Consider the following 72,089-nt stretch of genomic DNA (forward strand, 5'->3'; position numbering starts at 1 on the left):
CCTTGGTAGGTGACAGTTAACATCTGCTTCCCACAAGTCTGATTTGAAACTCTATCTCCCAGGATCATTCTTATCTGTGTGGCAAAGCTGGTGCTGCATGCTTAAGAAGGTGAATTTGACAATGTGTTACCCGACTGCAATAAATGAGGACAATAAGATATGCTTTGAGAAGGAGGTTCTCAACACTGAGTGTGCAAGAAAAAGTCCCAGTTACACAAATTTTACCAGACATCAGAGAATCTCTGTGGTTTTTGTTACTTTGAAAATGCCCCATAGGAAATCCTTCACACATCCTGACTTCCAAATACTGCAGAGAACTACGAGAAGAGGGCCATTTAATTGCATTGCAATCTTGAATCTCACAGAAACCACTCCTATGGCTTTAGATAGATCTTTGCTTGCCTCTACTCCTCAGTTTATCTGTAGGGAAACATCACCAATGCTACCTACCTCATAGAAAAGGGAAAACAAATTGTATACAATTTTATTTTTTATAAAACAGAAAAAAAATGAAAAGAAAGACATCACTGTTTTGGATACAAGAATCCTGTGATGCAGAAATGCCAAATGGCTTAAATAAAACATTGTCAGAGGCCCTTTCCAGAAGAATCAATATTTAAGGGGGAAAAAAATGATAAGAAAGGAATAAAGGGAGGGAGGGAGGGAGGGGAAAATGCAAAGTAGAATAAGAATGAACATGTGAGTGCATTTTGTTTATGAGAAAGAGAAAAAAGATTGAGGAAAAAATTTTTTAATTTTTTTGGAATTAGGAAATAATTGAAATTTTGAAAAACTCAATGAAATAGAACTGGGATAATGGACATAATGTTGTAGTATATTTAGAAACATGACAAATAGTGTGAACAGTATCACATCACACTGTGAAGCTGATACTGTTTGATATTTGCTCATGCTTGTTTAATTTTTCTTGGGAGCCCTGGAATATTTTTTAAATTATGTTATCAGTCGAATCAAGAATATTCATAGATGATATCTTCAAACACTCGTTTAATTCTAATTGTGTCGTTATATCGATTACTAACGCTAAACAACTGCAAAGGTAACCACTGAGCACTTAGCTTAGTATAAACTGATGACATCATCCCTCTTCTACCACAAGTTTCTCAGCTGTAGCCATAGAATCTGTCTCAAAGTTGAGCTTTCACCAGGATTGCCCAGGCCCAATTCTGGCCATTGGCTTTTTGAGTACAAGAGGCTCTAGTTCTGGCCAGGCACGGTGGCTCACGCCTGTAATCCCAGCACTTTGGGAGGCCGAGGCGGAGGGAGGTCAGGAGTTCGAGACCAGCCTGGCCTACATGGTGAAACCCCATCTCTACTAAAAATACAAAAATTAGCCAGGCGTGGTGGCAGATGTCTGTAATTCCAGCTGTAATTCCAGCTACTCAGGAGGCTGAGGCAGGAGAATCGCTTGAACCCCAGAGGCGAAGGTTGCGGTGAGCCGAGATAGTGCCATTGCAGGCCAGCTTGGGGGAAAAGGGTAAGACTTTGTCTCAAAAAAAAAAAAAAAAAAGGCTCTAGTTCTGCAGTAAGTATCACCAGCCTACTGCATGCCTGTTCCTTTTCTCCAAGTACCGGCCACTGTTTCAATTCCAGTGGTGCTATGGTCAGGATCTCAGCTTCAGCTCTCTTTCAGAAAACTTGAAACCAGCTTAAAACTCAGTCCTCACAGCTGGTTCTTCATGACCTGACACCAGGTCCTTTGGTTGTGGACAGGATTTCTTCTAGACCCTACTTCTGGCTGAAAAAAATGGGCTTCATGCTCTGTTCTCATTTCTGTTTCATGCCTCCCTCTACCATTGGCTTAACTGCTGCCCTTTTATCAAGACAATTGCGTGTCCATTGCTGCCTCAATTTCCCCATCACATTCCTCATTGCTGCACATTTATCTAGAATATTAGACCCAGTCATATTGTTTTACAAATAGGAAAAAAAATGAAAAAGAAAGAAATCACTGTTTGGGGCGCAAGGAGCCTGTGATGCAGAAAAGGCCTCTCAGTGCTGAACTCGACAATATACTAGGCACCAAAATAGCCAAATTCCTATAAGGAACTTTAGCAATGCTTTGTAGAGCTAATGGACTTCATGTTCCCAGTCTAGGCACAGCAAGATTAAGGCCAGATCTGTGCTCCGGTGTCTTCAAACATTCAGTGACTAAAGATGCAGCCCAGAGTATAGGAGCCAGCATCCTGAGTGGGATTAGCATAAGCCTTTGGGTACAGTCATAGACATGAGTTCTCATGTCAGTGTCTTTTAACATATGTTCTGTGATGTTAAAAAAAAAAAAAAAAAAAAAAAAAACCTGAGAACACTTCCACTACCCAATTGGCAAACCTTAAAATTTAAAGTCAAGCAACAGGGAAAATAAAGCATCTGCTCCCTCCTGTGCTTTCCCACCTAGACATTAATGACATTTCTTGAGCTAGGCCTGGAACCAAAGCCTGTTTACATGATCAAGCCCCACCCCAGCACTTCAATATCCATAAAACTCCAGTGGCATCGAGCTTGTACTAAAAGCATTTCCCCTTTTCTGTCTGTCTGGACAGAATTTAAATTTGAGGGCCAGCCTTCAAATACCCAACCAGCCACCACATGTGACAACCTGACTGGATCCCCTAAAATAATCTGACAGGCTATCAATAAGTATATTTAAAAAACAAAACAAAACCTTGACTTCAGCCAAATATCTTAGGGTAATTCAAGTTAAAAAAATAAACTAATGTATTTATTACAAAGTTTGCATACATTTTTAAATAATGATGTGATTCTCCATAAAGAATAAGATGGAGCTCTCTTCCTTGAAGAGCATTTCACAAGATTATTCCCTCATGAAGCATACTTTATGGAACTCCTTGTGAGCCAATAGCATGTCTTTTGTCATTGAACTATTCCATTTGCACAGTTCTAGCCATGAATAAAAACTACATTAGAATGGAATCACATGGAATAAGATGGAGTGAAGTGGGGTGGAGGGGAGTGGAATGGTATGGAATCAAATCAAATTGAATGAAATGGAGTAGAATGCCTAAGAATACTGGTAGCTTGCCAGAAGAATACAATAAAACCCCAATTGTACTCTAGTTTTAACTTCCAAACTGAATAGTACACATAATTATACCTGTCACCCATCCTCACTATCCAACCATGGACTCTTAGAGAATAGCCTTGATTCTTGGATTCTGGCAAGTGGATCTATTTCCAGGGCACTAGAAATAGATTGGCTCAGACCTACTGTCCTGAGATGTGGCAGGGTCATGGATAAGAGCTTAGGCCATAGCCTCGCTGACTGAGTGGATCCATGACTGGTAAACTGATGCACTAATGTGACAAGATACCCAACATCTGCACTAATGTGTGCTAGACACTCCATAGGTGGATATTGCTAGAAGCAGGGAAATCTTCAGAGATCTGCTTCCATAGAAACATGGACATCTAGACCTGCTTTGTCCCCATCTCTCCAGATTTGTCTCAGTCTCCTCTGAGTATTGAAATACTGTGCCATTCTTCTCTGAACCACTAAAGCCTGACCATAGATTCAGCAAACACTCTTTCTTTGGAGCCATTGCTGATCCTCTAGTCTACTTCATCTTTGGATTCCTACTATTTTGTTTTCACAGAGGCTGCACCGGCAGGCCCTGATTAAGCCCAAGTTCCAGAAACCTTTTATTTAACACCCATATCTAGTTTCAGCTAGTCCCCTAACTTGTCCAGGGCTAAATCCACCTGTTCCTTCCAAACCATTTCTACCTTATCAAAGGAGCTTGTGCCTGCTTATTTTGGAAGGCAGAAAGGGAGGAAAAGAGGCAAATATTCCTCATCCAATAAAGCTCTTCACTAAAGTGAAGTCTCCCTAAGCTTTTACCCATGACCCTGCCACATCTCAGGACAGTAGATCTGAGCCAATCTATTTCCAGTGCCCTGGAAATTGACCCACTTGCCAGAATCCAAGAATCAAGACTGTTCTGTAAGAGTCCATGGTTGGATCTAGCTGCATATTCTAAGTTTAAGATGTCTTTTTTTTAGCAGTTCTTTCTTACTTGTTAAAATAATAACAACAACAAAAACAGTACCTGACATACACCTGGTTACCCTCATTCCACAATTTTAGTAAATGAAACTTTCTCTAGCCCCCATTTCTGAGTCCTAGGGTTGGTTGGTGCCTCCAACACCATCCCCTAGTGTTTCTAGGAATTACAGTTCTACAACAAACTCCAGCCTTTGTGGATAGTAGACCTATCACCTTTCCATTTTCCGGTTTCTGTCCACCTTCTGAGGCCCCGGCCTTTGCCTACTGCCAGTTGCCCCCGACTCTCACTGACTTTCTTCCTCATCTTATAGAACGTCCCCAGACAGCCTCCCATGGTGGCTGCTCAGACTGAATCCAAGCCTTGGCCTATTCCACTTTTGATTGAGCCCTGCTTTTCCCACATCTGACTCCAATGTGTGCATGTGTGCAGCAAAGCAGGTCAGTTTTGAAAGGGAAGACAGTTAAGGCCAGATTCTAGATAATCTAGCTTTTATTTGATATTTGCATGATTTCTAAAGTGGTCAGTTCTTCAAAGTCAGAGACACACCTACCAACCATCCAACAGATTCCAGCTCTGGGGAATTTTGCTTCATAAGAAGAAAGACTTTTCAGGGGAATGATTTATGTTCACACGGCCTGAGTACTCTCTGTTGAGGTCTGAATTTCCAGGGTGAAATGTATCTCTTGGCTGCTTAGAAGTCTCCATGTCTCTAATTGTGCTCCTAGCTTGGAAGCTGTTGGGGTGCTTGGACCCGCAGAGAATTCCTAATGTGTGATGCTTCCATGGGAAGTACTATTTCAATAGCAGAAGGCCAACACATCTGATGGGCAGACTGCCCACTGGGCCATCTTGTCTGCCAACACTCCCACATTTATTAAGGTTCTTTTGTGAGATAAAGAGGTTGGACACCTGGATCCTTCCAAAAACAAAACAAAATTAAAGCTGCAATTACCTGTCTGCCCTGCGCAAGGCAATCTACCCTGCTGTCCTTTTGGTTTTACTGGTGACAAGCAGATGTCACCCAGAGCAATTTGGAAACCTGAGCAAACAGAATTCAGATAAGGTTCAAAAGAAGAACTTAATCCAAAAGTACAACCTACCTGCCAGACAGTGAATATACGAGCTAATAGGCAGGGAACTGGAAACAAGCAAAGAGATTCATTATACTGACTCTCCTGGGCCCCAACCCTCCAACACTCTTTCTTCTGCTAGCTGAGGCTACCTCCTCCTGAGCTGCCAGCTAGTCTTGCTCCAGATTCTGGAGGCTTCATGGGAATATAAAGTACTCTATAAAACTCTTGAAATTAAATTTTAGGTAAAATTTGTTGTTTCAGGTTTAACAATTGATCTTCCACTTAGACCCCACAATCGAGACATCATCTTGGGTCCCTGTTGGGGCCCATGCTAAATTTCCAGGACATAGAGATCTGAAGGCAACCCCCATTCTGTGGAGAACTCTCTTAAAGAAGTATTGCTGCATTCATTGATGTGAGAAGATACTTTGCATGCATGAAGTACCATATAATGACCTTCCTTCATGTATATTTTGAGTCTTCACTGAGTATAGTCATAGAACATCTTACAATATGCCTGGGTGATGATCCCCGTTACTGAATTTGGGTCTGTTCCCAAATGTCTCTCTAATTCCTGGTTCTATCTTCTCCCAGATTGCTCCTTTTAGTTCCAACAACACTTGGAGTTTCTATCTTCCCAAGAAAGCTACAATATTTCATTCTGCCTTGCATTCCAGTGAGTTGTTTACAAAGCTACCTTGTCCACCCTTTTCATAAGATCCTTGAAGAACAAGACAAAATTGTATTCTTCATTATAATTCCTAACAGTGTTTTAAAAGTGATTTTTTTGTACATAGTAGATGCCTAATAAGAGATTGTTGAATAAATAAATTAATGAAAATGTAAATCAGAAACACTTATCTCAATCAAAAAGAGGTGGCTGTGGCTTTTGATATAATAAAGAAAATTACAAAACATAGAGCAGATAGCATATATGTTCAATAGCGTATGAGTCCATCAATATCTGCTCAATTAAACAAAGGAATGCAGGTCATCCACAATGGCCTGGAACCATAGCTGGTTTTCTAAAGGATCATAGTGAGTTCGAACAGGCTTTATAAAGAAAGAGAAAGATAAGGGTTAACTTGAAAAGAAATAGATTTCAGTTCAAAAAATATAAAATTTGAGAATGAGGTGGCTCTGATAATGATTTCACTGTAGCACTTGGCCACACCTTCCATGTGAGACTGATAATCTATACCAGAAAAAGTAAAAATGACTAACAGTGCCAGGTACTGTTGTGAGTGATTTACACAGAATAATTGATTTTACCCTTACAAACTTCCATATGAGATTTGTACCATTCCAAACCAAATTTACAGCCTAGGAAGTTAATGCATAGGAACAAAAACCAAACAAACAAAAAAAGTAGAATGAGAATTTATAAAGAGGAGAATATTAATGTTCAAAACCTTGACCCTAAAATTAATATAATTCACAAGAATCTAGATGATGAAGGGAAATGAAAGTAGAGGAAGTATCAGTAGAATATTCTTTTAATATTTTGTGGTAGGTAGCCAATGGATTCTCAAATTAAAATTAGTTTAAAATTCATGAAAACTCTAAAACTCCAAACACTTCACATTTTTCACATCTGTTTTTTTTTTTTCTGACAGGATAATTTTAGGAACTAATACCTGTAATTAAAAATTTTTTTTTGAAGTTTAATAACTTTGTTCCATTTTACCTTAATTACTATTTCTTATGATAAATTCAAGTAGTTTGTTCAAATAACATGTATTATATTAACTCCTGTCTCTCTTTCTCTTTCACTTTTTCTCTCATGCCAGCCCCCTCTGAAAAGTCAAGTACAATTAGCATTTACTTATTTCTCCTGGAATGCAGACGGTCCCCACTTACGATGATTTGACTTATGATTTTTCAACTTCACAATCATGCCCACACAACCAATCTGTCTTTCATTTTCAGCAGAGTACTCAATAAATTACATAAAACAGCAGGCCCCAACCTTTCTGGCACCAGGGACAGGTTTTGTAGAAGACAATTTTTCCACAAAGCAGGGGGCATGGTGGGGTGGGGGTAGTTTGGGGGATGATTCAAGCACATTACATTTATTGTGTACTTTATTTCTATTATTGTTTTGTAATAGAACATGTAAAATGTTCTATTTTGTTGTAAAATAACATGTAATGATGTAATTATGTAATTCACCATAATGTAGAATCAGTGGGAGCCCTGACCTTGCTTTCCTGCAACCAGATGGTCCCACCATTTTAAATCTGTGGTTTACTTTAGGGGAGACAGTGACAGATCATCAGGCATTAGATTCTCCTAAGGATCGCACAACCTAGATCCCTCCCATAAGCAGTTCACAATAGGGTTTGTGCTTCTGTGAGAATCTAATAGAGTTCCCTGGCATGAGCAGTTCACAATAGGGTATGTGCTGCTATGAGAATCAGTCCTGTCAGCCACTGATCTGACAGGAGGCTGACTCAAACAGTAATGTGAGTGATGGGAAGCCTCTGTAAATACAGATGAAACTTCACTCTCTCGCCTGCCACTCACCTCCTGTTTTGTGGCCCGTTCCTAAAAGACCATGGATCAGTATCTCTGTGACCTGAGGAGCTGGGGACGCCTGACATAAGATGTCCAACACTTTATTATACAATAGGCTTTGTGCTAGATTATTTTGCCCAGCTATAGGCTAATGTAAGTCTTCTGAGCATGTTTAAGGTAGGTTAGGCTATGATACAATAAATACATTTTTTTTTTCATTTTTATTTTTTAAGAGACAACCTTTCTCTGTTGCCCAGGCTGGAGTGCAGTGGCACAAGGTTAGCTCACTGCAGTCTCAAATTCCTGGGCTCAAGCAACCCTCCAGCCTCAGTCTCCAAAATCTCTGAGATTACAGGTGTGAGCCACTGAACCCAGCATGCATTTTTTACTTACCACATTTTCAATGTATGATGAGTTTATCAGAATGTAACCCCATTTTAAGTTGAGGAGAATATGTATACACTGCATGCTAACGTGGAGTGGGAAATTAAAAATAAATATAAGATAAATGAACTCTATAGCTAAGGCCTATATTGGGAGAAAGAAATGATGTCTCACATATTATCGTTTATAGAAGTCAGCTGGAGGCTAGAAACAGAAACTTCCAGAGTTTCACTTGGACTTAGCTTCTTCCCCGCTTTGTCTGTGGATTCTTTGTATATGTTGAAGTTCTCATAGTTTTCACAGAAAAGTTCAGGCTAAGCATTAAACATTTGATTTGTAATACTCATATTTCACATCTCTTTTGCTGGTCTAAGCTGAAGATTTCTTCAAGTTAATAATCACCATGTTTTCACATCAACCATACTCCAAGAAGTAAATGACTCTCAGTGTGGTTCGGAGAAACTACACAGAAAAGAGAACAGATGACTGCTGTGTGTGCCTGGGGTGCAGGCCCTTGCTCTCAGAGTTGAAGCTAAACCCAGACTCAGGTTACTCCCTTTCCCACCATCTCACACCAGGGTAGAGTCACTTTGCTGCAGCATCTGCTCACCTGTTCCCTTCTTGCCTAGTTCACAAAGAAGTGTGTGAGGTTTTCTTGTCTTGGACACACAGGTTTCCTTGGAGAAGAAAGGGTTTAGCAGGTACCCCCTTTGTTCCTGAGAAAGCTCATCATCAAGAACAGTAGAATGTGACCATTTCTGAGACTGAGGTGAGGGGAACAAAGGGCCTGGGACTAGAGGTGAAGACTGAGGTCTAGGACTTGATGAGAAATGAATCACTGAGAACCACCCATCCCCCATCACAAACAGAGCAGCCTCATTTGTAAATCCAAGGCTCACATCTTTCATTGCTGCATGACAGAGAAATAAAAGAAGGCTTTTCCCCAATGGTATGAGAGGTTCTCACCCAGTCCACAGGCTCTTTTGGGAAAAGAATGGAGTCCATGGGGCATACATTTACTTACTTGCAAACATGGCTTTAAAACGGTCACAAACTGTTGAGAATGTTTAAAAATAATAATAATAACAAATCATTATTGGGTCCTTCCTTCACCATCATCTGTTCTTCATAGGAATTTGGGTTATTATTTTCAATAAAAATTTTTATTACATTTACACATAACAAAATAGAGAAAACATAAACTATAAAAATCATTTTAAATCTATGGTTTACTTTAGGGGCTTAGATTATAATAATTCAGAATCTCTAATTAGAGATCATTCTTTATTATATTCTCTATTTATTCATACTTGGAATTCAATTTGTATTTATAACAATATTCAAATAATAAATTGAAAAATAGATTAGATTCAAAATATTAAACATGGGAAGACCAGTTATGAGACTTGCTGCATTGAGTCAGAATCAGGAATTTGGCAATGGGTATGAAAAAGACTATAAGAAGATAAAGGCTAAAATAATAGGAAATTATGCCTGTTTGGATAGAGGAATTGATTTAAGAGGGTGGCAGAGGGCTAAATGAAACTTTAGGATTTACTGCCCAGATATACTCACCTTGTTTTTATGTCTCCTATAAAACGAATTGTCCAAATCCATTAGGTTCTTTGTATATTTCATTTCCCAGCTAAACGCCAGTGGGCCTTAGCAAAAAACTTCCAGTGCAAGGGTGAAGCTCAAAATTTTTTTTATCAATACACACATGAAAGGCATACAAATTATATGTTCAAAAATAATGCAAGGCACAGCATTTTCCAGGCTGTGACATCAACAGGATGAGGTAGGAGAGGAGTAAAAGTTGCATTCCAGTAGCCGTCCTCCCATCCCTTCTTTCCTTTACCCAACATCACAAAACCTGGTGAAATGTTACAGCCCAGCACCTGTGTCTTCAAGAGTCAGACCCAGTGGATGGCATGTCAGGTTAGAATCGTTATCATCATGCTCAAAAAGCACCCTGACTCCAAAATGTAAATGAGACAAAGAGAAACTGCTAGACTGCTAGACACTCTGCCAACCATCCAAGAGTTACAATCTAAAATGGAGACTTTGGACAGTCAGATGACAGAGGAAGAAAATGTTACATCACAACATCAAAGAACAAGCATATACTCTATCAATTCAGAGTGAGGAGAACTATTGGGTATATCATCAAAAGCAGTCATTGAATCAAATAGACATCTAACAAGGCGAAATCAATGTGGATCCATACACAAAGTAAACTTAAGGATTTGGTGAGTCTTTAAGAGTTATTTCTTTTCTTTTCCTTTTATTTATTTTTATTTATTTATTTATTTTGAGACAGAGCTTTGCTCTTTTTGCTCAGGTTGGAGTGCAGTGGCACGACCTTGGGTCACTGCCAAGGACCTCCGTCTCCTGGGTTCAGGTGATTCTCCTGCCTCAGCTGCCCAAGTAACTGGGATTACAGGCCACTAAGCCTGGCTAATTTTTGTATTTTTAGTAGAGACGGGATTTCACCACGTTGGCCAGGACAGTCTTGAACTCCTGACCTCAGGTGATCCACCCACCTTGGCCTCCCAAAGTGCTGGGATTACAGGCGTGAGCCACCACGTCCAGCCAGGAATATAGCTTCTTATTCCTTGGTCTATTTTTTCAGGGGAAGTCATCTGGCATGGGGCATGGACTCTCAGGGCTGAGAGTTAAAGACCTGAGTTCTGTTCTTGGTTCTATTGTTAACTTGTCCTGTCATTTTAAACAAAGTCTGTGTTTCAATTTACCAATTTGTTAAATGGAAGAACTGAGCCAAAATAGACATTCCCAAACTGCTTTGCAAGTCATATGTAGAATCAAGAGGTCCATATGGTGCTGAACTATATGCGCAAAAGGAAACAGAGTACGTAGGAGAAGAAGGTGAAGATGAAGGGGAGAAGATGCTAGGATATAGTCCCATCCCTGCCTCTGCCAGGGCTACTTCAATCATCTCACTTTTCAAATATTAGCCTTTCTTCTAACATTTCTTTTGAAAACCATGTTCTGATTCTAAAGATGCCTAAAACTCACTAGGATTAATGATTATTGAATTAGGCCTTGCAATTCCATTTTAACTCCTTAGAGCATTTTATTTTCTTTGGTTTTTATTTATTTTATTTTGGGTCCTGAAAAAAGCACTTTGTATCATTTTTAAAGGGCTGAAGTTTTAATTTTCATTTTCATAGCAATTTCATTATGTGTCCATATAGTCTGTCTGACTGAACCATTGAGTGTATATTAGGAACTGAGCTGATAATGACTGATTAAATGTTATGGTATACATGAAAGCTTTTGGTAGAGTGATTCTGCTCTGTGAAATCTTGGGAAATGCCAAACATGAAATTTCAATTACCCTGACTGTAAGTAAGTAGGGTGATACTCCCTCTTAAGCACAGTAATTACTTTTTTGTATCACAAGCCTTCGGGTGTTTCCTTCTTTGCGTGGATCTAGCCCTTTCCTAGACCCTGCAGTCTTGCACTACTGCTTAGAGAAGACTAGTAGCACTCTTCAGCAGAATCGCTTATCCATCTAAATTACACTTCAGTCAATGGCTAAGATCTGCTAAGCCTTGTCAATAAAAAATATTTGTTTCTGATGACCATGCAGGGAATGTGCATTTGGGTATCTTTACTGATTTGCAGAGCCTCAGCAGAGGAGTAAACAATGTTTGACTTCAGCTTTGCTACTGACACTTACTACGGAGTTGCGTGGCAGCCAGAATTAACTCTGCCAGTGGTGCTCACTCACCTGCCCCAGTCTTCTGTGTCACTTCCTGATGAGACCTCCATCATCATTTCTTCTCTACAAGCAAAAAAAGTCATTTCACCCAGCTTGAAATCCATATGAAAGCTAGCATTTGTGATTCTAGGGAGCAGATATACAAAGAAAGCAACTGATGGTTGACTCAGATTAGAGGGCTGATTCAACTATTACAAATTGCAGTGCTTTTAGCTAGGGGAAATTAGCAGGCCATAAAGCCATGCCCAGCTGGAACCTAAGCTTCTCAAATGTTACTCCTTGCACAACATAAGTCTGCCATGTTCATTGCCCATTACTCACACTGTCTTGAAATACTACATCATAGTCTAGTGAGAAAAGCCCTGGGACCAAACAGCCAAGTTCTAATCTCCACTTATGTCTTAGTTTCCACCTTCTCTGTAGCACAGTTTCTTCAATATCTCTGTTGCACCTATTTCTTTCTGGAGAAGAATTAAGATGAGGAGATAGTAAAAAAGACCAAGTCACATAATTTTATTTCCAGAATCTATTATGCAAACCAAACACAATCCCCTTCACCATATCAAGTCTGAATTTACCTGGTCCTCCTAGAACTCTCAGTCATAAGAGACAGATAGTCTTATAGTTAGTAGTCTCTATTTATCATCGTTTTATCAACAACTAAGCTTCTTTTCCTTAAAGCTCCTTCCATAATTATCTGTCATGCTTAGGCCCCTCCATTTCACCTGGTCAGTCAAGGCCTGTGCTTTTCCTAGGCATGCCCAAAGAAGCATCTTATAAATTCTTTAAGCTGGGGGAAGGTACAGTCGGCCTTAAGATGACCTGGGCACAATTAGTATCATCATGTGCATCTCCAAGTAAGCGCCTTAAGGCTCTTCATCACCTGTCAGTGCTTTTTTGTAAGAATGGGGCCTGGCAAAGCCTAGAATGGATCCAGCCACCTACAACTCTATATTTCCCTCCAAGTTCCATCAAAAAGTAAAACAAGTCCTTTCTTACAGATAGCACCTAAACATTACAAAGCTCTTACCCCACACTGCTTTTACAAAGACTCTGCAAAGGGAGTAGGAGACACCTCCTTTGCATCTCTATCCAGGTAGTGAGGGCATCCTTTTGCTGGTAAAAACCTGTTAGGTGAGCTCAGTGGGGAATAGGAAGTCAAGCTCTGGATTTTTACAGCATAGTTAGGTTGAAGTGTAGAAATGTGAAACATAAGATGTAACATAAAAGCTTATCTTGTCCATCTCCCTCCCCACTATATTTTCTGCTTTTGAAACTGAAGTTGTTTTAGGAGGCTTATTACAACCAGGAATGTAAGAATTTGATCTTCATAGGTACAGACACACAGTCTTATCACCTATAGTAACAAATCCTCAACGTACATATAGCAAATTCCAACTGTTGAATGTGTTCTTTTGACAGTGGAAGTGCAGGTCTATACGACTCTATTCTTCCCTCCTTCCCTCTAGCTTATTCCATTAAAAGATCCCACCTGACACACCATTACAAATTTTATAGACTGTTCTATAAGGCTAAGAGAGAACAGATGTATCTAGCCTTATTACTCAAAGTGTGGTCCTTGAACCAGCAGCATTGACATCATCTGGGAGTTGGACAGAAATACAGACTCCCAGTCCTGAATTTTAACTTTTAAATGTAATAAGAACCTGAATTTTTATTTTGCATTTTAAATTTAATCAAAAATCTGCATTTTAACAAGATTCCCTAAATGACTCATAAGTACATTAAAGTTTGAGAAACACTGTTTATAGCAATGGTTCTCAAACTCTGCTGCCTGTTAGATTTGAAAAACTCTTTAAAAATCTTGATGACTAAACACCCTCAGCCAAAATCATTGAGTTACAGTCCCTGGGGGTGGTATCTAGACATCAGTGGTTCTTAAAACCCTCCAGGTGATTCTAATATGCATCCAAATTTGAGAACCGACATGAAAGGTACAAAGATGACAACCCATAGATTTATACCTTTAGGTAGTGGGGATGGGCACAACAGAACTGAAGGGAAACATTTGAGAAATGAGACTTTTGAGGCACACTTCCTATAAAGTAGGTAGGCCCCAGACTCCCATGTGAGAAGAATGTACAGTATGAACCCATGATACCCTCTCATGACTAAGGCCACCTTGGGGACTGTAACTGTCACACAGCTACATGACACCCAGATTGCTATGTCAGAAGTCCTCAATACGCAATTTCATTGAATGACATTTTAATGGTATAAAAATGGAGACGATCTTCTCTCAATCATTTATCAAATTGGAATGATTTTCTGAAAGGTGAAGAGCTGGGAGATTTACCTACATTTTCTTTTATCCTTTCAATAAACCATCAAGGTGGTTTTTATTATTCCCATTTAAGGAAACGTATTATCAGGAAACTAAAGCTTATGGGTATAAGGAAACTAAAGCTCTGATACTGTGTGTGTTTTCTCAAGTTAAACAGCTAATAGTAAATAAATTAAAGAACTAAAATAAAACTCAGTTCTCCGCAACTCTTGACATTGCAAAATTGAATGCATGATGAGAAAGAGAAAAAACAGCTCCTGACAGTCAGCCTTGGTGTTGAGGAACTGGCCTTGTGTTCCCAGCTGTGTCATTATTCTGTCCTGTCACACATACAAAATTTCCCAGAACACCAAGATCAGATAAATCCACTCTGTGACCATGATGGATCAAGACAAAAAACAAGACCACTCCACAAACACATGTGAGCACAGATAAGAGCATAAATACTGTCCAAGTCAGCATAATGACTAAATACTACATATCCTGGCTAATACGAATGTCTGCTGATTCTTCACCAATTAACGGTGTTAGCCTCATTTAATTTCTTCTGCTTTCTAAATAGGATCATTAAGATATCCAATCATAGAATTATCTCTCTACCCAATCATAAAACTGCTTCCCGACAGCCTTTACTTAAAAGCAAAGTTCTCCTTCCTTAAACCCTTCCTAAGATCACCCAGCACAAGCTAAAATCCCTTAAGTCCTTTCTAGCAGCCACTTAGCGAGACATTGAAAGGTTTCCCATGCCATTGTCTTCCTTGTTGAGTTTCTTTTAAGCTGATAACAACTTAAGTTCAATCACATCCAACTCTACACTTTTTATTATGCCCTCTTTATACTTCATTATTGATGTCACAATTTACATCTACTTGTATTGTATCTCTGTATCTCTTAACAGTACTATATTTATTTCAATTTACATCTACTTGTATTGTATCTCTGTATCTCTTAACAGTAGTATATTTATTTTTAATACTTTTATCTTTTAATTAGTATACTAGAATTAAAAGTGATTTGCCCACCACTGTTACACTAATAGAATATTCTACATTTGTCTATATATTTATCATTAGCAATGAGTTTTATACTTTCTCATGCTTCATGTTCCTGTTTACATTTCAAGTTGAAGAACTCCCTTTAGCATTTCTTGATTAGAAAGTCAATGGATGCTTGTTGAGTTGAGTAAGTTCTCATTCCACTTTAGCCTGACGTTTTTGTCAAATAAAAGAACTGAACCCTCTCTAGTGATAGTAACTATGTTCTCCATGCTATATAATACAGATACAAGTTACTAAAACTTGAAAACTCAGATCTAGAGTTTTCTAGTAACTAGAAAAGGGAATTTACAAACAAAATGTTGACTTTCATATTTTTAAATGACCAACAGAAACTACAACTTACAGAATTGATAACATTCTCTCTAGAAATAGTGCCAAAAGACAGAATAAATATCAAATGATACATTCTGTGTTTCCTTTAGGAAGGGCAAGATAGAATGGTTGTTGGCTGAGGAATTTATAGGGTGACTAACAAGCATTGAGGAGGCTGTATATCACAATAATTAAGCACTGAGGTTCCGTAATCAGGAAGAACTGTTCAAATTCCACTTTCACCACTTAATAGCTGTGTGTCTTGGGCGTTACTTAACCTCTTTGATATGGCACTTGCCTAACACCTGACAAGCTCTCAACAAACGTCTAGAAAATTGTTCTTAACCAAAAAGAGTTGCCCATTTCCCTGTCTTCATGAAATGTTCACCATCAGTCTCTCCTTTAGATGGGAAAATAGAAGCCCGCTATGAGAATTAAAACATTATTTAATAAGTTTAACAAATTTTGCCATTCATTTTCAGAATGTAATACTGTAGGGTAAAGATGTACCATTAGAATACTGGATATCTAAGGAGAAGAAGAGGATGTAAAAATTGGAAAGAAGAGGCATGGAAAATAAACATTCATTTCTCAGTTTTTCCTAGGGCCATCCAGTTCTCACATAAGCCCCAACAAACACCTAATAAAAACTTGGTTCAAGACAGCTGAAAGAGAAACAGAAGGAACACATGTGTTTCTACATTCATAAACAAAAGCACGATACAGCTCAAGTTTTGGGAGTCACTTGTACTTCTATAACATTTTAATATCTTTCTTAGCCCAAGTTTCTTTTTTTCTATTTCAAAGAAATGTAGAATGAAAACAAAATTTAGTGAGCTTCCAAAATATTGTGCTAAATGAAAAGAGCCAGTCTCAAGGAACCACATATTTTATCATTCCATTTATTTTAAATGTTTAGAATCGGCACATCCCTAGGGTCAGGAAATAGATTCGAAGTTGCCTAGGGCTGGGGTTAAGGGACAGAGGAATTGGAGGAAGTGAGGAGTGGTGTGTAAAACCTCAGATGTGCAGGGGTTCTGTAAAATAATTCAGTTAGTTTTATTTGCATAAATGATATATAGAGAAAGAAAACATTAACAGGATATGACTCAACCATGTCATGCAAAGTTGCCTATAGTTTTTCTTTTACATTCCCCTTCCCTGTGTAGAGAGCTATATGTAAATATGGAAGTAAGCAATGGGCAAATCGTTCAATTAATATTGATCCCTGCAGGCATAATGCTTTCAGTGGGGGATTGTAGACAGATGTTAAGCAAATAAATATTCAAATTTTAAAAAATAAGTACAATATTGTGTTGAATAATCATTACAAAGATCAATTATTGGGCACTTGGCCAACTTAGGCTCCTAGTACTGCATTCCTCCACTATTGATGCCTCTGTGACTGCTCTGGGCATGTCTTGTCATCAAGATACTAAGTGCTTTGAGATAGAAGTTGTGCCTTATTCATCCCTGGGCCAAGAGCTCAGAACAGTAGCATGCACAAAATAGATTCTTAATACACGTAATTGACTGCATAACCCAAATACAAAAATCCTGTTATTACTGGAAATACATACTTTGGCTGAAAATATTGAGAGAGGCTGCCCTAATCAATTGCATGCCTCAACAAATTGACTATAGTCATTCCTCACTACCTGTAAAGGCATTGATTCTAGACCCACTAGATCCATTAAAATCTGCATATGCTCAAATCCCTTATATAAAATGCAACAGTATTTGCATATAACCTACACACACCCTCCCTACTTTAAATAATTTCTAGATACTTATAATACAATGCAAATGCTATATAAATAATTGTCATACTATATTGTTTAGGGAATAATGACCCAAAAAAGTCTGTACATGTTCAGTACAAATGCTTATTTTCCAAATATTTTCAGTCAGCTGTTCGTTGAATCCATGGATGCCAGAAGCCATGAATATAGAGAGCCAACTGTATATCTAAACAGAGAATATGCGCCTCATTAATAGGCCACTTTTTAAATCTTTGGCTAGCTATTACTATTACAAGTGTCTATGACTTCCATAGTATCCTTTTTCCTCTCCATGTGAGACATAAATTGTAGCTTCTGCATTTAGAGTCTGATTTTTTTTTCTTTTTTCCTGAAGAGGCAAACTCAATCAATGTTTCTCAAATTTTAATGTGCACATGAATCCTCTGGGGAGCTTGTTAGACAGCAGGGTCTATTCAGTGGATCTGCATAGGCTTGAGACTCTGTGTCACTGAATGAGTTCCTAGCTGATACTGATACAGCTGGCCAGAGACCACTCTTTAAAATAGCAAGGCACTAAATCTCAGCACAGGACCTCTGGTGGTGCTTCCATTACAGGGGAACCCTTTCATGTATTATAATGCCAAAGTAGCCTCAAGTCCTTCAAATGGAAGTGTAAAATTGAGCTTTAAAGTGGAGACTTTTTTTTACACAGTGATTTTATTATTTTTATTTTATTATTTCGAGATCGAGTCTTACTCTGTTGCACAGGCTGGAACACAGTGGCATGATATTGGCTTACTGCAGCCTCAACCTCCTGTGCTCAAGGCGATCCTCCCACCTCAACTCCCTGAGTAGCTGGGACTACAGGTGCATGCCACCATGCCCAGCTAAATTGTTCATTTTTTGTAGAGATGAGATCTCACTATGTTGCCCACGCTGGTCTTGAACTCTTGGGCTCAAGGTACCCTTCTTCCTTGGCCTCTCAAAGTACTGGGACTATAGGTGTGAACCACCACGCCCAGCCTACACAATAATTTTAAAACATTCAAAGTGGGGAAATTTTATAGGAAAATTCAGGTTTTAGGTTCTCCTAAAAAGTCAGCAACTCTGCTTCACTCTCCCTCCTTCCCACAAGATACCAAGACACAATGTCTTGTTGTCCATGGTCTCCACAGACCACTGGCCTCTGTAGATACTGAGGGCTTTGTCCCCTGTCTAAACTTTAAGGAAATGAGAGACTAGTTCAGAACTCCGCTGCCTTCTCTAACAAGGTTAACAAAAGGAGGCATAATGATGGGGACCATTTATACTCCAGGTGTTGGTCATTGTCAGATAAAATTTTGGGTGACCTTACAGAAACTTGGCTTTAAAGTTTAAATCTGAGTTCTTGAAAACTCTCTTTGATATGTTATGTTTCAAAAAGAAAATATTTTGAAATTCAAAAAGGAAAGTAAAAGAAACTGAGACTCATCTGAGAAACATTGAGCAATTTCTAGAAAAATCAAAATGTATTTGAATTCCTTGAGTTCATAGTGTCCTGGTTGGGAATCCAGGACCTCACAGTCTCTGGGCTTTGCCCAGCCTTGTTGACTTACCCATGGTTTCATTTTGATAAAAATAAATTCCAGTGTGGTTGAATTCATGGTAAACAAATTCCTCCTCATATCGCTTCCTGTTTTCCCTTCACTTAGGACCTTGTGCTTTGTTTATGGAAGGTTATAAAATTTTCTGACTCGATGCATTCTATTGGTGGAGCTTCATAGAGAGACATTCTTATCACTTCTGCTCAGCAGAACTTGGGATGACATCAAAAATGTCTTCCACCACTTACTCAAAAATCTTCAAACCAAAAAGCACATAGCAAGTCTTTCCTGTGAATGTTATTTAAACAACATACCCAGCATATGTTATTGTATGCTTGCCCTGTGAAAGCCAGAATGAAAAAGCATACTGATTGAATGTGTAATGTGGGGGAGAAAACTATGACCCAATGAATCAAACTCCTGGTGACTTCCAGGCAGTAAGTACTATTTGAGTATAAATACTTGGACATTATTCATTTATGGAGGATTTTCTGAGGCTAGATTTCCCAGAAGCAAAGGGATGTGAGCAAAGGGTCCAAGTGCAAGTTGATTCACTGGGAGGCAATCCCAAGAAGCACTGGGCAGAATGGGGAATTGAGGTAGCAAAAAAAAAAAAACAAAAACAAAAAGGCAGTGAATAAATATTATGTTCTTAGGCAAATTACCTCTGTGAGCACCTGGAGCTTAATCTAACTGGAAAACTCCTGGAGACAGTGCAGAATACATTCCTTAGAGTTACTCTGCCCAAGGGGCAAGGAAACCAGGGTATTTATGCACAACCCCCCATGCTTGAGAGTTGCTTCTCCAGCATTAACTCTTTGGCATTTCTGGTTTGCTCTGTTCTTGATCCTAATGGATACCTTCAGTTAAAAAAGCCCCAAGGAGAGTCACAGGTGTCAGCAAAGTAATCTCCAGCAGGTAGAGGTGAGTGCTGAGGGGATGTGAGCAGAGCACTAAATGCACCTGCTACAAGGGCCATCCGGTGACATACACTTACCTAGGCACTGGGATGAGGATGAACACAGCAGCAGGCAAGAAAAACAAGGCCACAGCCTTCAGTAAAGGACATCAGAGAAGATTTCTCTAAAATGCTGACATTTTAGCTGGCTTTGATAAACGTGAGTCAGCTATGCAAAGACGTAGGGGAAGAACATTCCAGGCAGAGGGAACAGCAAGTCTAGAGGCCCTGAGATGGGAGTGAGGGGCATATTAAAGGAGCAGAAAGCAAAGGCAGGTCCATGTTGCTAGAGTGTAGTGGATGAGAGAGAGGCAGTTGTTGGGAGGGAGGTCATGGATCTAACCCTGGGTACAATGTGAAGCCAGTGGAGGCTCTACGCAAAGCAAGCAATAATCTGATTGACAAGGACACACACTATGTGGCTGCCGTTAATACCATCCCCACATGTCCAGGTGAAGAGGACTGTCCATTATGGCTTTGACAGTTCATTCTAGTTCATTGTTGACTGTTGCTTGAATGGCACAGATTATCTGTTTACAAAAGTAGACCCTGAGACCTACGTCCCCAAAAGGGAGTGAGGAGTTTGGGAGACCGAGAAAGAGAAGGAGGATGTGCCAATATAAGGGGTATTATTGAGGTCACCCATATGTGCAATTGACACCTGTTTTTTACAATTATAATAAGTGTTTAGTAAACATGTTTAATAACTGAATAGGCCAATAGAATTACCAGTGGAGATAGAGGGTCTTTGAGCTTCCTGGTTAGTCACTTGTTTGAGTTCAGGATGATAAGCAAAGCCCAAAAAATGAACCAAATAGGATGAATATTAGAGTTTATATGGAAAGGGAAACCTGAATGTGAGCAGCTTTTGGTGGGTAAGGATTCTGTCTTCTGAGACATGTTACCAGGTTCCAACTTTCAGGGATTTATGTCACTGAATGTCAAGGTGATGAAAAGTAACAGCTACCACAGCTGTTGTTTGTTAAGCCTCCTGCTGAAAGAAACATCTACACATAGATGTTTTTCAGACATGCTAAACTTAACGTATTCAAAATCAAACCCGTAATTTCCACCAGACACTTCAAATATTCTTCCCTCAATCTTTCCTGTCTCAGCTAATGGAATTCTCCTGGACTTTCCTTTCTCATACCCATCAGTAAATCCTGTCATCGCCTGCTTCAAACTATAGCTGAAGTCAAACCACTTCTCCCCATCGAGGCTCTCAGCTCTCCATTCCAAGACACCATCATTGAGAGGCTCAGTTTTTGCAACAGCTTTCTCCTATTCCCATCAGGATAATTACATCCCACCAATATCAATTTCCTGGAAGTCTTCTCTGGCCTTTACCTTTATGACAAGCTCAAAAGTCATGGTTCTGCATAGCTGTTCTTCAATAGAGGCACAAACTGTATTTGCAGCATCACTTAGGACCTTTTTCAATTTATTCTCAACTTTGTTCCTGGCCTCTTGGTTTCCACTCAGCTCTGAATTTCACTTCCTAATTCTAGATTTGCTCATGTCCCCTGGATATGTTGAGTAAACCTGGTTTCCCTGGATAGATCTTTGCTATTTTGGAGTATAAAATTTATTCCACACTAATCTTCCTGGGCCATTATTCCTTAAGTCCTCTAAGTTAGGCTAGCATCTTTGCTCCTGTTCCATGCATACAAATCAGATACCACCCCAAAAAACAAACATCCAAGCACAGTATAATTTCCAAGGGAAAAACCACATGCACAGGAATGAGGACCAAGTTAAGGGTTTTCTCGAGACAAACAAGGACTAAAGGACTTGGTGGCTCTGCCCTTCTTCACTTTAAATAGGCATCCTTTTATGTCAGCTCCTGAATGCTTGGGCATTTAATTTCCTAGAAGATTCTCTAGCTGTCAGGAATTACCAGAATTACCAGTCTTTTTGCAGGAGGTCTGTAAAAAAGACTGTCACCACCAAAACTGAGAAATTAAACATCAACAATCAGACAATCTTAAACCTGTTAAATATGTATCATTCATATTCTAAGGAACCTACCATTATAACATTGCATCATTCTCAGCTGGAAGCACCAATTTAAGTAATGTATCCTGAGATGAGACATGGTACTCTAAAAACTAGCAATATGGTATGCATTCCTACTTTTTAATGTTTACATACAAGTAACCCAAAATTAAGAGAAAGAGAACTAGGTGTTTTGTTTGCATAACTAAGAGTACCCCTAGTCCAGTACATCATGGAGAGTTGTATTCCAAATTCTTTGGATGGCCAGGGTTCTTTATAATAATAAAGGAAATTATAAGTATTTCCATGTTCAAAGTTTTGTTTCCAATTTTTTATACTCAAAATGGATATAAATAAGCATAAAATTCCTGAGTTAGGCCAGGCACAGTGGCTCACGCCTATAATCCTAGCACTTTGGGAGGCCAAGGTGGGTGGATCACAAGGTCAGGAGTTTGAGATCAGCATGGCCAATATGGTAAAACCCTGCCCCCACTAAAAATACAAAAATTAGCTGAGCATAGTGGTGCGAACCTGCAGTCCCAGCTACTCTGGAGGCTGAGGCAGGAGAATGGCATTAACCCAGGAGGTGGAGTTTGCAATGAGCCAAGATCGTGCCACTGCACACCAGCCTGGGCGACAGAGCAAGACTCCATCTCAAAAAAAAAAAAAAAAAAAAAAAAAATCCTGAGTTAAACTTATTTTCTTTGAAAACTTTGTAGGCTTTATTCTCCTGAATTATATTGTATTTCTTGTGATTTACTTATTTTATTCATTAGTTTGAAAGGTTTATTTATATTGCTCTAAGTAGCTAGAATTTATTCATTTTTATGTTCTATAGTATTCCAATGTGTTAATAGTCAAAGTTGATTTATCCATTCTACTATTAATAGACGAGTGGGATGTTTTTCTTTGGTAGCCAAAGCAATACAAACAATGTTACTGTGAACATTCATATTATCTCCTGCAGTAAATGTGCAAAAGTTTCCCTAGCATCCAGACCTAGCCAGGGAATGGCTAGGTCATAATGTGTGCCTACTTTGGACTACATTAGATGATGTCAAACTGTTTTTCAAAGTGGGTAGAACAAATTCCCACTCCCACTAGCAGGGTAAGAGTTATCATTGCCCCACTCTTCACAGTCCTTCATATTATCTGAGAGTATATATAACTGTTTTATATATATCAGCTTGAGTATATATACATTCATTCTAATTGATAGAGTGATAGAAAGACAGAGGGAGAGAAAGAAAAAATAGGTAACTCATTGTGATAGTCAATAGTATTTCTTGGCGGACTTTTTTCTTTTGTGAAGTGCTTGTTCAAGTCTTATGCCCACGTTTCCATTTGTTTTTCTGGTTTTTAAATTGATTTCTCAGTTTTTCATATATTCTAGAGATATTCTTGATATTATGTATTTAACTTGTCTCACATGCTGGCTAGTCTTTTGCTCTGTTTACTTTCTGGTTACTTTAATATAGCCATATGTATTCTTTTTTATGATTAATGCGGAGTAGGTCACCGACCACCAAAATCTCTGTTATTCATGGGAGCAGAGCTACACTACAATTTCCCAGACGACCTTGCTATTAGGCAAGACCGTGTGCCTAAGTTCTCTCCAGTGGGATGTGAACAGAAGTCATATGAGCCTTTCTTAAGCCTGGCCCTTAGAAAACTTCTATTATATTTGAACTCTGCGATGCTCCTTTTTGTCTGGTGGCCTGAAACAGCCACACCCAGGCTATCTTTGGAAAGCTACCTGATAAAGAAAGAAGCATGGCCTTCAGCTTATACCCATTAAAAATTGACCCAAACACCATTCTTTCATTGTTACAAAATGAAATGAACTTTTTTATCTGTAAGCCACCAAAATGTGGCTATTTGTAATATACAATCTTACCCTAATTCATATAATTAGTGTCATTTTATCTTGTTTTTAAAACTCTTCCTAAGCCACTAGCAATAAAGATATTTTCCATGTTATCATCTAAAAACATTACTGCATGTCTTTCATATTGCGTATTTAATCCACACCCCCGGAGTTTATTTTTTGTGGATGGTACAAATTGGAAGAAAATATTTCCAATAATTGGAAAATTTTTATTTTTCCCCATATGAATATCCAGTTTCCCTAGCACAATTTATTGAAAAGTTTGTTGATTCACCACTGATCCATAATCCACCTCTGCCACATTTTAAATATCCATACAAGTATGGGTCTGTTGGAGTGTTTTCTATCCATGATATATTTACTGTATCAGATATATTTGTTTATCTCTAAACCAAACCACACTTCCTGAATTTCTGTATCTTTATGAGCCTTTATACTTTGCTGTTTTCCTGAAGAGTACATCATATATTTCTACTTTAAAAAAAAAAGTATTTAATTTTTAATCAATACATTTTAATTGCACAGTAAGTCTTCATTTAACATCATTGATAGGTTCTTGGAAAATGTGACTTTAAACGAAACAACTTACGATATGCTGTGGGGACTTAATTCTTGTTTATATCAGTCTAGGGTAAAATGAGTTTTGTTTTCCCATGCTTTGTTTTGCTTAAAGTCTCAATTTTCAAAACCTTATTGACAATGTTAAATGAGGACTCACTATACATATTTATGGGTTATGATTTGATGTTTTGATACACATCTGTGTTGTTTAATGTTCCAATCAGAGTGGTTAGTATATCCATCACCTCATCCATTTATCATTTCTTTGTGGCAAGAATACACAAAAGTCTCTCTTGTAGCCATTTTGTAATATACAACATTTTACTGTTAACCATAGACACCCTGCTGTGCGATATAGAACCTAAGGTAGGAGGAATCAATTCAGGTGTTCTATATTGCACAGCAGAATTATTAACCAACTTTTTCCTCTTCTCCCCCCTCTCCCAGTGTCTGGTAACCACTATTCTACTTTCTGCTCCTGTGATATCTTTATATTTTTAGATTCCACATATGAGTGAGATTATGCAGCATTTGTCTTTTGTGTCTGGCTTATTTTACTTAGCATAATGTCTTCCAGGTTTATCCCACATTTTTGCAAATGACAATGTTTTCTTCTTTTTATAAGGTTGAATAGTATTCTATTGTATATATACCACATTTTCTTTAACCTTTCATCTGTTGTTGGATACTGAGGCTGATTCTTTATCTTGGCTATGGTAAATAGTACTACAATAAACATGGGAATGAGGATATCTCTTTGACATACTGATTTTATTTCCTTTTCATATATATACCCACTCATGGGGTTGCTGGTTTATATGGTAGTTCTATTTTGTTTTATTTCAATAGGTTTTGGGGGAACAGGTGGTGTTTGGTTACGAATAAGTTCTTTAGTGGTGTGCACCCATGACCTGAGCAGTGCACGCTGTGCCCAATGTGTAGTCTTGCATGCCCCACACTCCTCCCAACCTGTCCTCTCAGTCCCCAAAGACTACTGTAACATTCTTGTGTCTCTGCATCCTTATAGGCTAGCTCCCACTTACAAGTGAGAACATATGATGTTTGGTTTTTCCATTCCTGAGTTACTTCTCTTAGAATAGTGGTTTCCAATTCCATCCAGGTTATTGCAAATGACTTTATTTCATTCCTTTTTATGGCTGAGTAGTATTCCATGGTGTATATATACCACATTTTCTTTATCCACTCATTGATTGATGGGCACTTTGGCTGGCTCCATATTTTTGCAATTGCAAATTCTGCTGCTATAAACATGTGTGTGCAAGTATCATTTTCGTATAATGACTTCTTTTCCTCTGGGTAGATACCCAGTAGTGGGATTGCTGGATCAAACAGTAGATCTACTTTTAGTTCTTTAAGGAATTTCTGCACTGTTTTCCATAGTGGCTGTACTAGGTACATTCCCACCTGCAGTGTAAAAGTGTTTCATTTTCACCAAATCCACACCAATACCCATATTTTTTTTTTTATTTTTTGATTATGGTCATTCTTGCAGGAGTGAGGTGGTATCACATTGTGGTTTTGATTTGCATTTCCCTGATCATTAGTGATTTGAGCATTTGTTCATGTTTGTTGGACATTTGTGTATCTTCTTTTGATAATTTTCTGTTCATGTCCTTAGCCCACTTTTTGAAGGGATTGTTTGTTTTTTTTCTTGCTGATTTGAGTTCATTGTCAATTCTGGATATTAGCCCTTTATCAGATGTATAGATTGCAAAAATTTTCTCCCACTCTGTGGGTTGTCTGTTAACTCTGCTGATTGTTTCTTTTGCTGTGCAGAAGCCTTTTAGTTTAATTAAGTCCCATCTATTTATCTTTGTTTTTGTTGCATTTGCTTTTGGGTTCTTGGTCATGAAGTCTTTGCCTAAGCCAATGTCTAAAAGGGTTTTTCTGATGTTATCTTCTAGAAATGTTATGATTTCAGGTATTAGATTTAAGTCTTTGATCCATCCTGAGCTGATTTTTGTATAAGGTGAGAGATGAAGATCCAGTTTCATTCTTCTGCATGTGGCTTGCCAGTTATCACATTTGTTGAATAGGGTGTCCTTTCCCCACTTTATGTTTTAGTTTGCTCTGTCGAAGATCGATTGGCTGTTAAGTATTTGGCTTTATTTATGGGTTGTCTATTCTGTGTCATTGGTCTATGTGACATTTTTATACCAGTATCATGTTGTTTTGGTGACTATGGCCTTATAGTATAGTTTGAAGTCAGGTAACGTGATACCTCCAGATTTGTTTTTTTTACTTAGTCTTGCTTTGGCTATGCAGGCGCTTTTGGATTCCATATGAATTTTGTTGAGGATTTTTGCGTCTGTGTTCATCAGGGATACTGGTCTGTAGTTTTCTCTTTGGGTAATGTCCTTTCCTGACTTTGGTATAAGGGTGATACTGGCTTCATAGAATGATTAGGGAAGATGCTCTCTTTCTCTATCTTTTGGAATAGTGTCAACAGGATTGGTACCAACTCTTCTTTCAATGTTTTGTGAAATTCAGCTGTGAATCCATCTGGTCCTGGACTTTTCTTTGTTGGCAATATTTTTTAATACCATTTCAATCTCGCTGTTTGTTATTGGTCGGTTCAGAGTTTCTATTTCTCCCTGGTTTAATTTAGGAGGGTTGTGTATTTCTAGGATTTTGCCCATCTCCTCTAAGTTTTCTAGTTTATGTGCATAAAAGTGTTAATAGTAGCCTTGAAGGATCTTCCGTATTTCTGTGGTACCTGTTGTAATACTGCCTGTTTCGTTTCTAATTTAGCTTATTCGGTTCTTTTCTTGGTTAATCTTGCTAATGGTCTATCAGTTTTATTTATCGTTTCAAAGAACCAGCTTTTTGTTTCGTTTATCTTTTGTATATTTTATTCTAATTTCATTTAGTTCTGCTCTGATCTTTATTTCTTTTCTTCTGCTGGGTTTGGGTTTCGATTGTTCTTGTTTCTCTAGTTCCTTGAGGTGTGACCATATATTGTCTATTTATACCCTTTCAGCTTTTTGATGTAGGCATTTAATGCTATGAACTTTCCTCTTAGCACCTCCTTTGCTGTATCCCAGAGGTTTTGATAGGTTATGTCAATAACCTATGTCAATAGGTTATTATTGATAGGTTTTGATAGGTTATGTCAATATGTTCAATTCAAAGATTTTTTAAATTTCCTACTTGATTTCATTGCTGACCCAACAATCATTCAGGAGCAGGTTATTTAACTTCCACGTATTTGCATGGTTTTGAGGGTTCCTTTTGGAGTTGATTTCCAGTTTTCTTCCACTGTGATCTGAGAAAGTACTCGATATAATTTCAGTTTTCTAAATTTATTGAGGCCTGTTTTGTGGCCTATCATATGGATATCTTGAAGAATGTTCTGTGTGCTTATGAATAGAATGTATATTCTGCAGTTGTTGAGTAGAGTGTTCTGTAAATGTCTGTTAAATCCATTTGTTCTGGGCTATAGTTTAAGTCCATTGTCTCTTTGTTAACTTTCTGTCTAGATGGACTGTCTAGTGCTGTCAGTGGAGTATTAAAGTAGGTGGATCTATTTCTAATTTTTTGAGGAATCTCCACACTGTTTTCCACAGTGGCTGTATTAGTTCACAATCCCACCAGCAGTGTGTGTTTTCTTTTCTTCACATCCTGGGCAACACTTGGGTTTTTTGTTCATTTGTTTGTTTTGGTCTTGTTGATAATATCCATTCTAGCTGGAGTGAGGCTTATCCATTCTAACTCACTGTGGTTTTCATTTGCACTTCTCTGATAAATAATTTTGAGCATTTTTTTTATATATCTATTGGTCATTTATATGTCTTCTTTTGAAAAATATCTATTAAAGTTTTTTGCCCATTTTTAATCTGGTTATTTGGTTTCTGCTTGTTTTTTGTTTTGTTTGTGTTTGTTTTTCAGTATTTTTTGTGGGGCTTTTGTTGTTGTTTTGCTTTTAACTTAAGTTCATTATATATCTTGGATATTAACCACTTTTCAGATGTATAATTTATAATTTGCACATTTTTCTCCCATTCCATAGATGGTCTTTTCATTCTGTTAATAGTTTTCTTTGCTGTGCAAAAACGTTTTAGTTTAATGTAATCTCATTTGTCTATTTTTGCCTTGTCAACTGTACTTTTAAGGTCTTACTTTAAAAATAATTGCCCAGTTAAACATTATAAAGTGTTTTCTTGATTTCTTCTAGTAGTATTCTAGTTTTTAGTTTTACATTTAAGTCTTTAATCCATTTTGAGTTCATTTTTTAATATGGTGAGAGGTAAGGATTTAGTCTCACTCTTCTGTGTATGGATATCCAATTATCCCAGCACCATTGATTGAAGAGATCATCTTTTCTCCAATGTGCATACTTGATGCTTTTGTCATATGTCAACTTATTGTAGATGCATGAATTTATTTCTGGTCTTTCTATTCTGTTCCATTGGAATATGTTTCTGCTGTTATACCAATACCAGACTGTTCAGATTATTGTCGCTTTGTAGTAGATTTTGAAGTCAGGTAGTGTGATGCCTCCAGCTTTATTCTTTCTGTTTGGGATTTCTTTAGCTATCAGGGGTCTTTTGTGGTTCCATATGAATTTTAGGATTGTGTATTCTATTTCTGTGAAGAATGTCATTTTTATTTTGATAGGGATTACATTGAATCTGTAGATCACTTTGGGTAATGTGGGAATTTTGACAATACTAATTCTTTCAATCCATGAAAATTGGATGTCTTTCCATTTATTTTTATTCTCTTCAGTTTCTTTCATCAATATTTTACAGTTCTCAGTATAGAGATCTTTCACCTCCTTAGTTCAATTTATTCCTAGGTATCTTAATTTTTCTAGCTAACGTAAGTGGAATTATTTTCTTGATTTATCCTTCAGATAGCTCACTATTAGCATATATAAATGATACTGATTTTTGTACATTGATTTTGCAGTGTGCACTCTACTGAATTTGTTTATTAGTCCTGACAGGTTTTTTTTTTTTTTTTTTTTTTTTTTTTTGGTGGGATCTTTAGGGCTTTCTATATTGAACTGCAATTAATTTTTAGATTAATTTGGAAGAATTTATGCATTTACCTATTCTGTCATCCAATTTGTGAATGTAATATATCCCTTTATTTAGTCTTTAATGTCTGTGAATTAATTTTTATAACTTTATTCACCCAGATCTTTCACATCTTTTGTTAAATCTTGCCCTAGTTACTTCAGATTTTAAAGGTATTGTCTAATTTCTTTTTTATTTTAATTGATTTTTATTTTATATCTAGCAATCTTGCTACACTCTTACTAGAATATGGTGATTTATTGGAAACAAGGCTCTTTCTCATTGCTGATTTTAAACATTTAGATTGTTGCCTTCATTGTGAGGTTGCCAAATGTCCATGGAATATTATACAAAATGTTCTCCCATTGCTCAGGTAGGAAGCTCTGTTCAGGTATATAAAGTGCTGCCTACTCTACTTAACAGTAAGTTAATTAGGAATTAATATGGAGACTGCTGGCCTTCATGTAATCCATTATTTTCCAAATTTAGTTGACATCAGAATCACCTGTGGGGCTTACTAAAGGATGATTGCTGTGCCCCACCTTCAGAATTTCTGATTCTGTAAATCTGCAGTGGGAATTTGCATTAGTAACAAGTCCCAGGTGAAATCAATGCTCCTCCTCTGGGGACCACTCTTTGAGAAGCACTGGTGTAGTCAACGGAACAAGGATCCCCAGCAAAGTTTAATCGATGGGAGCATTCATAGCCAGAGTAGGTTGGAGTGGTGTGTATTACCTACTACTCAGGGCTTGGTTTTAATCCTGACATCTTAGAGCTAGTTTCTGCCACAGGTATGAGTGTTCAGTAAGCAGTGAAGGAAAATACACTCTTCTACTGTGTTTCCTGAAAGTGGGGAAGGTTTGGCTGAATCATGTCATGATTGGCTTGACCAAAGGATGTGCAAAGAGGAAAACATCCAGGGCACACAGGTGAGCAGGAAACGAATCACAGAGCAGGCTCAGCTAATAATCTTAGGACATTCAAGTGGATCCAGAGAAACATCAGAGGTGACAAATGGTGACTCTCCAACCCAACAATTTGAGTCCAGCAAGGTACTAAAAGGTAAGAAAATAGGATTGGTTTGACACTGGAGTTTTCTCACCTGGGGCTACTGCTAGCAGGCTGTCCCCACACCTGCCCCCCTTGCCCCCCCAAAAAAAGTTCTACATCGGTTCTAACTGGACATGCCAGAAAAGGCCTCATGAAGAATGCCAAGCTCCAGATAGCTTCTAAAGGGTCAGGAGGAGGCCAGGCATTGTGGCACGCACCTGTAGTCCCAGATACTTGGGAGGCTGAGGCAGGAGGACCACTTGAGCTCAGGAGATGGAGGCTGCAGTGAGCCAAGACTGCATCACTGCACTCCAGCCTAGGTGACAGAGTGAGACCCTGTATCCAAAAAAAAAAAAAAAAAAAAAAAAGTAGGGGGAGATCCTTGGGCAGAGAATGCTGGCAGAAGTAGGACAGAACAGGTAGTGGGATGACACTCGTCAATATACTGCTTTTGGCTAATTCACGTTCAGAAAGACCAAGAGTAACTTTGGCCAGAAATGACTATTTGATTGGGGAACTTTGTAGGAGATAAGGTGAGAGGATTGGCTGGACTGGTATTTGGATGGTCTTAAATGTAAGACTAAGGAGTTTTGAAATTATCCTGTGGGCAATTAGGCAATGCCAACAGTTTGAGAATGTGTGAAACAAAAGGGAAACATTTGAAGACTATTCTGACAGACTCCTATATGCTATTGAAAGGAAAATTCTGTTAGGACGCTATTGAAATAACCTGAGGATCACAGATAATAAAGACCTGAACTCAATTACATTTACTTCATTGATGAAACAGATATTGGCAATAGACTAGGTACTTGCTGAGAAGTATTACAAGTGGATAGAACTATAGGAAGAAAAACAAGACGCTATGTCCTGGACACTGGGCAACATGCAAAAGAAATGCAAATAAGAATTTTTGTTCTCAGGAGTAATAGTTTTGTGGATACTACATCTTTTTCTGGCAGGATTGACATTGACCAAGGCATTTTCATTGTTCTCCTCTTAAGAGCCCTTTAGTAGACTTTCGCTTCTTTCATATCTATCTTCCCCTAACAGCTCCCTGGAATTTCTGATGGTGGTAATGCTGAATGGATTCTTCCTATAAGTACTCAAGTCTTACTTGCTGGAAGTTTCCTAGGATTTTTTTCTTTTTTTTGCTGAGTTGACTAACAAAATCATATATGAAACGGAGACTAGAAGAGCTGTAAGTCAATGAATAGAAGAACTGTAAGTCAATGAACAGAAGAGCTGTAAGTCAAAGCTCCCTTAAAATGATGCACAGGATGTCTATTTGTAAGTGGCATTGAGGCTCTCGGGTACATTAGGAGAATTAGATCCAGCAACTTTGTTTCAGTGGGTAAGTTACAGCTGTGTGGATACAAGAAACACCAACTGCCAGATGGGAGCAAGCATCTGAGCTTCAGCTAACAATCTGTGGGCCAAACAATGAACTGATACCCACCATTCTGGGTTCTTAGCAAGGTCTCCCATTGCATACTGACTCTTACTGCTGGACTTGAGCAAATCAGATGTTAGACCGCAGCACAGACCAAAAGGCAGGCATATGGGTGGCATAGCACTGAGTTAACAGACATGAACTCCAGAACATTTTAATAAACTGAGTTACCCAAAGGCTTGGGCAGGGGGAATAAGACATTTAACAGGAGATTAAATAGATTCTTCTTACCTCTTGGTTTCCTGGAAAAGCCAAACCCAATCAAATTCCAGTGGCAAGAACAGGGCCACATGGATAATTTGGGGAGCATGGGAGGGGGAGGAATGCTTTTATAGTAAAGGCAGTGTTTGTCTCTAGCATTCTATTACCTACAAACCAACGTGGTTTCAATTTAAGCTGCTGTTAATCTTGACTATTTCTTTCAAGTGTTTCTTATTTAAAATAGACATTCCACCCTGAACATTTTAATAACATTAACTGTCAAAGCCAGCTGTGATCTGTTTTCCTTTCAGTCCTCTACCAGATGTATATATTTGTGATTATTGATGCCCTATGTTTTTCTCCCTTTCCCTTATTAAATATATCATTAGTAAAATATAAGTCCAAAAGAAATTGCTTTTGGCTGATAATCTACTATGAAGGAGCAAGGAAACAATAGCCAGAGAAACTCACAGATCATGGCAAGTCAGCCATTCTCCCAAGAGGATTACATTGTTGCACTGGTACTTTAATGAGGAGTTACTACTTTATGATTTCTTCCATTGTCAGAGCAGATGTTTTTGCTACACAGGCCACAAAAGACAGGACAAGAAAGTGAATGTCAAGTTCATGTCTCAAAATAAACCATATGTTTAAATATAGGTTTAAAGGGTATTAAAGCATACGAACTTCAAAGTATTCCCAGAGAATGGCCAATAACTAGGTGGGTCGTGTTGGAATGAACCCAGAATAAACCATATTCAATGAGATGAGCATGCCTCCCTAAAGAAATCCTAAGAGCATCTTAATATAAGAGAAAATCAGATATTTTCCTTTCAGTATCCTAGCAGTCATGACTGCTTGCAAAATTCATCTTTGTGATGGATACTTAGTGTCATTGAAACCAATGAAGGCAAGTCTGAAAACAGCTAGTAGTCGGGAGACTTCAGCCTCTTCAATTATAAGCACTAGAGAACTGCTTGACCAAAGAAGAACTGTTCCTTTTAAGAACTCTGACTCTACTATTAGCATCCTACAGGCACACTGATCCACCTTTCTGAACTCACCATCCACACACTCCTCTACACAAGCTTTGTCCCTGGAGGGTCATTTACATACCATCATCTGATGTTACCCTGCTATTTCTGCCTCATCAACCTGAACTTTTTAACTCTCAGACGCATGCACCTCTTCCCTCTAATCCAACTCTAGTTAACCTTCGAGACCTATCTGGCTCACATTCCACCACTTCTGTGATGAGTTAAAAGACCACCCATTTCTAGGCTTGCAGGTCACATGTTGTCTGAACTCTCCATACAACATATCAAGCATATATTTGGAATATTGTCTAATTTTTTTCTTACACTTATTTTGAAAAATTGTGACTTCCATATTAGTTTCAAATGGAAATACTGCAGTGAAATATATCACAAAGACACTATGTATAATGCTTATAAAGCAGCATGGTTTCCAAATTAGTAGATGACATACCAAGTGATTGGCAATGTAATGTTAGTCTTGGCTCTTCTGTAGCCAAGACTAGAGATAACTAGTCTGATCCATGTACTAGCTTATGATAACGAGTACTGATAACTCATACTGATCCATAACACAATTATTACTGTCCAATTAATATTAGTATAAAATAGATTGGTTAGAAGGAAAAAAGTCATCAATAAGGTAGAATATTGGGTCAAATCTAAGAAGATAAAATTTCGTATTAACAATGTTAGTCCTGAAACTGGTCCCAAAAAACAAGTTTATGACACACATGATAACAGTAGCATAGGTGACAAAGACTGAAAGATCATAGACTTCTATAAACTCATAATGAGTCAGTCAATTTTGTGGCTGCCAAAGTCTTTGAATCTTGGACTGCACTGAAAGTAATATGTCTAAAACAGAGATGGTTGTCACATCCACTTGAGCCCTGTCCCATTCCGTGTTGCTCATACATGGAGTATAAAGTTTAGTTCTTTTAAAAGAAACATTCCAGGCACTGTGACTCATGCCTGTAATCCCAGTACTTTGGGAGGCCAAAGCAGGAAGATCACTTGAGCTCAGGAGTTCAAGATCAGCCTGGTCAACATAGGGATTCCCCAAGCTCTGCAAAAAATAAAACAATTAGCTAGGCATGGTGGTATGTGCCTGTAGTCCCAGCTATTCAGGAGTCTGAGGTGAGAGGATCACTTGAGCCTGGGAGATACAGGCAGCAGTGAGCCATGATTGCACCCCTGTACTCCTCCAGCCTGGGCAACGGAGTAAGACCCTGTCTCAAGATTTAAAGAAACAGAAGCATATCCATCATACAGTCACCATAAGAGTAATGAAGAACATGAGGAACCTCGTGATTTCAGTCAAATGCAAAGAGGTCTTGGAACAAAGCTATCTTCAAATACTTACAGGGTTGTCATAGGAGTGAGAGAGATTAGACTTGTTTCAACTGGCTACAAAGGAAATAACTATAATAATTATGGAAGACATGACAAGACAGATCGAGGTTCAAAATAAAAACTTCTTTAGCTATTAAATCATCCCCAGACTGTCTAAACTATTTGAAGTTCCTTATTGCTGCAGGTAGTCAAGACACAGGCATCTAACCACCTGATGGGAATATTATAGATAGGAGGTGAACAGATAGAAGAAATCATCCAACCTTGAAATTCTCTTTTACGAGTAATGGTGGAAGAAAACCGTGTATGAAATGAAGTTCATTTCTTCTGATTTAAGTTTTCATGGAAGCCAAGTTTTTGGGTTTCCACATCCATAAAATCATACACATTACACCTAGAATGAGCCTTATTTCAGAATTGAGTAGATTTTTAATAACTCCTCCTTTTACCCTGAGAATGATAAGCATGAAAACATTGTTACCACTAACTTTCAACAATTTTCTCCCAAACAACTTAGGATATTCCATGTGTCTTAATGAGACAGACTCATGTCTTTCAGAAGTTTCTTCACAATTCCTGATAAGAAAATTATACCTAGTCCCAGGAAACAACAGATACTGGTGAGAATGTGGAGAAATAGGAATACTTTTACACTCTTGGCGGGAGTGTAAATTAGTTCAACCATTGTGGAAGACAGTGTGGCAATTACTCAAGGATCTAGAACCAGAAATACCATTTGACCCAGCAAACCCACTACTGGGGGATATACCCAAAGGATTATAAATGATTCTACTATAAAGACACATGTACACATATGTTTATTGCAGCACTATTCACAATAGCCAAGGCTTGGAACCAACTCAAATGCCCATCAATGATAGACTGGCTAAAAAAAAAATGACACGTATACACCATGGAATACTATGTAGCCATAAAAAAAGAATGAGTTCATGTGCTTTGCAGGGACATGGATGAAAATGGAAGCCATCATTCTCAGCAAACTAACATAGGAAGAGAAACCAAACACCACATGTTCTCACTCATAAGTGGGAGTTGAACAATGAGAACACATGGACACAGGGAGGGGAACATTATACTCTGGAGCCTGTTGGAGGGTGGGGGGCAAGGGGAGGGAGAGCATTAGGACAAATACCTAATGCACGTGGGGCTTAAAACCTAGATGATGAGTTGATGGGTGCAGCAAACCACCATGGCACATGCATACCTATGTAACAAGCCTGCACATTCTGCACATGTATCCCAGAACTTAAAGTCAAAAAAAAATTTAAATATTGCCTGAACAAAAAGACAATTACACCTAATCCCCCACTCAGAACTAACCAGTGACTCAAACTCTGCCTAATATTTGTAGTAAACATTATTACCAAACTTAAGAATTGAGGTAGTCCATCTTTATTACGGTTATGAGTCCCTATAAGCTGCATGTTAACACTAGAAGGAAAGTACTATTGTTACCATTTTATACAGGAGAGAAGTTGAAACACAGCGGTCATACAACTAATAAATGGTGGAGTTGGGATCTGAACCTACACATTGGCTGAGAGACTGGTGCAATTAACCACTAGCAGTTGACATTATCAAATCTTTCCTGGATGACAATTCCAGAGTAAGACTGAATTTTAATGTAAGAGAGTCCTTCTATGATTGGAATGTCCTCTCCAAAATTCACACTGAAACTTAATTGCCACATAACAGCGCTGAGAGGTGAGACCCTTAAGAGGTGATCAGGTGATGAAGGCTCTGCCCTCATGAGTTAATTAATGCCATGGTCAAAGGAGTCAGTTAATCCTCACAGGAGTTTGCCCCCCTTTACCTCTATCCCTTGTCATCTCTCTCACCATCTCTCATCACATCACACCCTCTGCCATGTTATGACATAGCAAGAAGGTCCTCACCCAGTGGGACCCCCTCAATCTTAGACTTCCCGGCCTCCAGAACCATGAGCCAAATAAACTTCTTTACTTTATAAATTACCCAGCATGTGGTATTGTTATAGCAGCAGAAAACAGACTCAGATAATTTATTACAACAGAGTATAATCTAAATGCTTGTATATACAGTTGACTATTATTTTCCCTTTGTCGTGAAAGATGTTCTTAATCTCTTATATATATGACATTTTCCACAAATACCTGTAGTTAGAGGAAATTTTACTGAGATGTAAAGGTTGTAATATTAGTGATACCCTGAATTTTTAAAACTCCCTAGGGAGAATAAAGGGTTATAAACACTGTATGATTTTACAATAATGAACATACTAGGAAAAAAGAAAAGTAAAGACCATTAGTTGGGTCACCAGTGACATTACTAAAAATTTGTATGCTTGGAAACATACCAATGAATTGGCAAACTTACAGATCTTGGGCTAGGCACAAAAGGAAGCATTTCTGGGCATCGATAAAAATAGAAAGTGATCCTAGAAAATAAACCAAAGAAAACATTTATCTAATATATACATAATGAATTAGAATATGTTGCCTTTTGATTGTACATATAACCCATGGACTCCTGCTCAATTGCCTTATTCTCATGTTCTACTCAATTCATCACTAGTTGGACCACTGATATCCACCCAACAAGCATCAGTTCTCAGATGACATTAAAGATAGGAGGTAGCAAGTAAATTCAGTATCTCCACCCAGTGGAGCTCAGAATCAAGTCATTCACCCTGCAGGATAATTCGGAATTATCCCCATGATATATCCTTTAATTCTCTCCCCATAGCTGGACATCCAGAGCAATATTCTGATAATAAGAATATTATCAGAATATTGTCATGTCCTGCTTTCCAGAATCTACTGAAGAAGATTCATCTCCTATTCTGAGCTCCTGTTCCAACAACTCACACAGCCATTTTGTATTTGACCTCACTGGTCTCTTACCAAGGCTCCTGAGCATTGCTCCAAGTTGATACTTTTACTTCTGTGGTCTTGCCTTCTTCAGGGATACCTCCTATGTTATAGACCTGTTGGACTCCACTTGCCCTTTAGAAGCCAACGCTGTGTACCAACAGCATACCCCAGACACCACGGGTGGTAGACACTGTTGGTAGCCCACCCAGATCCCCTTTACCCCAGCTCTGTGAGTGGTGTATGCTATAAGTAGCAGATGGTCCCATTTTAGAGAATTGCCCTTGGCCAGGAGAGAAACCTCTAGAGGATGCCTGGGAGGCTACGGATCCCCACCCCTGGGGATATCCTGCAGCCAATAATTGACTCATATAAGGTAACAAATGCTCAGGCCTTTTGCCCCAAAGCAGGAAAACTGTGAGATATCATTAATGTTCTGGAGTTTTCCGTTGGCTCAAACTAGACATTAGCTGAACCCACATCTTTGCTTGGCTACCTCTCCTGCTTTCTATACTTCTTTTACAGATTTATCCTGAGAGCTTTTTCCTCATTAAATCACTTACAATAGAATCTCCATCTCAGGTGCTGCAGAACCTGGCCAAAATGCAATGCTTTGACTGTCTGGATACCTTCTTTTCTGCCAAGCTCACTTTTCTGCACCTTTCTCATCTCTGTGGAGGGGTCTAAATGCTCCATTTTCATCCACTCTGCCTAACTCAGCCACATAGACATTATAGTCATGGCAATGACATTTAATTACATTGCAAAGACATCAGCCACATAGACATCACAGCCCATGTCTCTTGGACAAATAACAATGGAAAACAACTACAAACATTTTATCTCTCTCTGGAGAATACTGAGTATTCTTGAACATACTTTACCAAATAGTTTATCATAGATAGGTGCAATACCAATTAAAATTAACCTTTAACTTCAAAGATAGAGAAACTACGTATCATAAAGACAGTAGAAAATCTATTATCAGCAGAAGGTAACACAATAATTCAGGACCACCCAGGAGCTGGTTTGATCTTTCTGGTCCACTTCTCCTCTTTTTTCTCTAATCCCTGAGATTTCCAGTAGCTCTTTGAGAATAGTAGTCTGAATACACCTAAAACAAAATTAGTTGTGGGTTTTTTTTTTTTTTTAACTTGTTAGGAAAATGATGACTCAGAATGTGAGCCTATAGCCATGGTCACTGACTTTGTGTAACTTCTCTTTTTCTTGATGAACAAAACCATGCAAACACATTTTGGCTAGCTTTATTATTGAAAGCTAAATTGCTGGAATTTCTGCATCTAACGGTTTTAATGGTTCCCACATAAAAGGCATTTCCCTCAGCACAAGTCTCTGTTTGTTGCAATGAAAGTAACATAGCAAAGTGTTCTTTTACCAAGGGAAAATAATTACGGTTACCTGATTGAGGAGTGGAGGGTGGTTATCCTTAGTGTTCACATGACCAATTAATGAGCACCATGTTGGTTATTTCAGCAGAAAGGATGATGCTGAACTTTGCCCTATAGGTAGAGAGGGAATTGAAGAGAATGTTACTGCAAACATACTGTCAAGGTTAAGTGAAGAATCTCAAATGCCTATTCACACAAAGTAATGGGGCATGCGATTTTTAGGGAGGAAGAGGGAGATAGTAATATAGCTTGGCAGGAATTATAAAATGGTTAATATTTTTGCCAAACTATCATCAAAACAATAAAAACCACCAAAGTTCAAGGTTCTAATCCCAACTTTGCAAATATAGCTAGGGTCGCAAGTCACAATGAATTAGGATTGAAGTTTGAAAAAGAAAAGCAGGAGATTGTGAGTTAAGTCTATGGCATTCATATTTTTATCATTATTGTTTCTTAAAACGTATGAAGCTAAAGAAGAGATCAGTTGGTTGTGTCTTTGCAAGAGGAGATACAGTTCTAATTCAGGTAACCTAAAATAACATATTATTAGCTAACAGCTGTGGATCACTTCCCGTGTGTTAGACACAGCACTAAATACTTTCTACGGATTACCTTTTTAATCCTCACAACATCCCTACAGAGCAGAGACTATCATGGTACAGTGTAGTGTAGTGGGTTCTTAAACACGAGCATACAACAGAATCATCTAAAGTACCTCTTAAAAACAGATTTTTGGGCCGTACTCCCAGAGTTTCTGAAGCAGGTCTGGTGCGCAGCCTACAGGTTTGCATTTTAAAGATCCTGCCTGTGCTGAAGCTGCATGTTATATGCATCGTAATAGCATCTATTTTGTAGGGGGCTGGGAATGCCCTTATGAACTAGATCATGAAATTCTTGGCCTGTAGCAGGTACTAAGAAAATGTTTACCAAATTGTTTTACAGATGAGAAAAACTCAAGCACCTAAAGATGAAGTTAACCATTTCACAAGTAGCAACAGCAGGGTCTGCACCTGCACCTGAGCCTATCTCCAAGATGGTTTTTACTCCAGTAAACTATCTCTCAAATAATATTTTGAAAAAATATCTGATATACTAGTAGCAAGAAACAAGAAAGCAGTGGTTCTTTTTTTTTTTTTTTTTTTTGAGACAGAGTCTCTCTCTGTCGCCCAGGCTGGAGTGAAGTGGCGGGATCCCAGCTCACTGCAAGCTCCACCTCCTGGGTTTACGCCATTCTCCTGCCTCAGCCTCCCGAGTAGCTGGGACTACAGGCGCCTGCCACCTCACCCGGCTAGTTTTTTGTATTTTTTTAGTAGAGACGGGGTTTCACCGCGTTAGCCAGGACGGTCTGGATCTCCTGACCTTGTGATCTGCCCGTCTCGGCCTCCCAAAGTGCTGGGATTACAGTCTTGAGCCACCGCGCCCGGCCAGCAGTGGTTCTTTACCTTTAGTTCACATCGGAATCAATGTGATTGATATTGATTCCAACGTGAGCCAAAGTTAAAGGAAATTAGGAAATAATTTTTAAAGCTACTGATGACTGAATCTCATTCCCAGAGATGCTGATATAACTGACCTGGAATGTGACCTGGGCACTGGGTTCTTAAACCTCCCTGGGTGATTCTAATGCAACCAAAGTTGTAAATCAGTTACATTCTAGAGCAGCAGTCCCCAACTTTTTGGCACCAGGGACCGGTTTTGTGGAAGACAATTTTTTCACAGATGGGGGTGGAGGGTGATGGTTTCAGGATGAAACTGTTCCACCTCAGATCATCAGGCATTAGTTAGAGTCTCATATGGGGTGTGCAACCTAGATCCCTCCCCTGTGCATTTCACAATAGGATTCAGGCTCCTATGAGAATCTGATGTCCCTGATCTGAAAGGAGGTGGAGCTCAGGCAGTGACACTTACTCACCCGTAGCTCATATCCTGCTGTGCGGCCCAGTTCCTAACAGGCCACGGACTGGTATCAGTCCACAGCCCAGGGACTTGGGAACCCCTGTTCTAGAGACGTAGACTTGCTATTCACTTCCCAAAAGGAGATTTCAAGTGGTGGAAACAGAATTCACTGACTTGAAGCTATTTCAATCTGATATTAAAGCACTAGTAAATATCAATTCCATTGTGGATTATTTTAATGAGAGAAATGTTCCTATAAATATATACAGTTAATCCTCACTTAATGTTATCAAGAGGTTCCTGAAAACTGTTACATTAGGCAAAACGACATACAGCAGGTCTTCAAATGACATCATTTAATTCAATGTTGTTTTGTCATATAACATTGATGAGGAAAAAATTGGTTTCATTATAGAGCATTTTGCTTAAAGTTGCAGTTTCAGGAACCTATTGATGATATTAAGTAAAGACTTACTGTAGGCACATGAATACAACAAAATAAAATTATTGTATGCCATCAAAGGCATCCTAGTATATATTTGTACTAATATTATTATTCCAAGTTTCTAGTTCCAGGATATTACTATAAACCTCTCTGTAACGGTTTATGTTATACTTTCACCATAATTTGTGTCCTTCAACATTTGTAAAGTTTTGATATTCCTAACAGTGTCTTCTCGTGGGGCATTTAGTCTACTTTTGCCATTAATGTCTAATTTTTTACTACTGTATTACCATAGGCAAAATTACAGCAATAAGGCTTATTGAATAGTTCATAATTTCTTGATATAGATTTGTAAATTTTTTTAAATTCAGTTTCCTTAAACTGAAAGAAAAATTTGTCATATAACATTGATATGACAATGCTCTCCCCATGGTTCTTATATTCCAGAACACTCGGAATTAAGATTTAAGTTAGTTTGTAAACATGGACTGTATAGTCCAGTCAACCTATCAAAGTGTAAATATTTATTTTTTTTAAAGATACTTACATGAAGCCAGAGTAATTCATGTTACCATTCCTATAGGCTCTGCATCTAAAAATTTCTTTCAAAAAGACATTCAATTTTTTTGCTTCAGTATAAAAGACTAAAAATACATTTCAACCTCCCCCCTTATCTTAAGAGATGACAGGATAAACTACATAGAAATGCATGCTCACAGGTACACATACACACTCACACACACACACAGAGTTGTGCTAAAAACAAGAAATATATAAATTAAAAATTAAAATATATTTTTAATTTGGATAATTCAACTATTGGTTAAAAGAGAGAAAAAAATCTGTACATGTTGATTTGGAATAAAATCCAAAAGATGGAAAGTATAAAAGGCAAATTGATGGAAAAATATAATAGAAAAATATGATGTTTTCATTTTAAAAATCACTGTGTGTAGGTATTTATTTTAAAAGGGGGGCGAATTTTTGAAATACTCCAAGGGGCATATACCAAACTATTAGTACGGTTATCTGGGTTTGTGCAAGAATGATGATGGAAGGGGACCAAAAACAGTATTTTTAATTTATGTACTTACGACTCATTTGAATTTGCCAAAACAGGTATATATTGTACAATATTTAAAACAGTAATAAAGATGATTTAGAAAAAAAACACAATTGAAGTCATAAAGAGTTATTTACATGAAAATTTGGGAAACATACTATGGTAGAAAGAAATATCAATGAAACTGGAAGGAAAATACTTGGACTCTAGGATGCATAATACCTGTAATAACAACTTGCATAGTCTTGACTTAAACTCTTCAATATGTAGGGATCACCAAGCCATGCGAGTATGTTAGAACTCCAGTCAAATTTCCTTTCATTGTTTAGGTAGTCAAGTTTCACATCATGCGGCTATAAACAGTTGAAATGTGTTTTGCACCATGTATGTCAACTCTATGTTTGATCTCATCTACACAATACCTCACTCCTGCCAGCAGAAGGAACTTATAAAAGGCACAACCAAGAAATATTTGCTTTCCTGGCTTTGACACTTCAAAATCAACAAAATATTCTATCAAAAAATAGTCAATATACCACCAAATTATTATAATGTAAACACTTGTGTTCAATTCTAAAATAAGTAACAAGCAAACCAGAAGGAAGGAAGGGAGGAAGAGAGAGGGGAAAAAAGGAAAGGAAAGCAAATTCAACATTCCATTTTATTGATATCCTGTATGATACTTTTAATTTGAGCCAGTTTTTGACATGATCAAAACTTCTTCTTAGATTTCCTATTCTGGAATCATTGCTAGGAAAAGACAATTGCTTAGTTATAATAAATTATGTCCTTTGAGATGCTTGTTCCTAGACACCCCCAACAGCAATATAAAACAGCTTTGGTGTACTTGCCAGGTTGGGAGTGGTGCAGCTGAAATACTGTATGGCATATGCAATTTCTGGTCTCTGCACTTACTTGTCAAAGCAAAAAAATGAAACAAAATCTTTGAAATGACACCGTGAAGCCCATTTTTCAATCAAGGACTATCTCCAAATGGAAACAAGCTGGCTATACCATTTAACTACAATTTCATTTCTGATTTATATCTAGCCTGCCTGAAAGTTTGGAATATTATATGGCACAAGACTGGAATGAAGTAAGAGGGAGCTGGATAGCTCAATAAACAATAGTAAGTGCCTAATCCTCAAAGAAAATAGCTTCTTTAAAAATCACTGGCTTTTCTGTTAGACTCATCTTAAGTATTCCCGGAGGTAACTCTAGCTAAATACATCTCAAGGCCCTCCCTAATTATATAAGTTCACCCCTGTGTCCAAGGAACCATAGTGTCACAATGGAGAACTTTCAAAGAAAACACAACTTTCCATTAAAGATCTAAAAACAATTTCCCAATAACTAACTTCAGGGGTAGAAACAAGAGACTGCACTTGATGTCTCTCCTATGGTGGGAGGTGCCAACATGCATACTGTTGCTTTGTTAAATTTATGAATTATAACATGACTTAATCTCCTTGGGGTAAGCCATTGCTTCCTTGACATTCTCAATGAGGCTACCCCTCAGGGAACAGAGCCTATTAAGACCTGCAGACCTAGCTAGCCAGACATTTGTAAACCTAGCTGGTTTACATTTCCAACTAGATCCATGGGCCCAAGCATCACCTTATATACTTCACAGTCCTTTGATTTTATCTGATTAGAAGAGGTGACACATGGTTTAAAGAGAAAAAGAACTCTGGATATTCAAAGCCAAGATCTAGGATATGCTCACTGAGATACTCATCTTATTTGCATGAATTTTAGGTAAAGTCAGAAAAATGGGAAAACGTAATGGAAAGAATACAAATCTTGAGTTTGGATAGAAATGATTGAAATGCCAGTCCTATCTAATTTTCCATCTATCAAAAAGGGATTATAATAACTTGGATGGATGCTGAGGAGGGTTAGCAGTTTATATAATGCTTGACATAAAGAAGGTCTTTAATAAATGACAGCTATCATTGTTACTACAATTATTAAAGTGTGAAATTCAACTATTTTCTCTGCATCTAACTTTTGCTTTAAGAAAAACATACGCCATGTGCAGTGGCTCACGCCTGTAATCTCAGCACTTTGGGAGGCCAAGGCAGGCGGATCACGAGGTCAGGAGATCGAGACCATCCTGGCTAACACAGTGAAACCCCATCTCTACTAAAAAAAAAATACAAAAAATTAGCCGGGAGTGGTGGTAGGCACCTGTAGTCCCAGCTACTCGGGAGGCTGAGGCAGGAGAATCACTTGAACCTGGGAGGTGGAGGTTGCGGTGAACCAAGATCGCACCCCTGCACTCCAACCTGGGTGACAGAGCAAGACTCTGTCTCGAAAAGAAAAAGAAAAATATAAGCTCCTCCCTTTAATATAATTATGCCAAATTAGCTGCCAGTTACCTGGATTCAAAACTCAGTCATAAGTCATATTCTAGGTAGAAATGCATACGAATTGCTACTTTAAGAGAGTTCAAAAATATGTCTTTTATGATGTAGGTTCCTTGGGACTCACTATCTCTGTTCTACCACACACCACCACCGTTCTTTATTGCCGCCACTATGAAATAAATTTCCTGTGGGGTGTCTTGACATGAACTGTTTGGCCTTGTCTTGGCACCAATATATTATGTGAATATTAAGTCATCTCTTCTTTTTCTCTTGAGAACAGGACAATTAAAATAGTGCTACTTTCCGTTATCCCAATTATAAACTCAGACTGGCAGTGCTTTTTAGATGTTCTGGGTTGAATTGTGTCCCTCAAGAAGATATTGAAATCCAAAATGCCAGTAACTATGAATGTGACCTTATTTGGAAAGGTACCTTTGCAGATAATCAAGTTAAGATGAGGTCATTAGGGTGGGCTCTAATCTAATATGGTTGATATCCCTATGACAAGGGGAAATTTAGACACAAAGAAAGACATGCACCCAAAGAGAATGCCATGTGAAGATGGTGGCAGAGGCCCTTGGCATCTACAAGCAAAGGAATGCCAAAGATTGCCAGCAAACAACCAGAAGCCATGAAAGGGGCATGGAGTAAGTTTTCCCTTGCAGCTCTCAGATGGCACCAACCTTGCCAGCACCTTCATCTTGGACTTCTAGCCTCCACAACTGTGAGACAATAAATAGTTGCTCAATCCACTCAATTTGTGGTACTTTGTTACAGCAGCACTAACAAACTCATACAGACGTTGATTTTGTATAAGGTTTTTTAGTATGTTCATGCTAAGTTTTCTTATACTATTCTTAAAATTGGAGATATATATTAGAGTACTTGCATATCCATGACAATATGGCTACAGGCCACAAGGATCTACAGCTTCCAGTTTGAGAAACACTATAAAACAGAACTTGATAATATTAATACCACATGTTACATGTGTCCCTCCCCTTCTCCTGGAAATGTAGTCCAAAGGCAAAAAGACTCACATTAGAAGCTCTTTGGCATTATGCCAGATTCATGCACCAAATATTCTAAAGGGCAGAGTTCGAAGAAAAAATCCTAATAATCTGCTTTTTTAAAGCAGTCACATCCATTACATTGCAGCCCTTCCCCACCGTCCAGCAGGACCACACACTGGTTACCATTTACCAATACAGCAATGAGTTACTGTAGCATTGGAGGCTGACACAGGTTTTATAGTCTTAAAGGAAAAATTTCCAAAAGCCAGGAAAAGATTTGAGAAGAAAATCTGATCTCCATCAGTTTGTTTCCTGCATTTAGCAGAAACCTGCTTATTTGTTTAGCTCTGGCCAGGAGATATTGCTTCCCTTGATTTTTTTTTTCTTTTTTTAATATTCCAAATGCTTTGGTCTGAAACCTTCAGGCTCTACTGCATTCTGTTTAGCCTATATTTAGAACAAAGCAAACACATGTGATTCTTTAGAACTAAGCACTTCTTCCAGTGGGCCCTGGAAAATTGCTAACCCCAAAATAAAACAATACCGCTTTCTTTAAATACTTCTGCTTACACTTACAGTGAGGAGATATTGACAGCACGTGTCAGTTTGAGTGACTGAAAATAAACAGGAGTGAAGAAAACATGGACTTTTGCTATTAAAGCCAGATTTATTTAGAGGAAATATGTGACAAGTATCGTTATTTTCTCTAATAGCAATCTCAGGATATCTCACCCATGAAGAAAAGTTATGATGTCATTTGCATGACTTCTAAAGCTTTATTAACAAGCAGCTCTCCCAGATCTGATCCTACTGACCATTGATTCTAAATCAAGGCTAATGAGGAAAGGCAAAGAAGACAGCCTGGTCTACTGAGAGAGACAAGCTACAGTAAGACAAAAATAAACCACAAGCTAAAGTGACCCCATCTCTGCAAAGGTCTAAATGTACTCTCCACAAGTAGTAGCGTCTACAAATGCTGGAGGAGTTCACAATGGGGCACGCTGTGCAAGAGCAGCAGGAAATTCCATCAAGTGGTCTTCACGTTTTTCCCACAAGTCCGGACCTACCACAAGTTCAAGGTTATGAACGTGGGCAGAAAGTAAGGAGATACGTGTTCTCGCTCTGATCCCATTGTTGGGAGAGCTTTGAAAACTCACAAGTCTTCTGGGCCTCGTTCTCCCCATCTGTGAAATGATTGGCTTGGATTGGAGACTCTAAGGTTCATTTCAGTGTCACAGTGGGGTAGAATTCAATTATCCAACTCATATTTGCCAATTAAATTTGCTTTGACATTGTCAAACCAGCCATTTTTCTATTTCTTCAATACTCCTTTCAAAGTTCAGGTTCAACCCTTATTGTTAGTTAACACTTTCATACATAAAATCACATACCATAATGATTTTCTCAAGACATCACAAAAAAGCTTCCAATTAGCTTTATCAAAATTACAAAAGTTTCTGCACATTTAAATTTTGCTTTAAAAATGGAAAAGAAAACCTGAAAATATAGACATTAATATTAATGATGGTTATCCTGGGCATGACGAATACTGGTAATTTCTATGTTCTTCATTGTACACATCTAGATTTTCTAAAATTGTCACAATTAATGTGTATTTTATGTGTAATCAAGAAAAATAAACAGTACTTTTTAAAGGTCTGTTTTAAACAGTACCATAAATCATACTATCACTCAAATTCTCTCTTCTCAGAGCACTTGGTATTTTATATTTATCTGCACTTATGACTAATGGTACTATAAGGGTATTATTTGCAGTTACTTTTTGCATTCATTTATTTTTAAACAACTTTGTTGAGATACATTTTACACATTTTTATAATTTATCAATTTTAAATGCACAATTTTTGCTAAATTTACCAAATGATGCAACTATCACCAGAAATCAGTTTTAGAACATTTTACCTCCCCAACAGGATGCCTCATGACCATTTACAGTTAATACCTTTTCCCAACACAGCCTCAAGCAGCCACCACTTTGTTTGCCTTTTCTGAACATTTCATAAATATGAAATCATACAATATGATGATGTTGTCTGGTTGCTTTGATTCCATATAATGCTTTTGAGGTTTATCTTTAACGTAATATATGACAATTGATTCCTTTTCATTTGTTAATAGTATTCCATTGTATAGATTTATGGCATTTTTTTCTATCCATTCATCTTCCAGATGTTATTATAATTTTTATTAATATTCATTTTTAACAACATTTTTATTTCTACTATAGTGCTTTCCTTCTCCCTCCCTCAGTTTTCATTATTTGTCAACTTTGTCACTCTAGAGTACAATGTCAAGCTATGTTTCTTTTTTCCAGGCTGTTGGAGAACTGCGGCTTCTTGCCAACAGGTAGAACTAACCTGCCAGCCACATAAATGAGCCTTCTGGAAAATAGATCGTCCAGCCCTGGTTAATTTCCAGGTAACTCTTGACTATAACTTTATGAGATGCTCCGAGTAGAGTCACCCATGTAAGCAGCTCTCAAATTCCTGACCCACAGAAATCAGGTGAGATAATAAGCGCTTGTTTCTTTAAGTCACTTAAGTTTGGATAATTAGTTATGCAGCAATAGATAAATACAGACACTAGGAAGTCTTATGTCTTCCAGAAATTAACAGAATCTTTGTTTTGCTTATATTTTCCTCCCTCCCTCCCCATCCACTTTCAGCTTTATAAATTTATTATTTTAATATTTCACTGCCTTTTTAATAGGTTCAGAGAAGGAGATGAGAATACTTCCACAATGTCCATTATCTTGAACCATACAGACCTCAGACTATTTCTGTTTAAATGATGCACACTTTCCTTAATGAAATCTCAACATCAACTGCTGGGACAACCATTTTATCTACACTATAGTTGTTGGTCACCATCTATCCTTTGTACCTACTGATGACCTACTTTCTTTCTTTTTTCTTTTTCCTCTTTATTTTACATTTAGAGAGTACATATTTAGGGTTTGTTTTTACCCAAATATATTGCATGAGGCGTAAGTTTGGGGTATGAAGGATCACATCACCCAAGTACTGAGCACAGTAGCCATCAGTTAGTTTTTCAACCAGTGCCTGCTTTCCTCTCTTTCTCCCTCCCTTCTCTAGCAGTCCCCAGTGTCTATTGTTGCCATATTTATGTCTATGAATACCCAATGTTTAGCTCCTACTTATAAGTGAGTACATGTGGTATTCAGTTTTCTGTTCCTGCATTAATTCACTTAGAATAAAGGCTTTCAACTGCGTCCATGTTGCTACAAAGGACATGGTTTCATTCTTTGTATGGCTGCATAGTATTCCATAATGTATATGTACCATATTTTCTTTATCTAATCCCCTTTTAACAGGCACCTAGATCAAGTCCATATATTTGCTATTATGAATAGTGCTGCAATGAACATGCAACTGCACATGTCTTTTGGTAGAACAATTTGCTTTCTTTTAACAATCTACTTTCTTGAGGTAATAAGAAAATTTGTTAAAATTCCTGAAGACGTTGGAAAGGAACAACTATGTGGACATGAAAATCACCTGGGAAATTTATCTAAAATGCTAATTTTCATACCTACTCATAAAGTTTCTTATATGGGAAAGTTTTGGTGCATTTTACAGCAATATCATGGACAATGGAATAGATAGTCCAAAAATAGAACAAACTAACCACAGAGTTTTAGTACATGGTGACAATGACATCTTAAATAATTAGGTTAAAGATGAACTTTTAATATATAGTGCTGGGCCAACAGGTTTACCAATTGAAAATAGATAAGACTAAATCCCTATCTCACACCATAAGAATAAGACTACTATTAAATCAGGGATCTACTATAAAAAAACAGTTTATACAAGTACTAGAAATAAGCATGTATAAATTCTTTTATAACTTGGTGATAACAAAAGTTTTTCTAATTATGACTAAAATACGGATGCAATAAAAAATACCCCAGATGGTTCTGTTGCAGGTTATCCCCAGAGGTGATGCATAAAGATACCATAAATAGATGTAGCTGAGAAGTATATTTGTGTACCGTGTCTATTAGGCTTATGGTAAAAATTGAATTGAATTTTTATGATTTGTGTTGTGTACTGTATTTGTAAAAACTTTTTTTTTAGTTCCTAAAAAGACAAGGCATCTCCTATTCATTATGTCACTCTTGACTAGACCATTTACTAAAAATCTCCTTACCTTAGCCAGGTGGAACTCAAAACATGGTTTATCCAACATTTGTCTTGGTCAGGTTTTGCTTCTTCTTTCCTTTGAGCATTTCCAACATGTCTGACAAATTGTCTCCTTCTCCCACACCATGAATGGCTTGTTCCATAGTCAAGAGAAGCTTCTGAGGTCTTACAGAGATAAAAATTTCTTACCTCCTCTGAGAAAATGTCAGCCTCCAACAAAACAAAACTTGTCACTTGAATTCACCAACCAGGCAAGAAAAAAAAATCACTCCTCCAATTCCAGTCAATACTTAGTAGAAGAAGAGAGGATAGCTTTTTACCTAAGTATTATTTTCAAAGCAGCGAATTGTACAGCTTCACACTTAATAATATAATTACAGTTTACAAATATACTTGTAAGACTTGCCAGAATTCACTTGGTGAACCAGCAACATCACCACTTAAGGTTTCCTTAAAGGAAAGGACATGTACTTAGAAGTGACTAGCATTCCAAAATATTACAATCACCAGGGAATTGAATCTTGTATTTGTAAATGCCCTTTATGTGACAACCAACTGCTGAACTGCTGAATCAACTTGCTACTCTTTAGTAGCTTCAGTTTATTTAGCATGCTTCCACTATGACTCTCTAGGAAAACCTCTTATCTTAGATAAAAGTAAAGATATTTGTCATTGTCCCATTGGTCATTGTGAAGGAGAAAGCCTCTCAGAAGTAGTAGAAGCTATAAAACAAGCAATTTTTCATGGTGTGAGGTTAAGGATACAACTTCTTTTTCTTTTTCCTTATGGATAGCTGATTGCCTCAGTGAATAATTCATTCCATTCTCACTGATATCCATTGACAGCTCTGTTATTATAGGACTTTATATGAATTCTTCCCCGTTCTCTTCTTGTTTTTCTCCTTGTTTATCCTTGTACCATACCACTGTGTCTAAATTAAGTAGTTCTACAATAAATCTTGATATTTTAAAGGGTAAGTCCTCACCCCACCCCACTACCCCCATCCACGCACACTTTACTTATATTCTTTAGGAGTCTCTTGGCTATTCTTAACCTTTTGCTCTTCCATACAAAGTTTAGAAACAGCTTGTAAAGCTCTGCAAAATAGCTTGCTGTGTTTTCATTGGAACAGTACAGGATCTGTAGATTATTTGGGGAAGACTTGATATCTTTAAAATATCAAAATTTCCCTTCCACAAACATAGTATATTCTCTACATAGTTTTTCTTTAATGTCTTTCAAAAAATTGTATACTTTTCTTCAAAAGGTTCCTTACTGAATTTAGATTTAATTCCAACTATCCTATATGATATCATCTATCATCCAGAATAGATAGTAGAGATAGACAGAATGATTGAGAGATAAAGAGATATATACACATACATAGGACAGAATTACTATGATAAAAGTCACCTTTTGAATTTTATGTTCTATTTTCTGTTAATATACAGAAATGTCAATTACTTTATACATTAATTTGGTGTCCAGCATCTTTGTTAAGCTCTTATTAATTCTAATCATTTTCCTATTGTTTCTTGTGGATTTTCCAGTAGACAATCATAGCCTCTGTGGACAATGGTATATTTGGTTCTTCCTTTCCAATCTTTGCACCATTTATTTATTTTTCTTCTGTTGCCATACTCACAGTTGATTTTGTTTAGTGTCTGCCTCGTACATCTTACATCCCCTTTTTTAAACTTCCTATGCTCTTAAATTGTAATTACGTAATATGGAGGCAATATATTTCTGGGTTCTGTTTTCTACACATATATTTTTAGAGAATCTAGGTCTTGCTATGTTGCCCAGGTGAATGCCGTGGCCCAAGCAATTCTCCCACTTTAACCTTCCAAATAGCTGGGACTACTGACATGTGTCAACATGCCCAGTTCAGACGATTATTTTTGAATTGGCTAAAACCATTTATTTAATTACTAGTATATTTGGATTTATTACTACTATCTTATTTTGTGCTTTTATGTTTTCATTTTCCCCTTTCTTTTCTTACCTTCTTTACTATTAATTTTTCACCATTGGATTTTTTCCCCTATTACTTTTTCTGTTTAGGGATTGCCCTAAATACCGAATAAGGAAATTTAATTCAATATAATATAGTTAATCAATATATTTATCCATGAGACCAAAACAGTGCCTTAGAATTATTTGCCACTTATTTCTCTTTTCATGTTTCTTATTCACTATTTTAGCTTTATCTTATTTTTCTAACATATAGATTATTTATTTATGTATTTATTTATGTATGTATGTATTTATTTAGATAAACATGTACCATATTTTTGGTGTGCAGCTGTTTGCATCAAAAGAGCTTCTATTTGAGATTTTTACTTTTCCTGAAATGCATATTTTAGAAACTTTAATTGAAATGTATAAATAACATATTTTTATATTGATTTTTTCTTTGTCCTACACAGATGGGTTTATAGAATGTTCAGTTTTAGACTGGCAGTAATTTTCTCCCAGAAAGTTGAAGATATCATTCTAGGGTTTTCTGTTTCGTATTGCTGCTGTCAAAAGTTAGTTTGTAACCTTATTTTTGGCATTTGTAAGTAGTTTCACCTTTTTCCTTGGCTGCTTTTAAAATAATTTTCTTGTCTTTGGTCTTGCAGTTTTATAATAATGTGTCTAAGTATAGGTTGCCTTCTATTTATTCTGCTTGAGATTCATTGGGCTTTGTGAAACTGATAATTCATGCCTTATGTCGATTCTGGAAAATAGTCATTATCTCTTCAAATATTGCCTTTTTTCCATTATTCCTGTTTTATTATTCTAGAAATCCATTTATAAGCATATTAGATATTTTCATTATTTAATCCTTTTCTTCTATGTTTTGTATATTTTCTATCATTTTATCTGTGTCACTTATTCATTTTTATATTCTAGTTTACTTTTTCTACAACAATTATGATATTGTTTAGCATTTCATTAAGTTTACAGTTTCAGTTATTATATATTTCAGTTGAATTCAGTGAAAAATTTTGCCTGGTCATTTTGACAGTCTCTCGTTCTCATTCTTATCCTTATGATCCTCTGACCTCCCTGATGGTAGTTTTTTCTCTGATCCATTTGGTGATTTTTGGTGTTAAATTCGTGCTCCTAGGAACTGTGTAATGGGAAATATTTATCTGATGGACCTGATAAAATGTCATTTTTCCAGAGAATATTTGAGTTTGCTAACACCAGATACTTGGGAGAAATGCCAATCTGAGATCATCATAAATTTAGATTTTTTAAATTTTTTGAGTAACTATTGCCTAAGTATTTTCCAAAACTGACATAAGACACCAAAAAACAGACTCAATAAGCTCAGAGAACATCAAGCAAGATAAATATCAACATACACACACTCACACACCTATACACAAACACAATGCTAGGGAAATCATACTCAAACTGCTGAGAATTACATATAAAGAGAAAATATTAAAGGCAGCCAGAGGAAAAAGACACATTGTCTGCAGTAGAATAAAGATTTCTCATCAGAAACCATGCAAGCAAGAAGTCAAGGGAGAGGCATCTGTAAAGTACTGAAACAAAAATCCTGTTCTGATTACAATTCCAAATCCAGAAAAAATACCTTTCAAAAGTGAAGAAGGAAGAAAAACTTTCTTAGACAAAAACTAAGAGAATTCACTGTTACCAGAAATACTCTAGAAGAAATATTAGAGGAAGTAATATAACAGTTAAAACAGCCCTAAACAAAGAAAGAAAAAGTACTTGAAATGAAATAAATGAAGGTAAAATAATTTTTTCTTGTTTGTAATTGCTATATGAGAAAACTGATGCAGAAATAGTGATAATTTATGTACATTTATAGCATATGTAAAAGTAAAACATATGGCAATATTAGCATGTCTTCATTTCTTCATGAGAAAGATGAATTGGGAATATAGTATTCTTCATACTACATATGAAGTGGTATAATATTGCTTGAAGGTTGGCTCAGATTAATTAAATGAATGTTGTTAACCCCAGGGCAATCACACACAAAAAAAAGTAACAGGAGATGTAAATAACAAGTCAATAGAGGATATAAAATGAAATGATAAAAATACTTAAGACAAAGAAAAAAAAGAAACTAAAAAACAGCATATGGAAAAATAGAAACAAGAAGATAGTAGATTGTAATACAATCATATTGGTAATCACTTTGAGTGTGGATGATCTAAACTCCCAGCCAAAAGACAGACATTGTCATACTGAGTATAAAAGCAAAATTCAACTTTATTTTACTTCCAAGAAAGAATGGGCCCACCATGATTAAAGAAGACAGGGAAATCAGATGGTGTCATATAAAAAGCTGATTACTGACCCAAGCCTTTGGTATTTCTTCCTAGCTTCTCCAGATCTATGTGTTCCACCCAAATTATGTAGGTAACAAGACAAAAGAAATCCCCAAGGGGATCTTATCAAAAACTAAAAATAGTTAAGAAATTACTTTGACTCACATACTTTCCCTCTTCCATGATTAACCTACAATTCAGTAGGATATTACTAGGCATTTATTTCATTTCCTTTCAACAGAACTTATGTCAAAGTTTATAAATGGTTTATGTAAGATCTTTTAAAAAAACTTTTGGTTCAGACTCCTAAACCTTAAGGAATAGTCTATGAATAGCTGGCACAAGAGAAGTAAATTAGCGAAGACTTATAAACCTCATGTGAAAGAGTCACAGACAGACACCTGATCAATTATGTCACATAAAATTAAAGAATTATCCTTTCAGTGGAATATAATCACAGTGATGTTTTTATAAATGAAGAAGATGGGTTCCACATTTCTTTGTCAGAAATAATAACTAGAGGTAGAAATCCTAAAATCCCATTATGAGACTTGAGTTAAGGGGAATTATGGATAGAAATTGTTAGGTATAAACTGAAGTAGCATCAAATGTTTCAGTCAACTTAAAAATACCTGCGTGAGTTCAAGGATGGGGAAGTGAGGACCAAGATACTGAAGCTTCTGAGAGCTGAAGAAAGGGGCTAAATTGTGTTCAGGAGGAAAAATAATTAGAAAAAAATAATTGCAAACACTTATGATATACTATTCAGTTACACTGACTTATTTAAGAAAAGAAAAAAAAAGTCTTGAAGGAATGACTTTTGAGTGATCCCCAGGGTACCCTTACATCTTTATATTTCTCATGCTTTATCTTAATAATTTACTTAATTGCTCATTTCCCCTGCTAGGCTGTGAGAGCTATCTGAGAAGAGTTATATCATTCATATTTCCCCAGTGTATCCTCTGACTTTGTTAAATGAATGAGAACATTTGCAGGATGGGAAAGACATGTCATATGTATTCTGCCTTCCTTATTATCCACAAGTCACTCTAAAATAGTTACATAAAAGTAATCATCAAGGTCACCTAAGTAAAACTTGTATGAGACACTCTGCTTCAAATAACCCTCAAAAAACACTCAGCCTCAAGTTCTTCATTCTACGACTAAAATTCTGTAAACAAACAAAAAGAAAGAAAAACTAAAACTTCAAGCACTGTTGTATTTTGGTAGATAATTAGCCAATCAACCACTGAAGATAAAGAACATCTCTCTGTATTAGTCAGCTTTCTGTTGTAATTATGCTGCATAACAAATAATCCGATGAACTCAGTGGTTCCTAACAAATCTTTCTTTTGTTTCACTTTAATGTCTGTAGGGTGGCAGGGGTTAATCTGATGTCATCTCAGATTCACTGCGTTTAGCTTTGGCTGCCAGCTGAGTTTAAGTTTTTACCTCATGGTTAACCAGCATATAAACAGGATGGGTTCTCTTCATGGAGGATAAAAGAAGTGGAAGAGGTCAAGACAAATATTGTAAGCACATTTTTACCCTAGGCTTACATCATATTGACTCCCACTCCTTTAGTAAAAACAAGTCGTGTGGCCAAGCCCTGTAACAATGGAGCAGAGAAATACACTCTAGATATTCTAGGGGGAAATAGTACAATGTCCCATGACATAGGGACTGAGCATGTAATTCCATAACAGACAGGTTATGGAAGATTGAGAACAATACTCAGTATATTACTCAGAACTTTCCTGTTTTTGCAAGAGAAAGAAGAGAATAAAATGCCACCGTATATCTAAGGATAGTTAGAAATGTGTAAAGCTGCACATTTTGAAGAAATAGTTCACAGACACCACATTTTAACCTAAGATAGACTCTACTTTCTTTCCCTAGATAAATACAAGTCATGTATGCCATAAAGCCCTTCTTCCAGTTCCTTAGACATAACATGCTTTTGGACAGGTTAAGACTACCCTTTGCTAGAAACATTCCTACCTTTACTCTTTCCTAGCTAATTCCTTGTTTCTGCTGACATGTTGACTTTTCCCACCATCTCCAACTTAAGTAAGAACACCATTATAATCTTTTACTGGAGTTTTATTCTGCTATATGGTGCTCATCTCAATTTGCAAGTGTGTATTTTGTTTCAATGCCTTCCCTCACTGTGAGCCACATGAAGGCTGGACCACAACCATGTTTCCACCACTGCAGCAAACATTAACCTTAGAAGAGGAGAGACAATAAATAAATATTTGTTGAGTCAGTAAATGGACAATTTATTTTCAAATGGCAATTTTTGTTGCCAAGTTAAATTTGAATTTCAATCACACATGCTAAAGCAAACATCTTCCCTGAACTAAAAGGACAGCCACATATTGTCAAACATGCTGGCTTAGAAATCCTTTAGCATTGCACTGTCCAATATGGTAGCCACTGGTCATGAGAGGCTATTGAAATTTGCATTTAAGTTAAATGTAAAATCCAGTTTCTCAGTTGCACTAGACACATTTCCAGTGCTCAAAAGTCACATGGGACTAGTGGAAATCATATTTGACAAACATAAAGAACTTTACAGAAAGTTGTTTTGGACAGTTATCCCATTCTGTTGGAACGCTTTGGAGGAATCATTCAAATATACAATCAAATTCTCTTCTTTTAAGGTATTCTAAAATAGTGTGAAGCTTCCCAAAACATCTTATTTGTAAAAATCTGTTTATAAACCTTGAGGCTCTGATTCATCATATTTGAAGCACTCTTGCCTGGCACACAACTCTTTAAATATTTGTAATTAAACCAAATAATTTTACATTTTTAAAAAGTATTTTCCAATAATGTTGACAAAAAGGATGTTCTAATTTACTAAGTCTAACTCATCATCTGCCATTACTAAAATCAGCTCAGCCAGGTTTGCAAACTCCATAGAGTTATCTATGATTCTCTCTCCTTTTTTGCCCGTTATCAGCTTGGGGCAAAAGTAATTTCAGTTTTTGCATTGTTGAAATTAGCTGTTTGATATTGGAATTCTTTTTAAAATGTGGTTATGTTATACATCATTTTAATGAGCATTTCTCACTTTTTTTTTATAATGACATTACTTGCTTTTTGCTTTATGTTTGTTTTAGACTATGGAAATTATGTTTAAGACAAAAAGCAAATTTGAGCGATTTTCTTATTCGAGTTCAAAATGGGTCATAAGGCAGAGGAGACAACTTACAACACCAACAACACATTTGGCCCAGGAACTGCTAACAAATGTATAGTGCAGTGGTGGTTCAAAAAGTTTTCCAAAGAAGAGAGCCTTGAAGATGAGGAGCATAGTAGCCAGCCATCAGAAAGTGACAAGCACCAATTGAGAGCAATCATCAACGCTGATCCTTTTACAACTACACGAGAAGTTGCCGAAGAACTCAGCGTCACCCATCCTATGGTCATTCAACATTTGAAGTCAATTGGAAAGGTGAAAAAGCTTGATAAGTGGGTGCCTCATGAGCTAAGCGAAATTCAAAAAAAAAAAATGTTGTTTTGAAGTGTCGTCTTCTCTTACTCTACGCAACAACGAACCACTTCTTTGTCTTTTTCTTTTTTTTTTTTTTTTTTAAATTTATTTATTATTATTAAACTTCAAGTTGTAGGGTACATGTGCACAACGTGCAGGTTTGCTACATATGTATACTTGTGCCATGTTGGTGTGCTGCACCCATCAACTCGTCATTTACATCAGGTATAACTCCCAATGCAATCCCTCCCCCCTCCCCCCTCCCCATGATAGGCCCCGGTGTGTGATGTTCCCCTTCCCGAGTCCAAGTGATCTCATTGTTCAGTTCCCGCCTATGAGTGAGAACATGCGGTGTTTGGTTTTCTGTTCTTGTGATAGTTTGCTAAGAATGATGGTGAGACAGAGTCTCGCTCTGTTGCCCAGGCTGGAGAGCAGTGGCATGATCTCAGCTCACTGCAACCTCTGCTTGCCGGGTTCAAGCAATTCTCCTGCCTCAGACTCCTGAGTAGCTGAGATTACAGGTGCCCACCACCACACCCGGCTAATTTTCGTATTTTTAGTAGAGACAGGGTTTCACCATGTTGACCAGGCTGGTCTCGAACTCCTGATCTCAGGTGATCCACCCACTTGGCCTCCCAAAGTACAGACATGAGCCACCACGCCCAGTCTCATTAATCATTTCTTAGTAGGAATTGTGACACATGATGAAAAGTGGATTTTATAGGACAACCTGCAACAACCAGCTCAGTGGTTGGACCTAGAAAAAGCTCCAAAGCACTTCCCAAAGCCAAACTCGCACTAAAAAAAGGTCATGGCCACTATTTGATAGCCTGCTGCCAGTATGATCTACTACAGCTTTCTGAATCCTGGTGAAACCATTACATCTGAAAAGTTATGCTCAGCAAATTAATGAGATGCACCCAAACCTGCAAGGCCTGCAGCTGGCGTTGATCAACAGGAAGGGCCCAGTTCCTCACAACAATGCCCAGCTGCATATCGCACAACAAATGCTTCAAAAGTTGAACGAATTGGGCTACCAAGTTTTGCCTCATCTACCATATTCACGTGACCTTTTGCCAACCAACTACCAGTTCTTCAAGCATCTCAACAACTTTTCGCGGGGAAAACGCATCTACAACCAGCAAAATGCAAGAAATGCTTTCCAAGAGTTCAAATCCCCAGGCACAGATATTTACGCTACAGGAGTAAACAAACTTATTTATCATTGGCAAAAATGTGTTGATTGTAGTAGTTCCTATTTTGACTAATAAAAATGTGTTTGAGCCTGGCTATAATGATTTAAAATTCACAGCCCAAAACCGCGATTACTTTTGCACCAACTTGGCCTTAACTCAGACGTGTCAACTATTGTCTCCTTACTTCTCTCTGTGTGTCTCTTTTTCTTCATATATGCCATGGTATCTGCAGGTGAGGCTCTTTTAAGCTCTGATTTGGATGATTTGCAATTGATATTACTTCTAGACACTCCCCTGCCAGTCCATTCTGTAATCAGCTGTCAATTAAATAGGACCTTACTGCATCACTTTCTTGCTCAAGTAACGTTCAAAGATGCTTATTAGCCAGCATTTAAGACTCTTGACATTCTGTTCTCAACTGACTTTCCTAATAATTCTAGTAATATTACCCCACTCCTAATTTCTGCAGCCAGATTCATATACTCACTCTCTCCCAAGCACACCAAGGCCATTTCAGCCTCAGCACATTTGGTCTCACCAGTTCCCTCAGTGATTGTTCCTTTTCTTCCTCTATAACTTCCTCAAATGTCTCTCTCATTGCCTCTTCTTTTTAATAACTTTTGAAACTGTGCTTATTTATATTGTTCTTTTGGGTCTGAATCATATACTCTTCCTGTCATCTGTCATATTATATCATCATCATAAATATTAGTATCATCATAAATGGAGTTTTTTGCTTAAATAGCAATATGTTAACATATCTTTTTCTCTCTTGACATAAAATAAGCTCTTAAGAGTAGATATTTTGTATTACTTCCTTTAACACCCCACAGAAGTTAGGACAACATAGTACTACAGAGACAGAGAGAAATAGAGAGAGGGAGAAGGGGAGGGAGAGAGAGAGGAGAGAGAGGAAGGATGGGGAGAGAGAGACAGAGGGAAAGAGAAAGGGAGAGAAGAGAGAGAAGGGGAGAGGAAAATGTGGAAGAAGAGGCAGAGAGAAAGAGAAGGGAGTGGGAGACAAGGAGGAGGGGAGAGAGTCAGGGAGAGAGAGAGACAGGAGGGAGAAAAGGGGGAGAGAGAGAAGGGGGAAAGACTAGAGATGGGGGTAGAGAAAAAAAGGGGAGAGAGGAAGGGAAAGGGGAGAGAGGAAGGGAGTGGGGAGAGGAAAATAGAGGAGGGAAAGAGGGGGGGTGTGTGTGTCTATATATACACATAGATATATACATGTGTACATACATACATTTAAGGAGTGTATATATGCATTATGTGTACATATTATATATACATATGAGTGCGTGTGTGTGCATATAAATCCACAGTTCATTAATGAGCAAATGAAAAAGCCCTGCTTCATTCTCACAGGTTTGCCTTGACTTCTTAGCATGTGTCTTTAATTTTTCTGGTAAACATTCTGGATATCATATAGGAAAATCACATGTCATGCCAGAAACCACTTAACAATGTGGGCTCAAAACCGCCATGCCAAGGCAATTACTTCCTTCAAAATGTCATCTTTGGTCTCTTCCTTTATATCCTTGCTACTTTATTCACAGAACCACCACTCTCTCCTCATTTAAAAAAAATAAAATATTAAAATCCAAGCCCTGTGGTCTGAAACCTATTTTATAAGAAATCTATTTCTTTTGGCAATCAGAGATTGAGAAACAGTACAAAAATGAATGAGAGACTATATCAGTATTCAACTGTACATATATGGTAAAAAAGAAAAACTGAAGCTCTGTGTTCACTTAATTCAAACAGAAGCTTTTACTTTACTATATTGTGCAGCTTAAAGAAAGAGATGACATCAAAACATATGAAATCATGTTAGGGTTACCCTTGGGCCTCAATTAATGCCTTCTGTCACAATGCTGACATACCTCTTCTAAACTTTTCATTCTTAAGTCCTTTGGAGAAAAAACACTACTGTCAATTCTCAAGCATTTATATTGAAAAAACAAAAAACAAAATTTGAATAACCCCAAGTAATAAATAAGCAACAGTTATTTAAATTTGATATTAAACCATTTTAATATGTATGTGCCAAGGTTTTCAGGAATTCTATGTCAAATAAAACCCTGACACCAGATCATGAAGACCTCAACAAGTTCAGAGGTTGTCCAAAATCTTTCTTTTCTTTCTCTTTTTCTTTTTTTTCTTTTTTTCTTGAGACGGAGTCTTGCTCTGTCACCCAGGCTGGAGTGCAGTGGCGCACGATCTCACTGCAACCTCGACCTCCTGGGTTCAAGTGATTCTCCTACCTCAGCCTCCCATGTAGCTGGGATTACAGGCACATGCCACCACGCCCACTAATTTCTGTATTTTTAGTAGAGACAGGGTTTCGCCCTGTGGGCCAGACTGGTCTTGAACTCCTGACCTCAGGTGATCCACCCGCCTCGACCTCCCAAGTGCTGGGATTATGGGTGTGAGCCACTGCACCTGGCCCAAAATTTTTCATTCTTGCCATTTCTTTCCCTTTTTCCACTTTCCTCTCCCACCCTCACTGGAAATAATCTGATAAAAGATTTGTCTTCTCTCAAATCTCCCTTGCTTAAAAGAAAGTGATAACAGTCAAGCATTTAAGTTTCAAAGGTCTTTTCTGAATGCAAAACAAGTAAATATTTGAGAAGTCAACAGTATTACAATTGTTGACATAGGTGCAATCACCTGTGGAGCCCTCCTCTGCAACCCGCCCTGCCCTCTCCTTGTCATTTTTAGCCGGAATTTTAGTTCCACCTTTAAAAAAAATCAGTGCCGACTTTTCATGCAGTTAATAATATTTAACAACACAGCCGGACATGGTGGCTCACGCCTGTAATGCCAGCACTTTGGGAGGCCGAGGCAGGAGGATCATCTGAGGTCAGGAGTTTAAGACCAGCCTGCCCAACATGGCGAAACCCTGCCTCTCCTGAAAATACAAAAAATTAGCCAGGCGTGCTGGCCGGCGCCTGTAATCCCAGCTACTCAGGAGGCTGAGGCAGGAGAATTGCTTGAACCCAGGAGGCAGAGGTTTGCAGTAAGTTGAGATTGTGCCACTGCACTCTAGCCTGGGCGACAAGAGCAAGAATCTGTCCAAAAAAAAAAAAAAATCCATAAACAAAAACTTCTAAAAATAATATTTACCCATACAATTTATGAATTTGCTTATTTACAGTTGCTTCTTTAAAAAGTCATCTTCTTAGATGGTATCTTCACTGAAGGCTGTGCGTGGTACACTTTCTTGGTTTTCACACATTTGATGCTCACTTTCAAGTGGTAGTTTAGCTGGTACCGAATTCCTAGAGAGTAGCTTTAATGAGGGAATGTTCTTGGCAAACTCTCTCGGGTTGCTGCACATCTGAAAATGTGCTCACTTCATACTCACTTTTAAATGACAGTTTAGCTCAACATAGAATTCTAGTTTCGTTTTCTTTGCATTTTGACAATACTGTTACTTCATTGTTAAGCATCTGGTTTTGAAGCTGAGATGTCAGCCATCAGCCTAATTGTCATTTCACTGTAGTTAATCTGACTTTTTTTCCTCTCTGGTAACTTTTCAAGTTTTCCACATATCCCTGATGCTCAGCAACTTCAATTAATCCTTCTGAATTTATTTGATGTAATTTTCTCAATACTTCGTGTGCACTTTCAATCTGAAAACTCATGTCTTTCTGGCATTATTGAAAGCATCAGTAATAATTCACTTTAATGTTTTCTTTTTAACCATTCCTCTTTCCTCTCCTTACAAAAATATTACATATATTTAGGGGTCTTTCCATTTATTGTTCATTACCCTAATTTCTCTTCCAACATTTTATTCTCTTTACCCAGTCTATGCAGCATTATGGGTGAATTCCTCAGTAACATCATTAATTCATAAATTCTACTTTTACTGTGAATAACCAGTTAGAATATTTTTAAATTTAAATAACTATACATTTATTTCATATCCAGGATTTCTAACATATTTTTTCTGTACTTATCTGCCTTAATACACAGCTGACCGCTTTTGTTTTATAGCTTTTGTTACTTTGTTTAAACATATTTTTTTTTTTTTTTTTTTTTTGAGACGGAGTCTCGCTCTGTCGCCCAGGCTGGAGTGCAGTGGCGCAATCTCGGCTCACTGCAAGCTCCGCCTCCCGGGTTCACGCCATTCTCCTACCTCAGCCTCCCGAGTAGCTGGGACTACAGGCGCCCGCCACTGCGCCCGGCTAATTTTTTTCTATTTTTTAGTAGAGACGGGGTTTCACCATGGTCTCGATCTCCTGACCTTGTGATCCGCCCGCCTCGGCCTCCCAAAGTGCTGGGATTACAGGCGTGAGCCACCGCGCCCAGCCTGTTTAAACATATTTATTATGAAGTCCATTTTCATCTTATCAGGAGTTAATCTGAGTTCTGATTGCTGACCTTGTTGGCTGTGTCTCTCTTGGCACTGGTTACTCTAGTGTGCTTCAGCATTTTAGTTTTCAGATTTATTTTGAAGGTTGGCGGAGGTTAGGATTACTGGTCATCCCGATTTGCTCAGGACTAACAGTGTTCCTGGAGCATAGACTCCCCATGGTAAAACTGGAAAAGCCCCAGGCAAACTAACAAGAGTTGGTGTTCTTAGAGGACACTTGCTTCCTTCTCTCTGGCTCATGGTTTTTAATTTGCCTCCCTCCAGTCTTCTGTAAGAAGGTCTGGTACATCTAGAACTAAGCCTTCTATTGGCAGTGGAAGGCTCTTATCCCACAAAACAATACATTTTCTGAACCAGCAAAAGACTTAGTCCAGTCCTGGTTGCGAGGCTGTCTTTCCAACCCTGAGCTTTAAGCATTGATCCCGTCTCTTCCGAGCCTTTTTCGTGACAGAGGAATGCCAATGCCACCTGCAATTTTACGTAAGGAAGCTAACTCAGTCCCCAAACATAAGTTGGTACTATAACCACTCACCCTCCAGAGCCAAACTCCTGACTATCCACGCTTATTTCCAGACCAAGAGGACAGTGGGCTTCAGGCAGACTCACCTTACTACTGATTCCCTGCTCTCTTTCTATCTCTCAGTGTACCCACATCTTTTAAATAGTTAAGAATTATTGTCTATTATATCTTTGTTTGCAAAAAAAAAAAAAAAGTGTAGAGTTAAAGGTAGTTAAAGTTGAGTTTCACGAAACCATTTTCTCCAAAACCCTCTGTCATAAAAGTCAGACATGTAAACACTGTGCCACTTGAAAGCCTTGTAGAGTCCCTCGAATCCCTGTATGGCCACTGATTCCTCTCAGTATTACCGCTGCTCATTCTTATCATGCAACACCATTTAACGTGCAAAAGGAATTTCTCAACTCGTGGAAGTTTAAATATTCATCAACTTCAAGTAGCGCAAATACAGCTGAGAATCAGGAATTGAGAAACAACACTGGCAAAACATGAAAACAGGTGTCTCAAAGTTTACAGAAGACATTATAGGCCTATTATCCACAGGGAAGTTTATAAATTCATCAGCATGTGCGGCCCTTGGGGATGGAGGTTTTATTCATCTTTATATCCTGAGCGCTTAGCATACGGCCTGTCACATATTAGGCACTCCACACGTTTGGAGTGAAGTTGTTTGAACTACAAGGAGAGCACTTTGGGCCTTTATTCAGAGGCTAATCACTTTTACTTTATAAATATTTGTGACTTGTTTGACAGTACATCAGAAGACAAATAAAAGCAAGAGAAAAAAACAGAATCAAACTTTAAAGGCATATGGGGGATTCAAACAGACTAGCTCAGACAGACATTTATTTGTTAATAGATCCCGAGAGCATCACTATTATGACACAACATAAAAACTAAAAGGTATAACGATTCTCTTGATACAGGAAGAAGAGATTAAATTACATAAGTGTAAGTATGTTTTGCTTAAAAAGACAAAGTAATAAAACATATATTTTGGAATGATTTCCATATATAATGGGTAAATTTTTTAAAGAGGTGTTTATGCCTGAAGGTATTAAACCCTGAATTGCTTGGAATACTCGAATGTTATGAACAATGCCCTCTTTGAACGTGGTGGAAACAGTTATAATCTTTCTACATCGTAAGATCTCAGTTACCCACCATTATGATGGAATGGCAAGTTTAGAAAAGCATTTTTTCCCCCAATAATAAGATTTTAACTCCTTCAAGCAAACCACCATGTTACCCTTGGTGGTATTTGAGCTGTAAAAATAACGTTTTGGTCCCCAACACCTCCCTCAGAAATACAGGTTTGCCTTAAGAATTGCAGAGGTAGAGGAGGCTTTTGACCTCTGCAAGTCATTGGTCTCATTTTCCACCATGGATTTCCCCTGGGTTGCTTGCCTATTTCATATCCCTTTCCATTTCCGAGTCTCCCACTGGCTTCTTGCCTCTGCGGCTGCCACCACTTACATCCTGCCCACTCTTTTTCCTATTCCTTACTGATTGCCCTAGGAACGCTAATTTAATGAGGCACCCTATGTGACATCAGTAGGCTTACAACAAATTATGATAATTCTCATTTTATGGATGAAGAAACAGAACTTTGGAGGTCAGTTACAAGCCCATCTAGATAGAAAGTTACAGAGTGCATGAGAATGTATTCCAAGCCTAAATGATTCCAAGAACACCAGGAGTCTTTGCCTCAACCTAACATTACTTCCATCACTTCACTCTGCCTCCTTGGAAGTAACCAGGAGGGTGTTCACTGTGGGCTGCCAGGGGGAACAGCAAGCATGAACCGAATGGGAGAAGGGATGGCAAGAAGGACAGATAACCACAGGTAGATGAGCTTTGATTTTCAAGTAAAAATGACTTTAATCACAAATATGTATCCCTTTGTAAACTGTCTAATACATAAGATGATTTAGTTTTTTATGCAAGAAGTCTAGACCACCCTCTATACTTCTCTAGAAACTAGATTTTGTAGTCTGTGGGCCCAAAGAGGACCTCAGCTGAAGGAAAAAAATATATAGTGAAAATGTTTTCTGAAGGATCAGTTCTGTTTCAAGGTGTAACAAATAGACATTCCAGGAAGGTAAAATGATGACATCAGCTGGTCTTTTGCAATCTCCCATAGAATTCTTTCCAACACTGTAACAGCTATGTGTAGTCTTCTCTACATTCTTCAAAAAACATTCTTTTTGAAAGGTACCTTTCACAGTTTACATTTCATAACCATGAAATATGACCTTTGAGTCACTGTATAATCTTAAACTTTTGATAAATTTTTATCATATTTGTGCTTATAAATGGTTGTTAAACATGAATGAAGCTCACATGAGTAAATAAACACACTTTTTGTTAAGTACTCATTTCATAAAATTGTAATAAATTGGTCCAAAGACCTCTTCTTCAAATCAGTAAGGAAAAGAAACAACCAAAGGTGAAGGATTCCAGGGCAGCTCACAGAAGGAGAAATCCAAACGACCAATACAAATATGAAGATTTTTCAGCCTCACCAGAAATCAGTGAAATAACAAAATACAAATGAAAACAATAGTAAGATATGACTTTATACTTCTCAAATTAACCAACTTTGAAAGTCAAAAGTCTGAAAGTACCAATTGTTGGTAAAAATAAGGTAAAATTAGACTTTTATACAACGGACATGGGGTGCAAATTAGTTCAATTACTGGAAAGAATAATTTGACAATACCTAGTACATTTGAAGATGTTCCTACCAGTCAATCTATCAATCTGGGTTTATACCCTGAAAAAAATTCCTCATGTGTATTCACAAAGAAATTTGTAAAGGATGTTTCTTACAAAATTTTCATTATAGTAAAAATTATGGAAACAACTTACATATCACAGACAAAGAGGTTAAGTCATTGTGGGTTATTCATAAATAATGTCATATAGCAGCTAAAATGGATGAACTAGATGTATAGGTACCAACACAGATACATATCAAAAGCTTTATAATGAATGAAAACCATGTGTTGTAGATGATAACATCTATGCACATTTGAAACATGTAAGATAATGTTATAAATTATTTGTGGATTCATGTATTTGTAAGAAAACTAGAAAAGAATGAATGAGAATGGAGACCAATTTCAGGAAGGAAGAGAAGAAAGGAATAGGATGAATGTGGTGCAGTATCCACAGTATTTTATTATTTAAAAATAAAAAGATCTGAAACAAGAAAGAGATCTGACAGGAATATGTCAAAACTTACCTATGAAATCTGGGTAATAAGTACATTATGTGGCCTATATTATTTTTCATATTTTTCTAGAGGTCTGAAACATTTCATAATTTATAATTTATAATTTAAGCAACATATACATATTGCATGTATGTACAATTAAAATTATAATATATAAAAAGAAACATGCACAAAAAAAAAAACCAAAATATTGACCATAGTGATATCAGTGAAGCACCAAAGCAGTTGGTGAATCTTTCTCCTATTTCCTTTGATGTCCAAATAGTGTTTACTGTGCATATATTACTTTTACATTTTAAGAATGTATGAATTTAACTATAAAATTTGATTTGCATGTTTCTTTATCTTTTAATAGGGGTTTTGTCTTTTAAGAGATAAAGTAAATGACTCATACTTCTTTTAAGATGCACATTACTAATGAATGCCTTTAAATTTAGCATTGTAAATATTGAATTCAGTAGTTACCATTACTTAAATGAGTCAGTGCTTACACAGTTAAGCCAATGCTTCTAAAATAGTTTTAGCTTGTTTTTTGTTGCTGTTGTTTTTTTAATGCTACTGCAAGTTTTGGTCATCGTAAATTCTTTTCTCAAGTAATTGCATTGTACCAAGTTTGTCTGTAAGTAATATCCAACTGAAAGCTGCATCAGTGTGACGGAAAATCTCCCATACTGGTGAGTAGGCAGCTAAAACGAATTTTATAAATAAAGCTATATTAAATGATTCTACCTTTTTAAAGGTTAACAAGCACCCTGATACATATTTACAATGTCAGAACCAGGAGGGAACATAGGAACTAGCTCATTTAACCCCACAGTCAAGTAGAACTGACATGCAAGGAGATTAAGTGGTTAATGTCATTCAGCTTATGAGGGACAGAGGCACCACCACAGCCCAGGTGATTCTCCTTCACATGGGATGCCCTGTGTAAACCACCAAATTGCTGGGAAGACTTCTAACATCCATGTAGAGTTCTACACTATAATGCTTAAAAAGCATTCAGCTGTATCATGGTCTGAAAGCCCAAAGAAAATAGAATGAGAGAAAAAAGCAAGTTAAATCTTTACACTGAGATTTAGTCTTTCAAAATCTCAACTATCTGAGTTAGTGCTTTTAAGTGATTCTTATAGAGTAGAAATACCTTCCCCAACACAAGAAGTACACAGTCCCACTGTTCCCCATCCTTCCAAATTTCTACCTATATGTTCATCCACATGTGAGATTCCATCCCCTTTTCTCTCTCCCTCTCTCTCTTCCTTCCTTTGTTCCTACATACAATGAGTATCCCTTAATTGCCTACTATTATTTAGGCACACGATGATGGCCCATGTGGTCGCTAGGTTCACAAAGCTTGTAGTCTAGAACTCTGGGGTCCAATATGGTAGCAACTAGCCACATGTGGCTATTTAAATGTAAAATTAAAATAAAAATTTTAGTCTTTAATTGCACTAGCCACATTTCAAGTACTCAATAGCCACATTGCAAATGCAGAAAATTTCCATTGTCACAGAAAGTTCTATTGGAAGCATTTATCTAGAAGGGGAAGATAGGAAATTAAGCAATCACAATGCAAGTTGTTGTATAATGCTATAGGGAAGTTCAGGAACTGCTGGAGCACTAAAAAAAGTTATTCCAGATGATGATAAGTGTCAGGTAATAAACACAAATGTTGCTTCCATCAACTCCATCTGTATTAGAATTTCTGACTGTCTCTCTGATCTTCTCTACTTACTTTGCCTCTTCTTATCCTTCCCCTTCCTTATTATCCTAGCTGGTGGGAGCAGTAGGCTCACATCCCCAAGGACAATTAAAATAAAATGCCACCTTCTCAATCCTGCCCAATCTATTCCTCAGGTTTGTTCTCAATGACTAAATCTGCCAGCTTAATACTTGCCCATTCAAAACAAAATACTTCCAACAAAGGTTCTGCAGGAAGCTTTTTGTCCTGGGCATGACCTCGTGGTCTCTGACGCCAAATGACCAGGGCAGGCCTGAAAACGGGGAAGTTTATTAAGTTCCCAAAAGGGATGCTTGCTTTGAGATCCTGTAACAACACAACAATCTTTTCTGTTTGTCTACACAGGCAATCAACTAATTATGAGATCTGTTTACTCGCTGGTTTTAAATATTCTAATCATCCCCTAAATGGCCTCAGAGCCAAGAGTTAACTCAAACACAGGTGCAGAAGAGCTAACACAAAGAAAGAGAAATAATATACAAGATCAAGTGAGAAATCAGACCCTCTATGGTTTACTTACATAATGACTGTTGTCATGTCCATAATGGACACACCAGAGGTAAACATGTGACTACAGAAAATCCTGGCTCAATCAGATTGGGTTTGGGGAAGTCAAATGGATAGGGAAAGTGCATTCAAAGAATTTTTGTAAAAGCAAGATTTCTAGTACATCCATTTATGAGCAGGTAAATAAGGATTGACAGGTCTTTGGGAGTATATTTGCTTTAAGAAGAAGAAAAAAAAAAAGGATAATGGTTATTTAACTACCAAAGCAATTACTTGCAGGTAAAATCCTTCAGAGTGCTTTCATATTTTTACAGCAAGAAGATTTAGTGATACAGTCCCACCCAAAGCAATTTTATTCATGCTATACAATTACACAGCAAATCTTTTTCTGTTTTAACAGAGCAAAGTTTAACTTAATTCTGGGTTCTTTATGAAGGATCACAAATTCAGGATGATTTTGATTGTTGGAGGAATCATTGTTAATATAAAGATAATCTTCTTCAAGAGAACTATTACCTGTATATTACTTTGCCCCTCTGGATCCATTGTGTACCCCTTTCTACTCTGCTCTGCAGAGTAGAGTAGGGACTGACCTCTACAAAATGCTACATTGGGCTCCCTGGGTTTGGCCAGTAGGAGGCACTAACAAGCAGAAGCATGGTGTGAAGGAGAAGAGGGCAGAATGGGATCAAGGTATTTTTCTTCCAGCTCTCTCCCTTCAGGCTTTGGTAGGCAGTGGCTGCATTCCTCTGTCAAAAGCTATAACTTTTGTTGAGTGATCCCTTTTTCATAAACACAACCACAACTACAGACCCTTCCTGTTTTGATAACATCTGCATCCATTTACCCCTTTAGGTCTAGGAGTGATAACACTCCCTGATGTTAGTAGCCCCAGATGCTCTGCCATCCTTTTGGTTTTCCTTAACCTATTGTAGTTTTGTACAAAGAACCCCATCATTAAACTCCCCTCAATATGCCATTTAAGTGTGCTGTTTGTTCCCTGCTGAGATGTTAAAGGAAACAAGCCTAACTGAGGATGTCTTTCTCCAAGATCCATCTGCCTTTATGAGAGTGTAACTAAAGTGCAAATTGAGTATTGGAATACTGGAATATTGGAAGAGAACCAACCTAAGGTGCTATCTTAGATTCTTTGAAGCCCACAAGCTCAAAAGAAATGGAGTAGCTACATAGGATGCTGAACAAAGACTTCCAGGAATGCAAAGATGCTCAGTGTCTTAACTGAGATAGTCAAGATGCAACTGAGAGAAAAAAAAAATGCAGCCATGATTTTACTTCTCTGCCCTCTTTCATTCATCTCTAGAGATGTTCCCTATCTACGGAATCATTCTGAATGCTTTGGATAGAGAAATGGTAGGTTCCTAAAGTCTTTCCAATATCTAATCTTTTCATGTGTCCCATCTTAGAAAGCAACAGACCTCTTGATTTTTCCTGAATCTTCCAAGTACATTCCCATCTCAGGCTTTTGTACTTTCCTCAAAAAGGTCAGGGACCTCATCTCTTTCATTTGCCGCTTTATCTCTAAAAACAAGTACCAAGGAGTGCTCAACTAATTTATTAATCCCAAATTAACCTATGGTTAAAATGTTTTGATGAATTGTGCCATTGCTGTTCTCCATCAGAGTGGGTCATCAGTGGAAAATTATTTAATACAATATTTCAGAAATATATAGAGTGCATATGCATTTTCCTGTTTCCTTTTGTGTGACCCCAACCCTTGGGTTCTGAAAACACCACCTCCTCCCTTTGTTGCTGCAGACCTAATGGTGGCAGCAGCTTCCTGATGTTGCTGATCTATCTATGGGCTGTCTCAGCTGCTGCTGTGTGTCCTTTCAGTTCTCCCAACCTCTTTTTAACTCACTTTCATATTAAATTTCCTTTATTAAACAACCAGGTATAGAAGAAAATTTTACCATTGGACAAGGAATAAAATCTTTTCTTAAAAAAAATAAGCATTTTTTTAGCTTCTTGATTTGGAGGCTTTATTTATGTCACAGTATAACATAATGGGCACTGAATTGGGAATCAAAAACTATAGACTCAAGACTTATTTCTCCCACAAGTTGTTTAGTAGACAGATTGGAGCCTGTCTCTGTATCCCTCTGGCCCATTTTATTGCAGTCTGCCAAACCAAATTTTCAATGACAAAATCTGCATATCGCTCTACATGAGCACACAGCAGATCAGAAGATCTAGAGAAATAATTACCCTTGCATTAGTGCAATACATATATTAATTGTATAATATATGTATATAATTTTATTTACATATATATATATTTTACATATATATAAAATTCTGCAGGTCAGAAGTCCAAAATGGGTATTGCTGGGCTCAAACCAAAATGTCAACAGGGCCGCATTGCTTTCTGGAGGCTCCAGTGAATAATTCATTTTCTTGCATTTTCTACCTTATTAGGTGCTTCCCACATTCTTTGGCTCATGGCTCCCTTCTACCTTCAAAGATATTTAGTTGTTCTCATATCACACCACTCTGACTTCCACTCCATTGTACCTCCTTCTCTGATACTGATTCTCCTGGCCCTCTCTCTTACTTATAAGGACTCTGATAACATTGAGCCCACACAAAATCCAGGACAATCTTCCTTTTTGTTTTACAGTTCTTCTTTCAGTCTATCTCTTTTCTCTCACATTTTACTATAAGCAACAAGAAGTAACCAGTTTGCACCTTCTTCCCTTTTCTTAGAAATCTCCTCAGCTAAATTTCCAAATTCATCATTTATAAATTTTGCTTTCCAAGTAACTGCAAAATATAATTATAATTCACCTAAGTTTTCTGTCACCATCTAACAAGGATCTCCTTCCCTCCCACTTTCAAGAAAAAAAAAAAAAAAAAGCTTCCCTGTTTCTATCTGAATCCTTTCCCTCAAAACTTTTAACATTTGTATTTCCGCCAAAAGTTTATTCATGAAAATTTAGGTATTTCCTGAGACAATACATGTTTTCTCTACTGTGCTCCTCACATCCTTCAAGTCCTCACCAACAGAGACATTAACATCCATATTTCTACTATAAGTCTGTTCAAGGGTATCTAGGCTTTTTCTATCCTGCTAGCCAAAATTCTTCCAACCTTTGCCCACTGCCCAATTCCAAAACCACTTTTACGTATTTTTTACAGC

At 37.5% G+C, this 72,089-nt stretch overlaps 1 pseudogene; it reads left to right on the forward strand.

Annotated features, from left to right (window-relative positions):
• Positions 1–30,105: 30,105 nt before the first annotated feature.
• On the forward strand, positions 30,106–58,680 carry LOC140708610 (histone-lysine N-methyltransferase SETMAR-like; annotated as a pseudogene).
• Positions 58,681–72,089: the final 13,409 nt, after the last annotated feature.

Source organism: Chlorocebus sabaeus, chromosome 2 (assembly GCF_047675955.1).
Source record: "Chlorocebus sabaeus isolate Y175 chromosome 2, mChlSab1.0.hap1, whole genome shotgun sequence".
In the NCBI taxonomy this organism is placed as follows: domain Eukaryota; kingdom Metazoa; phylum Chordata; class Mammalia; order Primates; family Cercopithecidae; genus Chlorocebus; species Chlorocebus sabaeus.